The sequence below is a fragment of the Apteryx mantelli genome, chromosome 5 (assembly GCF_036417845.1).
Source record: "Apteryx mantelli isolate bAptMan1 chromosome 5, bAptMan1.hap1, whole genome shotgun sequence".
In the NCBI taxonomy this organism is placed as follows: Eukaryota; Metazoa; Chordata; class Aves; order Apterygiformes; family Apterygidae; genus Apteryx; species Apteryx mantelli.
In genome coordinates, this window is record NC_089982.1 from 78,257,717 (window position 1) to 78,311,739 (window position 54,023).

The 54,023-nt window shown below is 41.7% G+C and overlaps 2 protein-coding genes across 2 annotated transcripts; both read right to left on the reverse strand.

Moving 5' to 3' along the window:
- Positions 1-1,450: 1,450 nt before the first annotated feature.
- On the reverse strand, positions 1,451-12,829 carry NICOL1 (NELL2 interacting cell ontogeny regulator 1). Its single transcript, XM_013959934.2, has 3 exons — positions 12,679-12,829; positions 6,512-6,600; positions 1,451-2,678 (listed from the first exon to the last, which is right to left on the reverse strand). The coding sequence occupies exons 1-3, from the start codon at positions 12,809-12,811 to the stop codon at positions 2,613-2,615; spliced, it is 288 nt and encodes a 95-aa protein (XP_013815388.1). The 5' UTR covers positions 12,812-12,829; the 3' UTR covers positions 1,451-2,612.
- Positions 12,830-22,071: 9,242 nt separating this feature from the next.
- Positions 22,072-31,395, reverse strand: LOC106498696 (NELL2-interacting cell ontogeny regulator 1-like). The gene is made up of 4 exons (XM_013959958.1): positions 31,358-31,395; positions 29,036-29,180; positions 27,099-27,187; positions 22,072-22,379 (listed from the first exon to the last, which is right to left on the reverse strand). Exons 2-4 carry the CDS (start codon positions 29,157-29,159, stop codon positions 22,308-22,310), a joined length of 285 nt encoding a protein of 94 aa, XP_013815412.1. The 5' UTR covers positions 29,160-29,180; positions 31,358-31,395; the 3' UTR covers positions 22,072-22,307.
- Positions 31,396-54,023: the final 22,628 nt, after the last annotated feature.

The following is a 54,023-nucleotide window of genomic DNA, read 5'->3' on the forward strand; positions in this document are numbered from 1 at the left end:
CTAGAAACAATGAGCTGGTCTATCATGTTGCTTCTCTTTTACACAAACTGTAGGATTTTGCATGTATTGGGGGGTAGGGGGATGTGCACTTGAGGGCTGCATGAACACCCGCAGTAAATATTGGGTCCTGATGACGTACAAAGGGTTCTTCTAGAATTCTAGAAAGGACAAAGCAAATTTCCTACTGGAAATGCAGGTGTAAGGAAGCTTTTCCTTGCTGAGAGCCATGTGCCTTTCAAATAGCTTTGGCAGAGCATATGGTAATGAACTCCTCTGTGATATCTAGTACGTCTGCAAACAAAGTAATAATTTGGCAGTAGGTCACAGTTCCTAATGCCTGCCGTAGTGGGACAAAAAGGATGAGAGGAGGTTTGAAAACATATAAATCCATCATAAAGTCTCTAACCTTACACTGATATCATTGGGGTGGGAGGTTTCAGCTGATCATAGGTGGACCTCCACCTTGCCCTGGATTCCCTTTATGGTTCATGAAGAGAATTCAGCACTGCTGAAGTGCCAGTCATCTTACCGTAAAGAAACCAACTTAAAATAGGTCATGTGACTCAAAGCCCCCAAACATCTCTTTCTTTCCACTAGTGCTAGAAGGAGGCCAGGTCACCTTTAAGATCAAGATGTACACATTTGGTCAGCTGCACCCCTCTCTGAGGAAGCACGTAAACTCTAAGACAATATTGTCCTGTAAAGTTTGTTGAAAGAAATGTCAGACAGGGTGCCGCTCGGTCCTGTGCAGAAAGCCAAGACAACATGGATGCATCACTGAAATCCCAATTCTGTCCCCAGGCTTTTGTGTAATACACAGACCTGGCATTTGCATTCAGCTTGGGGCTGCACTTCACCCCTAATGAATAAAAAGCACTGCAAAATTAAGGTTCCTCCATGACTTAGCCATAAATTCTACTGCAGCCAAGTCATTCCAGTTTACTATTTTTTTTCCAAGGGTATTTTCTAGAGACACTTAACAGGCTGCCTTGTGACAGGGGCTCAGATGAGTCCAGCTCACCAACCATGAAATAGTTTACATGATGCCACCTCCGGCTTGTTGCTTTTGTAATCCCTCCTACTACACACACGGAAATATTGAATGATCCTGACACTGGACTGCAGCTCAAGGGACCAATAACCCCTAAAATAAGCTTAGCAATCTTCCTCTCATGGCAGTTTGCAAAGCCAAGTGATGCACATAAACGTATAATAAGGATGATGATAAAATAAATATTTCTAGCCTGTTTGTGTTTAAAAAGTTACTAATTACCCACATAACTTACTGAGCAGCCTGACAGTAAAATATCAGCCAGTTATGGGAAGATAAATAGACATATTAACAAAAGTGGATAAAAGAACTTTAAAAACCACTTTTGTTGGGTATGATATTTTAAGTCTATGAAAAATTTTTTATTGTCTACAAGAATTTTCCATCGAGGCCATTTTCTGCTCCTCTTCCCCTGCCCCTCCCCCCCTCCAGAAAAGGAAAAAGTAAAACAATGAGAAGGGATCCGCTGCTTTTTTCCCAGAGTAACAAGGCCAAATCCTGTCTACTGCTACACTGCCTGAATTGTTCTGTTCTCTCTTGTCTCCCACTGATTGCAGCAGGGATATTAACAGCATCAGCACTTTAACCCCCTGCTACGGAGTGAAATTCTTCCCCGTATAAAGTTCATGAAAAAGCTATGGACCATTTTGGTGGAACTTAAATGTTCCCAACAGACAGTTTGCAGGAGATTTCTGGGTTCACAGGCATTTTGTACGCTCTTTGCCAAAACTCTCTGTAGAGGCCAGTGAGAGTGGTTCAACCCAGTATGTGATTTGCTTAATGAAAGACACTTTTCCGGAAGATTTTGGCAGACACAACCAGTTCAATTGCCAGGCGGTATTCATGTGATTACAAATGTGACTGATCACATTAGGTATTTAATAAATCCCTCCAAAAAGATCACAGCTACTGTGTGGCTCTGAAGAAATTAATGCTGTGATGCAGATTACTGTGTTTGCTATGTACTGGACTATTGATACAATCTCTACAATTGTGGACAAATACCTTCCTCGAACTGCCTAGTAGTCAATGACAACTATTAATTTTATATAAAACCATGACTGCTTGTAACTAACTTTTCAGCTACGCATCATTGCAAAATAGCTTTCTTTTTATTTTAGGGCCACATTCTAACATTAAATATATCAAAGAATTATTTAAAAAATATCCTTAGATGTCTTCTCCCGGCTGGTATGAAATGATGAGACTCCACTGACTTTCACAGATCTATGGCGATTTATATGTGCTGAGGGCCTGGCCTGAGAATCTAAGGACAATATTTGGCTTGAAATATCAGAAAAGTGAGATGCTGTCCTTACATAAAACCCATGAGCGAGCCTTTGGCACTGTTTCTTCTTTTGACATTTCAGCAGATGCAATATCACATACAGTTATGATAAAACACATTAAAGCAAGAATGGTCTAACTGAGCTGTACCTGTTTGGATAAAAATTGTTTTCCTTGTGGTGTGGCACAACTTGCACTCTAGATCTTCCTGTAATTTATTGAACAGAACTTTAAAAATGAGTAAGTGTCCACTGGCCAAATCCCCATGCTCATTTCAGTGTATTGCAGGAAAGCAATCACAGAGGCCTCTCTTTTCTGCTCTCAGGAGGAGGGTTTCTGTCTGCAAAAAACATGAAATGAAAGAACTGAATATATCACTTTAAAAGAATATATAATTGATTAGGCCTAATGCCTCAGCACAGCTGTAGTCAAGGTGCTTTGCTGAGTGAAAAATCATAGTTATTAGTGCTGGTTTTCATCCAGAAAAAGTGACATAAAATAAGCATATTTAGAACTGGGATGCATGGAGAGTATTTTTGTAGTTTAAATGTTTTCATTTTCCTAGCTAACTTGTAGGGACTAGGCTTGCAAAATTATTAAAGTGTGCTTTATAAATGCTGAGCAAAATTCCACTTCCAGCTGCACTGCTTTTAATTCCTTCTAAATGATTGATGGCTTCCTGTTGGTGATGTCTTCAGTACTGTGTAATTTAATTGTACCAGATAGCGTGTGCTAAGGGGCCAGTTGTGCTCTCAGTTACACTACTGTTTCTCCAGAATAACTCTGAATTAAATCCAGCTGTCTTTCTAACCTTATTCTCTGAAACTCATAACCTCTCAGGGCAGATCTACACTTGAGTTTGTGGCTCCTATTTTAACCTGAGTTAATTTATTGACGGTTGCCTTATTGCCAACTCCATTTGGAGCCATGCCTCTGGAATCCCATCAACAGCTTGAAAACCTCTCTCTGTGCTCATCATTTAAAATTTCTGGGTCTTGGTTTTGGAGTCTTGGTAGAAAAGCATTTCCAAGCTTTTTTTCTCTGCATCCAGGAAAAATTAATTTCAGAACCTCAAAGATATTTAAGTATCATTTATTTCATTGTGGTTAAATATCCTAGATATTTTGTGGATCCTGGTCTCGCCTTTTGAGAAACAAAGGCTGAAATTCCCGTCATTTCAGGAGCTGAGTCTCTTGCAAGACTCCCAATCAAATTGTTAGTGCCAGCAACTCACATGAGCAAGTACAATTGTGACTAAAGAGAAACTTCTTCCTGAACATAATTTGAGATTTTCAACATGTGGTCTGTGGTCCCCAAAGTAATTTGTGGATTAACTTTGAAGAGTTTCTTAAGAAAAAAAAAAGTTAACAGGCTTAAATTTACCAGGAACGGGGTTCACATCTCCACTGGACAAAACATAAAATCTTGAAAACCGCTTGTTCACAATCAAAAATCTCTGTGAAACAAGAAGGTCTTTAGCCAGCTGGTGTTCCTTTGACATGATGCCTCCTGACAAATTAAAACCAGCAAGGGCTTGATTAACAAAGACACTCAGTTCCCATAGGAGTAGTTGGGCACTTCTATGCAGAGACCTGCTCCACCATGCTACAAAGTCCCTGCTGAGCTGTGTTTCCCTCCCTTCACAGCCCTTTATCCCTGTCAACCCAAACTTTTGACATCCACCTTTGCATTAAAGAGGACTTGTTCACTTTCCCTGTCTGCTTGCACTTATCAGCTTACTGCAATGGCATGTGTTATTAAACACTGCTCCTTGCTTGTACAATACAATCCTGGATGAGTGAATGCTCTCATTGTTGGGAGCCCAGTAGAGATCACAGAATCATCTTAACATCACACAGACTTATTGGATTTCATCGTAATGCCAACAAGCTGTCCCTGTTACCCCAAACCCTGCCTAGGAATCACTAATGACTTATGACTACAGGCAGGAAGAGCAGCTTTGGGAGCATTCAATTGTAATCTGAAAGACTGTGAAAGAGAAACCTCAATTACCAAAATTAATTGTGGGCCTCTTGGCATTGGCTTAGGAAGCCATGTCCTTCATGGGGTTTACCCTTGTAACAAGGACTTTCCATACTCAAGAGTTGCTGAATAAAGTTATTTGGGGGTAAAGCTTGAGAAGGCAAAGAGCTGGTCAGCATAAGCCAAGCACCAGCACTTGGGTAAGGATATGCAGGTGGTACCTTTCAGTGAATAGAAGGCCAGAATGTGCCACTTGTAGAGCCTTGGCCACTGCATTTCACATTAGTATCTCTGTATCATTCAATAATTTGTATTTAACTAAAGCATCTTCCTGAAAGGTCTCCAGTCTCAATCTAAAGACACGAAAAGATGGAGAGTAATCTACCTTTTTGTTACTAGTACTATTGAACACTCCTAGCTGTTGAATGGTGGGTGATGTTCCAGATAACAGGTTATGTTTGTTTTGGTGATGGACTGTTCCTGTACCACTTGTCCTGTTGTACTGAGAGCTGCCCTGAATCAGTGCCTTGACATCTCAGGCCTCTCCAGGTCTTTACAGAAACAGAGACTTATTCTGTGGCGTTCTGGAGCCAACTTCTTCCTCTACGCTCTGCCTTGCCTCTGATTGCTCAGACCATGGTACAGCACAGCATTGCTCTCTGATGGGTCCGCTACCCACTCCACCCTCCAGATAGAATACTCAACACAGATGTCTGAATATATCCACCAGTGGGTTTAAAGGAATCATGCTGCCTCTATTACACTCAGAAAATCTGCCCAGTGCAGCTTAGACAGAAGTTTGGTACCTCCTTTAACTTCCCATGTAAGAACCTGGTGATGTTAAGGGTACGAACACAGCTGTGACTGCATGTGGTCTTGCCATATCATGCATAGATACAAAACATTTCAGCTGAACTTAATCCAAACAGGTGAAACCCCACTTTGCACCAGAACAGCCCAGCACAGCTGCAGGGGGTGATTGTACAGCTGATGCCCCTCTATTCACAGTCTGCAACAATAGTTATTTAGCATTATGCTACTGCCTGCACAGAAAATTCTTTTGTAAAGGTAACCTATACAGCACTGAGAGTTCTGCCCTAATCAGTTTGCTATTGATAGCTCAAGAAAGCTGAAGTCACTCCAACTTTACTGTGTGGGGCCCTACATGATTGCCCAAGGTCACAAGAAACCAAAAGCAAAGAAACATAATCATCCTTCTGTATTATAGTTTGGGACACGTAATTGATTTACATCTCTTTGGTTGATTCTGCTGTGAATGACAATTTGAGCAGAGTGTGACTTCAAATGAGCAAGGGACCCTTCTCACCTACCAAGGAGATGGCACTAGCCAAAGGCACTGGGCAGTCACCTAAAGGAACTGGGAGATGTGGCTACAACTTCACTCAGCAAAAGCTGCTTCCCTGTCATGTTGCCAGCGTTTATGAAGCTGTTAGGGAAGGGGAAGTAGTACAAGGCGTACGTGGGGGGGGGCTTTATTAGACATAAGAGACCTGCTGCCCCTTGCATACTTCAGACAGCATGGGGACCACCTGTGCATTTTAGATGAGTAAGTCCTACCCCAGTCAGTATTTGTCTATATTTATGAACCCACATCTGCATGCATTACTAAAATCAGGGCATTTACCATACCCTGAGTTTTTGTTCTTTGGGACTTCTGTATCACAAGACAGGCATATGAATTTATAAAATGCCCTCTGTGCTGTGATAAGTACCTGAGCAAATTCGCTTCCTCCTTTTTCATGGAGAATATTGATACATAAGTGAGGAATATATGCACTTCCCTTTCCTCTCTGTCAGCCCTACTTGCCTTTTCTCCTGCTGTCCCATTCACCTTCTGCTCCTGTCCAGGGTGGTCACACCACAGCTCAGAAGCAATGTTTTGAGATAAAGAGTCAATCATCTTTCTTTTCTCCTTCATACATCTTCTTTTCTTCTCTATTTGATGCAGGAACTGTCTAGGTAATTCTTTGGCCTGTTATGCAAGAAGTCTGATTAGATGATCTTTAATGAACCTCTCCAGCCTGTGAAAAATAATCTGTACTTGGTACAATCCTATTTGCTGAAATGGAAGTGAGTCAGCAGAGATGTCATGTCTGCTGTACATAGACAAGGAGACCTGGCTACTGGGAGATAAAGGCTAAGTAAAAACATTTCTATAGAAACACGTACCCGTGTGTCTAGATTATACGCCGTCTTCTTTAAATCCTGCAACGCCCTCTGCATGAACTCAAATGCATGGCAGTCAACACAGGGACGACCTGGAAAAAGGGACAGTAAAAAGGCATCACTGTCACAGCTTTCAATCTTGAGCGTGGCAATACAAAGAGGAAATACTCAGAGATCTTGCACTGCTGAAAGAAAACCCATTCTACCAGGCACCCACACATGCATGTGTACAAAGTTAGGGCTGTCTGTGGACAAAGCCATATCTATCCCTGTGCAAGTGCTCACTTCATGTAGGAAGACAAGCAGAAGCGCATTAACATTTTGCTACGTGTGCTCTTCTGAACACAGGCCAGGCTTGATTCTGCCAGGTGCTGTGTGCCTTCAACCCCCAGCCTCTTGCCTTAAAATTAAAATCCTCAGCTCCTCATACATGAGTTAAATCTCAACCTATACTCTGAAAATAGCAGTTTGCAGTGGTTCAGAAATCAGAGAGGCAGATCTGTTTTTACAGGAGCCCTTACAGAACAGCTTGGCAAGGGACAGAGCCAGATCTGTATTTGCTTCCTTTCACCTGCTGCTGTATTTTCTCTCTGCCAGGAACGCAAAGCGTCCCACTGTCTCTGCAGCTGGTGCCGGCGTGTGTGCACAGAGGGGCAGGGCAGGGAAAAGGCAGAGAAGAGGAGGAGGAGGAAAGGACTTGACAACTAAAATGCCTCACTTCTATCTTTGGCCTGAGCATTCCTGCTCTGCCAAGATTCGCCCTGCACTGATCTCACTCCCTGTCGTTCAGTCACAGAGTTAATGAAGTGTGGGTTTTCAAGGGAAGAAATTGCAGATACTGGAGGAGATGCATGGGGAACGGAAGGAGAGAAAATGTTACACTGATCACAGAGCACCCCTGATGGGGGGGAAGTGCTAAAATCATTGTCATAACGCAGCCACTTGTGCTGCTCTGACAGAGCAAAGTGGGTGCAAAGCTGCTGCTCAGATAGCTAAGGAGCTCCCTGGTGCCAGAGGGCTCCTGGGCGGTGTTGCAGGACCCCATTCCTGGCTCCCTGCTGGGCGGCAGGCATTTCTGAGCTGGGCCTGATGGAAGGGAACAGCCAGCGTACTTCTGGCTCCATCACTCCCCAGCAGGCCTCTTCGGAGCTGTGACCTGTCCAGGAGGCATTTCTCCCTCACTCAGCCTCCTCCATCTCTCCTCCACACAGCTCACATCTCAGGCAGATTCAAAAGTCAAGCTAGGGATTTCATCCCAGGATGTGGGGAAATGCAAGGTCCCCACCTCCATAAGAACAGCAGCACTTGCTAAGAGCCTCTCTCCAGGCCTGAGATGAGTAGTGACAGGGTGGCTTTGAGCATGTTTTTAAAGACACTCAAAAAATACCATTTTCAGTATTTCAGTAGTCTAATTGTTTTCACTTCAGAGCATGGAATAGAGCCCTGAGAAAGAAACCTGCATCCTTGATGTGCTATCAGCAAATCTGTCATTCCCTTGGCACTGTGGCCTGCTCCCTCCTGCTGCCGTGGTCTTCTTGGAAAGCACCCTGCCCTGGCTCCACCTCAGGAAAGTGCCGCATACCCTGAAGTGCTTGTCACCAAAATGTTCTCAAAATCAGAACTTGTAGGAGAAAAACCCAACTAAAGGTCACAAATGAACGTCTCCCGCCCCGGCAATGTGGAGAAAGTGTCTTTGAGGAAAGCGATGAATTTCATAGTCAAACACTGAGTGCAACCCAGGAAGCCTTCCCAAGCTCTCACGAAGGCCATGGCTCTGCAGGAACATTCACTGGCATTTATGCTGGCCAAGCATGCCAATATGGACAGAAAGATACTAGTGGAATGGCACAACCATGCCAAGTGATTATTGCACTTCTGCTATCCCCGTGAAAGGAGCTGCTCAAACATCAGAGCAGCTTCTGCAGCAAAATGGTGGTGGCACTGAGGGTATCTGCCCATGCAGATCTGTGGGTTCTGGATCAGACCACACAACTTACATTAGCACAGAGCAACTTGAATGCAGTTCCCCAAATAAAATAGATTAGGCAAGAAGTAAGATTTCCCTACTCCCCAAAAAGTCTATAGCTACAGTCACATTAATTTACCCATTGCTTCCTGAATCCACATAAACTTTTGGCATCTACAACCTCCTGTGGCAATGAGTTCCACAGCTCAGCTATTCATTGTGCAAACAAAATACTGATTTTGTCTGCTCTGAATTTATCATCTTCTGGTTTCATTTGCTGCCTCCGCTTTTTGCACTGGAAGATACAGTTATTCTATATTCACTATTTTTGTTCCACTTATGACTTTGCTGATCTCTATCACTCCCTGCCCCAGGTGTCTATTTTCCAGAGTGAAGAGTATTAGGCCTGTCTAGCTCCCTTACTCATCCTCCCTTAATGCTCTCAGTACTTTCTGTAGGATGCTCCTGGACATTTCCCCAAAGTAACTATGTCTAAGGGTCTGGTTTCACAAAGGGGTTAAACAAATCTAAGTGTGTGTGGCTGTCGATAGGAGCAGTCCCACCCTCCCTTCTGCCCTTGGCTACGTGTTCCCACACCTTCCCTTGTTCACACTGTGGCTGACCATGCTGTTGCTTGGTCAGTTGATCACTGATTTTTTTTTTTTTTCCAGAGCAGCTCCCTGGACTGGCTGAATGTACAAGTCTTAGGGCCAGGACAAGAAATGGGGCAAGGACAGGAGGACAGGGTTTGGGGAGGGGAAGGGCACAGGCAGCATAAACGTACATCAGCTTACAGCAATCATGAAATCAAACCTAAAGTCACATCATAGCAAAGTACAGCAAAGTGCTATTAATTCCTTGCTGACAGCTGGGAACAGGCTATCATTCATAGGGAGACTTAACAGGTTTGTGGATTAACATAATGAGAATTATCAAGAGTCAGCTATAATTCTTTAAATGGATCCTGTCAGCATGAAGACTGTATGTGTCTGTTTGGGGAGAAGTGGGGGAGGAGAGCTTAAAATACACTTCTTGGCCACATTCTTCGTGAAGAACTGGAACTGTAAACACTGTGGAAGTCTAATTTACTTTCCCTCACATGCTCACTGCATTTATTCTTTGTATTTCATGCACCTTGGCTAATGAAACCAGACTGATCAGCTTCTGTTCTTCAAACTCCACATTTCAGCTTTTGCAGTGGGTTATTTGGGTTCTAAATGCAATGGGAGGTTGGAGAAATTACTTAATTTTTTTAGCAGATTGCACTGAACTTTAAAGAAAATCCTCTGCAAACATTTGTAACACCATTTTTTACTTGAACAGTCTTTTGCAAATGCAAAATGCTTGTGTATATAGTACAAGGACTTGATGAATCACTGCTAATTAGCGTTATTCATAATAGGCTAGGCATGGCTCTTTGATCTGCTTGTAAGCAAAGTGGAGAGTAGGAGATGGTACCCCAAGCCAGATACCACTGCCACCCCATGGGGCAGTATCTTTCTGTAACACAGAGAACCATGACTCCCTCACACCTCTCCACTGTGACTCCTGCATCTCCCACACTTGCACTTACCTTTCCTATAACCAGCAAGGACAAAACACCACAGAACTGAGCATACTGGGTCAGTAAATGCCTCTCTTCTCCCTTATCCTTAGCAAAACCAGAATTATTATGGTCAATGTACATGTCTCTCCTGCTAGAACCTGCACTACAGCCTCCCTTCTCTCCCTGGGTCATTTAGGATCATACAGACACCAGCTTACCTGGGCTGACAGTATGGACTTAAGCACCTGCAATATGGAAGGTGCACATATGTGTTGCTGTTGCACTTCCCCCCAAATGGGCCAGTACTATCAGCTCCTTGGTGAGAAATAGTCAGTGGAGCTGTCTTGTAGGACAAGATGTAAGAATGTCTATACTAGATCAAATTGAAGGTCTCTCTGGCCCACTGTCTTGCCTTCCACGAGCTACATACCTCATAGTAAATAACCTGTGCCCAGGAGCCTTCCCAGGCTTTCAGAAGAGCTGGCATGGAACAGTTCATCTCTGTGAGAATAAACTCTTGGCCTTCCAGATAGGCAAATGGCCTCCTGTCATGGGCAGAACTGTGCCAGGGACCATTCTAGCCATTTACAATCATGTTCCCATGCCAGGGAACAGCCCTGGGCACTGTGTACTTTCCTGGTATAGATATGACCTCCATTGCCCCCAACAGATGCCCACAAAAGTGCACAAGAACATGGCAAACATGTAGGGATGCATCCCTAGAAGACCCTCCCAGGCCTCAGCAATATGTGGCTTACAGAGTTCCCAAGCCAGAGGAGGTGCCTCTGTATCTAACAGCCCTTTCTGACACTTTTCTTTCTTGAATTTACCTAATCAGTTCTGTGATCCCATGTAAACTTTTAGCATCCACAGTGTCCTAGAAGCCCCACAAGTTAACTATCAGAAATAGTACTAATGGGCAGAGGAAAGCACTTGGAGTAGTTAGCAGCAAGGCAGCACTCTCAACAACCGGCTAATTAGGGGCATCCTGGGTTCCTTGTTGCCTTAAAACTCAGTCCCTGCAGCAGCACAAAACAATCATGATCAGCTGGGAGCCTTCCTCTTGGCCTGGTTTCAGACAGAAATAACTTTCTAGCATTCGTAGAAATGCTAGCAGGATAAAGCTTCCAGCCTCCATTATTCAGGACAGAGCAGCCCTTCTCCTCAAAAGCACTCAGACCTGCCATCAAATCCTCATTCTCACATGCAAGAGCAAGACAAACCAAGGAATCTTTCTCAAGGGTTCTTCAGGGGACTCAGTAACCTGGCCACGGGATATAAAAAAGATCAAATAACACCTTGAGACTGGGGTGAGAGTCTGTGGCCAAGATACTGTTCTACAGATAAAATAGGAGTTTCCACTACACAAGTGGAATGAGGAACCACTCTATACTTTTTCCCCCAAATGTTTATTTCATTGACCTACCTCTGCTAACAAAGACACACAAAGGGCACATACAATTTATTTCTCAATCACCATTTTCTCTTTGAGAAGACAAAATGGACTACTTGCCACAAAAATTATTCAAGTTAATTAATGCACACCTGTAAAACAGACACAGAACAGAGATGAGTGCGATACGAGAACTAGAATGGCACAGAACCCAAATTTAGCACTGTCCCAATAACAAAAAAAGAAGAGAATGGAAAAAGAAGCCAATTCAGAATTCAAGTCCTGTATAGGTAGCCATAGGCTTGTTTAAAAAATAGTAATACTATTCTGGAAGAATAATATGCAGTGACTAAATCAGACTTTGGATTAAGGATTTTGGTGGTCATGTAAAAAGACTGCTGTGATACAAAATAAGTATCACTAGTAACTAGAGGTTGGTTTGTATGCAGTTACCTTCCTTTTTTTTCTCTCCAGAGGCTATTTTACATTTCTAATGAGTGGATACTTCACTTGTCCTCATCAAAACACCCTGACAACATTGACTCCTTCTCCTAATATCTTTGTACTATTGCCTCATTTCAGAGCTAGAAAAGTTGAACTAGAGACTTGCTCAAAATCACAGAGGAAGTTAATACAGAGCTGTGATCTGAATTCAAGAACTCCCAGCTCCAAGGACTGTGCCCAACCCAATTTGTCATATTTTGTTATTTTGCTTTGCAGAGTAGCAGCATGATTTCAGAAATCTGTATATGGTTTACAGATACGCTGTTTGGGTCAATTTCCCCTGTGTCAATCCGTAGTAGTTACAAGAAAGTTGAACTTGACCTTTTGTTCCAACCAAATACCAAAATACACGAAATGCAATGCCCTAGCAGAAATAAACATGATTTTCCTTCTAACAATACCCAATTTAGCAAGGACTTTGTATGTATAGTGGCAAATCTGGAGACACAGCTCTCGAGAACCAGAACAAAAAGATCTACAACCAAAGAGTTTTCAAATAAGCTCAGATGAAAATTACAGTATGCTGTTATTATTTTTTCCTAAGTAACTACTAATTCTTTGCTTGCTTGCTGTTTCTATAAGTGCTGTTTTCATGTGGTTTGCTGACAGGTTACAAAGTCATCATTACACCCTTGCATTTGAGGCAATGCAGTATCACCCTGGAGCTTAAGATCTGTGTGGATGAGGTGGGTTAACTGAAGGAAAGAAAGCAAGACGCGGTGCAGTGGGAAGGAATGAGTGTAGCACGGCAGGATACATACTTTCTGCTGGAATGACACTCCCAGAGTCCTGGCTGGCCCCAGCAAGCCTCACGCTTAGTAGGCCAACCACCGAAATGAACGGGATCACCACACGCATCACGCTCCAGACAGACGGCAACGCCATTACTCTCATCAATAATTCAAGCTGTCTTCTCAGCCTGAAATGAGGAGAAATAGTGAAAATCTGCTGCTTGCTCCCAGCACACTCCGTTCCCCCAGGGAAGCAGACAAGACATGACAGGCACAGATCCACACGTACACACAAACCCACATGCACACATCATGGCGGCAGCATGCCATGAACTTGGAGATGCAATGCACCCCAAGGGCCAGTTTGCCAAGTACCTGATCTTTCTCTTCGCTTATGTGACAGACCCTTGGAAATAGCTGCAGCAAGCAGGCAAGACTCAACGCAGCCACACTGAGCATGCGTCCCCTCTTGCATCTCCCCCTTCCCTGATTAGGGTCATTGCCATGGAGATTCACTATAGCAACACTGAAAAATTGGAGCTGCCAAGTGGAGGAGAAGATTTAAAGGGACCGCAATGATGGTTGCTGCTTTACTCATGCATTGCCTCTGCTCCCAGAAGGCCACTTCCTCTCCTTGGTGAACACTGGTTGCTGCAATCCGAATAAGAGGGTCTTAGGAAATGTTTGCATTTGTTTCTTTTATTCCCCAAAGGACTGTGCTGAAATATGCAGCGCCCATCCTTTGCTTTAGCTGTAATTTACTTAAAGTGAAATTCTGTTCCAGGAGGTTTCAAATGAAATGAAAACTCAGAAGTTTGCTTGGAAGAAAAAAGACCTGCCACTGACCTCTTGCTCTCTGTGTCGAACCCCATTAAAGGCTTAGTGCAACTCTGAAAATAATGTATCCTTGTGGAAAACAGCAACGCACAGGAGCCAGTTGGGAATATAAGTCCTGCACAGCATCATGCTAGGTAGTCATGATAACAGCCCAGTCAAAACTGATGCACTGCAAAATTGTTGGGTCAAGGATTATTCAGTATTTCAGTAGTCACCTGGATAATGAATAAGCAGAGGGGTCATTTACAGTGGTTGTAATGCCAGCCTGGGAGGTTATAAGCAATGCTGGGGGAGGAGACTAGAATTCTAAATCATACAGACAAGTTGAAAAAAAGGTCTAAAAACAGAATAAAATCTGATAAAGGGGAGAACAAGGTGCTACACTTCCTCAGGAATAATCAACGGTACATATACAGAATGGGGAACAGCAGCTTACGTGGCACTTCTGTAAAGGAGCTAGAGAATCACAAGCTGAAATAAGTCTACAATATTGTGTGGTTGCCAAAAAAGGCAATTATACTGGGATGTACAAAAAGGAGTGCAAGAGCTTAGACTCTAGTCAGCACAAGGTCTTACCTGCAGTACTGCATCTAGTTTTGGTCACTGCGGTACAAGAATGCTATGAAGAACTAAGAGAGACCCCAACAACAGCAGAAATGATCAGAGGTTTAGAAATCATGCTCTCCAAAAACAGTTGAAAGAACTGAAGTTATATAATGTAAAGAAGAGAAGGGGACATGAATTTTTTTCAAAGACATAAAAGGCTGTTGCATAGAAACTATCGTTACGTGCATCTCTGATGAATCAGACAAGAAGTAACAGGTTAAATTGCATCAAGAAAGAACCACCAAAGCCCCTGGAAAACTTCCATTTCTCCTTTCTCAGTTACCAGGGCAAAGGCAACTTCTTCTGATCTAAACAAGTAAGATGGCTGGAGAGCATTCCCATTTTGGAATGGGTCACTGATAAAGGAATTCAGAGACTTCTGGCCAAAGGGCAGCTACCAGGCCCACAGCTTTGTAATCCTCATTTAAATAACTACTTTACAGTCTTGTAGATGAGTTGAGAGGTGACAGGCTGCTGCACTATAGACATTTTAGCACATAAAGAGAAGAAACTGCATTGGGTTTTTTTCTGACAGTCTTCTCAGGCCCTGAGCAAGACTGAAAATCCAACTACTCTATAGTTATTTTGTTCTTCATGCCATGAGATAATGATTCACTGTTGTTTGATGGCTCAGTATCTTCTTTAAACAGTAAGGTAGAGGTTTGGTGATGGAAAAAAATCTCCCTCATGAAATGACAAATTTGCTGTTGGCAGCATTGTTTGACAAGTTCTCCATCTTAGAGCTTCCTGGAAAACCCTTCAAGAATCCAACCACAAGCTGAACCCTGGTCAGCCAATGAAGGTTCAATACACTGCAGCTGTCCCAATGAGGTCCATGCAAGAAAGGCATGTGGCTCAAAACAGGGAGCATGATAGAAACTCAACACCGAGATCCCCTTTAGTGCAGGAACTATTCAACTCCAAGAGGCCTCTTACACCATAGTGTAGGATGTGGGAAAGGATCCAGGCTAAAAATCTTTCACAGTTTACCAAAAATCAACAACTGAAGCCAAGTGTAACAGGCATCTTTAAACCCTTCCTAAAGGCTAGAATGCTTTCTGATATATAGGAAAGGCTGTTGTCAGGCTATTGTGAAATGAAGGTCAGTTGTAGGCTTTCCTGGTTTGTATTTAAGGATTGCATTGCCCTGCAGCAAAACTAGCAACTGAGCACTGTGCCGGCTGTGGGGTAAATTACACCATAGGCAAGGGCTTTGTGTAGTTTGTATACATACAGCCTCAATGCCATGGACAGTAAAGCTGAACTATTTGCCCTGCCTATTTGCCCTACTACTACCAGTCTTGTCGCTGTCGAGGAAGATATAAGCAAGTAATTTCTCCTTGCTTGAGAGTTGTAGTACATTTAATTTTTCTCAGGTATCTATTATTTTTTTAGGAGCTGGGGGTTTTGGCACATTATTCTGTGGCTGCCAAAACCAGAGCAACAGAAGGTGCAGGCAGTTCTCCTCTGAACAGCCTGTATGTGCATACTGAAAGGGGAGGGGGGGGAGATCTCATGGTGTTTAAGAAAAGCTATTGACTTCTAGGACATGGTTCAACCCTCCATGGTTAAAACTCTCCATTTTACATTGTATATAAACCAAACCATACTTTGAATGTGCAATATACCAGCTGTTGAATGCATTTAAACATTGTTCAGTTCCCCCTTCAATGCAAGACTGAACTGTGCATTAGTTATATTCAGTGCTGTTGGCTGAAACCAGACACTTTTCACAGTCTGGATGCTTTTTTACAGTGTAGACCTAGTTGAGGAAGAATGCAAGAGCTGCTCAGGCAAGAAACCATGTGTATCAAATTTACTGCATGGGTGATTTGAATGGCTGCTCTTTGACTGGGGAAGAGAAATAACCAATGATACCCAGAGGTTTGAAAGTCCACTCAAAGCCTTGACTATACACATTCACAAGTGCTTGTAACTTCGATTTTGGTCCCAAAGTTTGTGTCTCTCCCTAGCCCTCTATATTGAACTGAAGAGTTTCAGAGTGAAACAGTTACTTAGGCCTTTCTCAGTCGGTCATAATTTTATGTTGTGGTTGATAGGTGAATTGATATAACCTTATTAAACCTGATATCACTGGGAACTTAAAAGTCAGTCTGGATTTATGCAAAGGAATATGCCAAGTTTCACCATGCACTGTGCAGAAGCCACAAAAAATGACAAATTTTGTTGGTATTGTTTGCTTAAATGACTGTTGGTTTGCTTAAAAGTTAGCCCAGATTTGAAATAAAAATGCACTTTACATTAGCAAATCTTTCCATCAATTTGGACTAGACACAATTCTGTTATACAGACAAACTCCTACACTTCCTGCTCATTTCTTAGAACAGCTCCCTAGATAAATAACCTTATGTACATCAAATTGGCATGCATTAAAAATTCCTTGCACTTCAAGCTAAATAAAAGCTGTGTTTTGCCTCTACTTTCTAGCTAACAATCAACACAAGACCCAAATTCCTGTAATGCAACAATTCACACTTAACAGTGCAAAAAATCTGTTGTATTTTCACCACCCCAATTATGTGATTCCTTCATTTCTGTCAGTGATACCTAATGGTTTTTGCATAGCCAAATGTTCTATGGAGTTTAGGAATAAAATACAAGATTAAGTGTAAAAATAAAGTTCTAATCTCAAAGAGCTAAATGAAAATAGCATCAATGCTTAAAAAAGTCTAACAATTATATGTAGCTCATATGTTTGCCAGAGCACAAACATTAATTATAAAGTGCAGCTATTAATGAGCACACTCAGAGCATTCAGATCCCCCCACTCAAAACCAAGAATTTCAGTACTGACCTCCCTTGGAACCTTGTCCTACATACCCTATGGAATGGTCTAACTTGCATAACCAGTCAGCAGTCTTTCCACTTGATTTGAACTCTCAAAGAAGAGTGAAGCTATATAAAGTATAATGAGAGGGTTTTCAGTGCTGTTTCATTTTCAGACTCTATTGACAAACAGAACTTAAATGATCGGGAAAGTGCAGGATCACATACTTTGATTTAAACAGCAAAAGGCGCTCAAGGCTAATGAAGACAAACTGATATGCTATGTAGGTTTTCAGCAAGTACATGGTTCAGAGCAGAAATCAAACAATGACAAAAATCTGATCCTGGAAACTACAGGATCAACTTTTGGGAAACACACCTTGGTATGGGCTATCTCAAAAGTATCCAGAGAGATCCCATTTGTCATATCTATCACAGACCCAGCCTCACAGTGAAGACTAATGTAAATATAAAATTATTATTGTCAAACTCTTCCTCCTGTAGGTCTGCAGCCTTGACTACCAGGAAAGACAAGCAAAGGCAGATCAACATAAGAAATAGAACATATGCAGATAACAGAATATATGCAGATTTTTTTTTCTTTTCTCATGGCCTCCACACCTGGAACTCTTTTTCTCATGTTTTAAACTACTTTTTAAAATTCAAGCACTAAGAGGCCACAAAAATACTGTTTCTGCCATTCCCCATCTCTACGAAGCTCAAGGCAGAAAAGCAAGCTGGAATAAGAAGGTTAAGGAATATCTCCATGGAGATCAAACTGAAAACCTGGATCCATTTTGTATCCGTCTGTTATATAAAAACAAATATTATATTTGAAACTAGAGCAACAGGCAAGTATATTTTACATTGATTTTTATTTAATAAGTTCACAACAGCTGAAGGTGTGATGGCCAACTTCCAGTGCTATTAACATGACAAGATTTTTGCCCCAAACAGCTTTCAGTGCAGTCACAAAGCAAGAGACCACTACAAAATGCAGTATAGGGAATAAAACAGGACAAGGTGTACGGAAGGAAGGCCACATGCATATTCTGATGGCCCTGTTAAATACAACAGTTTGAATTTAGCAGGGACCTTTGGGTATTGAGAAAAAAAATGCACTTCTTGTAGGAGGCACAGTTAAGGATGACTGGAAGAGAAAGTCAGCCTGTTTGTACAAACCCTTTCTAGCCCTTGCACTTCCTCTTTTCATGTTAAAAATATGCCAGGCTTGCAGAGGGCAGAGAAAATACTGTGTGTGAAGATGAGGAGCGACAAGAGGCAAAACAGTGCCAGGAGCTTCAAAGACATAAGAACATACAGTTTTCCCAGCTCAGTACCACGAGCACAACAACATACAATCGTCCTCTGACTTTTTTGACATGCACAAGTGTGCTACTAAGGAGTGCACTGCTGTAAGATTTCATTATGGCACAGGAGCGATGATCAGCACATCCAATGGTCAGCGCAGCCAGGCAGCCAGGGCAGCGGCTTGACCAAAAGCCAAGGCAGAAGCAGAAGCAAGGAGTGAAAGCTTAGGCACAGTAGTCTTCTTCCTCCGGACAGGACTGATTTTGTACACTACATAGGAGACCCAAATTTCTGAGTAATTGCATAGCTCCTTCTTGGGCACAGTGAAGCTTACTGGCAGTAGGCATGTGAAGGGGTTCGCTGTCCCATTTCTTTCCCTTCATAAAGGAGTGCTTTCTCCTGCCTGTGGAGCGGTCTCTGCACTGGGCCACAGAAGCAGGCCCCCTGGCCTGCCATCAGGCAATGGGGATACCCAGAATTCAGAGGCTTTGTAAAGGTGTTTGCTTCTAAGGGATTAGGAGTGGCTTTCTGAAGCACAGGAAAAGGCTTGCTTTATAAATCTGGGAAGAGCCTGATTTCTACACATAAGAACAACTGTACCAGATCACACCAAAGGTCCTTCAAAGGCCAGCGTCTTGTCCTTGGCGGTGACTAATAGGAAAGGTCTAGGGAGAAGTATAAAACCAGGGCAGCTACAATCTTCCTACATTATTAGCCTGCAGTAACTTGTGTTTCAGGGACCTCCTGAAACAAAGCCGATGTTTTTATACTTAACAGTTTGAAATAGATTTTTCAGGCATGAGTCTGAACAGCTGGCTTTTAACCCCATGTAAATTTTTAGCACCAGCAACATCCTGCAATGAGGAGGTTCAGAGTTTGAACACGCAGTAGGTGAAGAGTCTCATCATCCTATTTGCTCTAAACTTGCCTCCAGCTGATACACACCAGTTCTTGTTTGGGAGAGGACAGCAAACAATCATTCTGTGGTCACTCATGGTTTTATAAACTTCCATCATCTCCTTGTTCAGTCACCTCTTTTTCAGACTGAAGACTCTCAGTCTGTTCTTTGCACATTACTTTGGATTATCCTAGTTGCTTTTGTCTGCAGTTTGTCTAGTTCTACCATAGTCTTTTCCTCTATAAAAATGGTGTAGACTCTTGTCACTATGTCACACTAAACCTGAGCATACAATCTTCAAAAGTTTCTCTTCATTTGCCCAGAACAGATATTCTGGTTGCTGATCTACAATTCCCACACCTCCCAGCAATCCATTTTTAGAATTTATGCCATATTAGCCATCTTCCACTCTCCTGCTGTTATGGTGGTTTTAAACAAGAGGTGACAGTGAGCAGTCATTCAACTAAAGAAAAACAGGTAAGGTGGACTCTAAAGGAGCATAAAGCAAGTCCTAGTGGAAATTCCTGGTTCTGATGGATCTTCTGCAGGCAGGAAGGAATCTCTAATTTTTTAGATGCTGAACAAGAGAATGAGAGAAGCTATTCCCCTTTCCCCATTTACTCCCCTCCTTGATCTCCTTGCTGCTTTCTCTTGGGCTGTTAGCTATGTCCTGTGTCTCACTAACCCAGTTCTGGCAGTGAGAATCAGAAGGTAGGGTGTGTAGCAAAATGACTGAAGGAAAACATTTCCACACTGTCAGATTTTCTTTTGTTCAAGCAGATGTCTGTGCAGACACCAAGAAAAAAATTCATCAAAACCTACAGGTGTTTCCAGTTGTGCCAGAACATCTTATTATTCAGCCGCTGGCAAAAGCAGCAGTTGACCATGGCTGGGTTCCTGTCCACACCCATAACAAGCTGGTGAGTCTTCAGCAACCTGACGGACAGTTCACTGATGAACTCAGCTTTGTGAGCAGAGCTTTCACCGCCTGCACTCTTCTGGGACACCTTCCACATTCTGCAGTGGGAACCTTGACTTCTCAAGTAAAAAAAGTCCCCACACAAGGTCACTGGGCAGGAACTGAGACAATAGTGTTGCTCGGCACCCTGTTCACTCACTCCACTGTTAAGCGGGAGGGCCACACACTGATCCTGCAGTACAACTGCTGACCTGAGCAGTATCAGCCCCACCATCCAGGCTTGCAGTGACCACACACAGAGTCATCAGGATTGGGGGGGGGGGGGCAGGGGTTTACCAAGAAATCCCTGAGTCTGGAAAGAAGGCAGTGCCAGACTGGAAGGGGGAATGGAAGTTGCAGTGGAAAGAACAGCCAAGCTAGAACAAGAAGGGAAAACCCAACTGCAGCAATAGTCAAGAAGCTCTGAGAAGCCATTCCGCTACAACCAGGATTGGGCTGAAGCCATCCAAAGGAGGCCTTGCTCCAAGAAGTCTATGAAACCCCCGTGGGTGTGATGAAGGGCTGCTCTCCCACTGGGAGTGGAGCTGCAGCTGGGGCTTGCAGTTACTCTTGTTTTGCCCAGCAGTCAGATATGAGTGGTGCCAATGCTCCTGTGGGGTATGAAAGGGCTTAGTGAAAAATACACACAGCACAGGTGCTCCAGGAGGGGATTAAAAAGAAAACAAAAACCCAACAGAATTCCTTCCTCTCCCATCCACAGTGAACTTCTGTGCTGGCTTACTGTCCTGATCCCATCCAGAAGGTCATGCTGGACTTTTCAGTGTGCAGAAATTGGGTTTCCGAACCCACTTTAACTGTGGACAGATGTTCATTTTGCAAACCACTCAGGCAGCCTGTTGTGTTCCCCTACTCTGCCAATTGTTTGTTACCACACCTACAGTTGCACTGCCAGAGCAGTTTCTGTGACTCCTCTCTAATTCTCTTCCAGCAAAGTCCTGCCATTTTAGTTAGGAAGGTGAGGCTGCAGATGGGCACCTTCTCCCAAATTCAGCTGAAGAGGTTTTGACCTTCAGATGTCCAGCTCCCTTCCACTCCCCATGCCAGTTAGCTAGCACGATGTAGCCCCACTGTTGGAGTGGTTTGAGAAGGCTCTAAATCACATCAGACAAACTCGAGAGCATCTACTCAAACTGTTCAACCTCATTCAGACTTGTAGGTGGGCACAGTATCTTAGAACAAAATGATAGTGTTGAGGAAAAAATCAGCTCAGCTTTCAGATGCGCAACTCTTTCTTCATGCCTGAAACAAAAGAGCTGCTTCCAGAGGCAATTACAAGGAGAGATTCAAAAGTTCACAGTTTAGTACTTACAGTATCACGGAATGAACAAAATATGACTGACCTAACCACTGTGTTTCACCTGAAGTAAAGTAAAGAACACTCACATAAAGAAACTCCTTGGCAATACAGGGAGTTCGTAACCTTCTGCATTGTGGTCCTGAGCAGCTGCTGGTGGTAACATCTTGGTACAGCTGGACCTGGCAAGGCTGACTAATCATGGTCTTATTCTCCTTTTTCTATTTTTCTATTCAACCCATTTAACCTGCTAAGGTAGAGCTATTTATAGATATGATGGTTTTAAAGTGGACTGTCCAGGAGGAGGAGAGAAAGAAATGCAAGGTTTTAATTAAAAGAATGATACTCTTACCCAGGATACCAGAAGACTCCACACTAGGATATAGGCCATTTTGGTCCAAGCACAGTACACGTACCTCCTCATGACACACACCTCATTACAGCTGACAGAACTGCAACATGTCTGAATGTGGTCGCAGTGCACATAACAAGCAAAAAGGACTTCCATCATCTTTAACAAAGAGGCAAAACCAACAGAAACCACAAGTCCCTTTCTCAGTATAATTGGGTAAGTTGCCACAGAGATACGCTGACATTAGAGACAAAAATCAGCTACAAGAGTCTCTAGAACACTGCTGGCCATATTTATCCTGTGGGTTACACTTGGCCAACTCTGATTTAAAAATCAAAGCAAGTAGATTTTTCCCCCCATCTAATACCAAGTAACAGATTTACTGAACTGAGCCTTTACTGGCAACCCAGTGGATGTGAAGAGAGGACTATTTAAAAAAAAACAGAACAAACAAACACATAAGACACAACCTCCCAATTTCCTCAGTACATTGGGGCATACATGCTTGCAAGGTGAACTCCATAAAGCTGTATTTTATACAGCTGCTTTTTAAAAATCGCTGAACAGCTGACACTCCTTGGCTGGCCTCCAGGATTCAGTTTAGCAGATTTGCAGTTACACAGTCACACAGATTTCTTTTTTCCACCTGAAGAAGCAGTGTTTCTGTCTATAAGAGGGGGGAACAAAAGCAACATCAAAACACAAGTGTCAGTGCTATAAAACTAAATAGCTCCTAAACAAAAGCTTGTTTTACTTTTGTTGTAAGATTTGGGATTGGTTCCACAAGGTGAGGCTTGAGGTAACAATCAGACTTACTGCTTACTGTGCTGTGCAGTAATTTAGCTTCTACCTGATTAACTGACATACCAATATGGCAATACTTCCTGTGACACTGAGAAATTCAGTCTAGTATACATTCGTGTTTTTCACAGCAGTATATTCACTGTGTGTCTGCGTGTTGTCTTTTTTTGTTTGAAGTTACCTGTCTTTCTTACAATCTTACTTTAATTGCTCAAGCTGCCTCATGAGAGAGGCTTTAAAAAAAAAACATTCAAAAATTTAAAAGAATTAACAGTATTACAGGCTGAATTAACTGTTGGAAGTTATACAGAGGAAGTAAGGCATAAATTACCTGGCTTTTAACTTCTGCTTAACCACTGTTATTATTAATACACTGTTAGTGTCTAAAGTAGACAGTAGGTGCTGACCTGGCATATAACAATCACGGTTTAAACCTGTGATGGAATTTCTGGCTTCGTTACGGAAAGGGATACCAAACCCATGAGAGCAGAGGTCCCAGGTCCCCCAGTTGAATTGCTGTTCATCAACAGCAGGAACTCATTGCCCTCCCCATGGGGCTTCTTGGAGCAACCAGGGTGGATCAGGAACTTTCCAGAGCTGGACCTATGGGTATGATCAGAAAGGCCTGCATCTTCTCAGCCTACATATGGCTAAAAAGGAGGGAAGGAAAAGCAGCGCTGCGTAATGGAAATACAGCAATCCTTCCTCTCTAGCACACACAGACCGCTTCTCCTGGCTGTTTGGAGCACTTGTGGCTTCTGTAGATGCATGGTGGAGCACAAAGCTGCCTGGCACCAACATCAGCTCTTCATCTATTACACACAGTCATTTCAGTTTGTCTATCCTGAGTGAAGCTGTATCTGGGAATCAGTTGGACCCAAGACATGAATTCATCCTTATTGTTATGTAACACACTAGCTGTGGGAAATCTACTCACCAAATTAATTTCCACTGGTGTAACATGGAATAATGCCCTTTTTTTACACAAAAAAGAGCATTATTAACACTGCCAACTCAAAATGTCAGTGAAATGCATCCTTAATCTGCCCGTCTTGTGGTTGTCATATGAAATGGGATAACCATGTGATTCAAGACTGTGTTCTAAAAGCTATGTTATCCATTGACACACATCAGCTAAAGGCACCTGGGAACAGAGCTAGGCTAAAGCATCCTGCTTACCATTTTCTTAGTACAGGAAGAACTATTGGTTAGGTGTTTTTCCAGCTGATACATTACTAGACAGAGCCATGTGGCACTACATTAAATCAGGCATCACTTTTGATCATTTCAGCTACCCTACAAGACTGGAAAGATTTGATCAGACTTTGCTAATCATCTAGAAGACACTCAGTCACCACCTTCTAACTATCACCTTGACACCATTCACAATGGTTTGAATAAGGGAGGCCGACAGTGCGCCAACAGCTCTGAGCTAAGCCTCAAGGCTGCCTACCATCATATATATCTTTAATAATATTTCCAAGCCTTTATTTTTACTTTCATGGGCACATCCGACTTAATGTGTTTTGAACATTCCAAATAAGCAGTGACAGTTTAGAAAGGAATAAAGAACAAAATGAATGGCACTAAATGGCTTTACTGACTGTTCTGTGAGCATGATCACAGAGTCATTTGCACAGAGATTTGTTATTATCCCCCAGTGGATCTAAACAGACTAAAAAAACACCTCAGGGCAGGGGCCAGATTCTTCTTGTGCACAAAAGTTTGTAATCTCCAGCTAAAAGTGCAGTTCTTGAGCTCTTTAAAGTTGTAATGCAACGTCCACTGGGTAACTCTGAAAAATGGGCTGGAATTTTGAAAATAAGTGTCCCTCATGCTAACATATAGCGAGCTATGTAGCCCATGGACTGGATTTGTTTTACAGAATTTAGTTTATGGCCTGCTCCCTGCTGGCCTTTGTCTTTAGCAGCCTTTAGATGCAGTAGGAAGCAGGCCGTAGGCTCGATGAATGGGTCTGACGGTAGCAGCTCCCTCCCTGCAGCACAAGGGCTTCTCCTCCAGTTCATGATCAGGGCTGCGCCTGCTAAAGTACACCTACTGCGCTTTGGTTAGGTGAGGGAGGAACACGGGTGCCCCCAGAAAAGGTTGCCCAGAGCTGGCTACTGCTGCTACAACAGTTAATCCAGCCTGCAGCCCCCTCCGAAGGGCCAGCAGGAGCAAAAGGGCAGAAGCAGTGTGCAAAGGGGGCAAGCAGACCTGGTATCTGCACAGGTAGTAAGCAGCCTCTCAGAGGTGGGCTGTGACCGCTCTCTTACCGCATGACTAAAATGCAGCCAGCCTGACAAGCAGTAAGTGATCACCACATCAGTGGGCGTTACAAGCATGTCTAGTCTTGCAAAAGGAAGAGGACACAGCTTATGGCCCATAAAAGGTTATGTAACCTATGCTAGAGTCAGTTTGCTTTTCCAGACACCAAGCAGATCAACACAGGGCCAAATTCACTGTGAAAACTCTGAGTTCATGTAGTAAAAGTATACGGTCTCCCCGGTGCAGAACTGGAGGGTTAGATTTCCAGAAAGAATTAAATGGGAATTTCCTCTCTAAGCTTTTGGGAATCCCTCCCACTCCAACACAGTTAAGAGCTGCTTAGTCATCCTTTAAAAATCCTGCCTGCAAACAAAAGAGGGTTTTTCAAGGATATAAGTGTCTCCAGTGGGAATATTAACAAAAGGCATTGTATGTTTGGGGACAGAAACATTTGCCCCACTAAGCAGCAAACCAGTCTAAAAAAGTCAAATGTAAAATATATATGTGGCCAAAAGTAATTGTCTTAAAACTCCCAGTTTGCATCAAATTGGACCACAGCTAAATAATAAAACTAAGAATTGAAACACTGTAGAAGGCAGTTCCATGAGCCAAGCAGTCTTCAACTTTTAAATACTTCTATGACTTTTGAAGATGCAGACAGAATTCCTAGCTTAACAACTGGAATAGGCCTGTCCTAGTCCAGAGGCACTGAAGGATCTCAATATGGATTCAATTATTTAAATTTTAAAGTAATCAAAAAGTGATAGGTTTGTTTTTGCAAGAATGTATTATGGAGCCACATTTTCAGGCTTGCTGTCAAATTTACAGCTGCAAAACTCAGTTCTAGGACATTCTTCTTAACTGAATGTTTTTCTTATCCTTTTTCTTTCTTTCTATTTATTTATTTTTTTTATATATTTTAAAAATAATAATCTTCAAATACAGTTGCCATCTTTAGGGCTCAGCAATTCAGTCCTCATTGCTACCTTTCTGCTTTGGATATCTGTATTTTACAAAGCTTCACTCTTGGTTTGCAAGCTATAAGTGTCATAAAAGTCATTGCCACAACCAGACAACCTGAGATTTTAGTAGTTGAGACATTTTTAAGCAAGATTTAGAAATTCTAGCAGAAAGTTCAAAAGTCTGTAATAGAAGGAAAAAGTGTTCTAGAACCATTTTTCAGCAGTCTTAACATCTTGTTTTGTCTGTATACCATACTCAGCAGATGTATCCATTAGCCAGATTTTTTCCTAAAGGAGCCCAGAAATTGACCTGCATTTATTGAACAGATTTTGTTTAACTATAAATCTGTTACATACCAGTTTGGTATGGCTGGATTTTTTTTTTTTTTTTTTGGTAATAACCCACAATTCAAGGCATCTTCATTCCTACAGCTGCATTTTCATTTAAGTATCATGTACCCTGCTCAGAGTTACCTCAAACCATTCTTCAGAAATGCCAGTTTGCCAGCTTTGAACTGTGAACAGTCTTGACCATACATTAGAATAGCAAAAAATTTTGAGTGCCTTCTGTTGAAAAATCTGTGCAAGAGTGTAGATATAGCACCTGAGCTAAAGGGTATGTGGGAGGGAGGGGAAAAGCCACCCTCTTGAGACACCACGATCTCACAGCAGCTGGGATACAGCTAGTCACAGATTGCAGGTTGCAGTAGCAAGCGGCAGATTCAACTTCCCTCAAAGAAGGAACATAGCAACTTGGCAAATTCTGCACACTGACTGCAAGCCAACCAAGTTTCTTTCTCCATGCTGTTCTACTTTGTGGTACTTTCATCACTATGGAATCAGAGCAATGCAAAGAACATCTGCGAGATGATGCTTCCTCCCTTAGCCTCTCCACTGGGGTAGAAGCATGTGCAGGGGAGTATTCTATTTTAGTATGTTTTTTGTTTGAACTGCCTCTGTTCTTACGGACAGTTAATATAAATGATGTTCTGAACTTTGTTCGCTCTAACATAAAAAGAAAAGTGTGCACTCAACATTTGGAATGAGAGTGGTAGGGCTAATGGTAGTCCTTAGATAACATACTCTGACTTGGGCAAGGGAAGGGTAGAGGGCTGAAGATTGTCAGTTCACTCTTTCCTAAGCTTCCTAGTGTCCCTGATAAGCCAAGTCAGAAGAATTCCAAATATTATTGCCTTGAGTGGTGAAATGAGGTTACCCAACATCACCTTTGAAGATAGGACAGTACAGTAAATTGACAGCATCTTGTGCAAAATCCATCCAGCTTATCTGCTTCTATCATCTACAGCATTTTCTTCCATATTAAAAAAATAAATAAAAGTCAAATGTTTCCTTACCCGTGTGTCTAGATTATATGCTGTCTTCTTTAAATCCTGCAGAGCCCTCTGCATGAACTCGAACGCATGGCAGTCAACACAGGGACGGCCTAGGAGAATGTTTAGCAGAGAATTATGAATAAACAGCATGAAGTATGAAGGAGAAGGAATGAACATGGATTTTGAGCATGATGAAGAGCTACAGACAAGAGTGCAGAGTGAGTACTGATGGATCTACTCCTGAGCAATTCAGGTTTTTAAAACTAGTCCATCAAGATGGTCCACCTAGTGTCTCAATGACAAAAGAAATGCTTCAAGAAATTTGCATTAAAAATTTCATTTTCCCTTCCCCTTTTCTTTCTTCTTTATTGCTGTTTCTCTCATCCTTTTATATCTTTTCCTCCCTCCTCCTTTCCACTATCTCTCTTCTCTGTCACAGTTCATAGAAGTATGGAAACGCTAAACCCATAACATGAGTCTTCCATTTTGCTCCACAGCCCTGAGCACATGTTCAACCTAATTTCCAGAAATGGTCTCTGAAACCACAGATCTGTTCCCAGAAAAGTCTTGTCTCCTAATCTCACAAACTTGAGCTCTAAATAGAAAGCTAATGGAATGCAATTGAGATCATTATCAAAAGACAGATCACTTGGGCTGCAGCTTTGAATTTGATTCAGCTTTGTCCAAAGCCAGTGAAGCAAACAGCAGATAAACACAATGCCCTGTCATTACTGGGTATTGCTGATAAGCAAAGCTGCTGCATTCTGGACTAATTGCAGTGTTTAAGACTGTATTCTCATATCTAGATAATCCAGACTGAAGGTCACAAGGCTTGCTTTGCCTTGATCATCATGTAACAAGAAGCTATTCTATAACAAATAGCGGTAGAGAGACAGAACAAATATAGACATGATAAAAAGCCTTAGAATCATCAGGCTCTACATATGCTCTTATTTGCTTTTTAATGCCTGTGCCTCTCTGGCAGCTTCCTAGCAAATATTGTGCAAGTTAGGAATTCTGAGTGTAGGGCTTGTTTGCTCTTTGAAGCCTGGTAAGGAAGAAAGGATAAAACCCAGAGGGATGTCTGAAAATCCTGTGGTGCTTGTCAGTCTATTTTACAAACACTTGATATTTGACTGATTACTATATGCTTCTGATAAGCTGAAGCACATGCCTCCAGCTCACGATCTGTGTGCAGACAGCAATCCTGCCTACTGGAGAAAAGGAGTCTGCCAAATTCTTTAGCTAGCTAGGAAAAAAAAAAGAGGCAAAAAATAAACACTGAGCAGCATAAAAGACCTCCTCTCCCATTGTTGTAGCACCACCCAACCCTAGTGTTATGATATATACACCAGGCAATAGGAGAGGATAGCACTTTGCAGATCAACAGCTTGATGCAAGGACCTGTCATTATGTTATGATGTAAATTAAACACAATACAGACCAGTGAAGGACTATTAGGTGGTTGAAGGCAGCAAGGCTGAGAGTTGACAAGGTGTGCTTTCCTGGCATCTTCACTGAGTTATTTTTTAATAAAAATTACTGAATTTAATATGGTAGACAGCACCAAGAATGAAAGATGTAATGAAAGGTCAATGTCAGTTGAAAAAAAGCAAGTCTCAAGAACGTCTCTGAAAAGCAAGCAGGCAAGCAGGGTGATTTGTGGCATAGCAAGAATGAACATAATGAAAGGGATGGACAAAAGAAAAGGTGCACAACAGCAGCAGATTTCAGGTGCAAGCAGGACAGAAACAAGCATGAGACCATGGGAGGAGAGTGGAAAGCCTTGGATGCATGAGGAAAACACCATCGGTGTACTGTCAAGTTGCAGTTTTAAAACAAGAGCAAGAAGTTTCCAGAATAGACTGAATTATTTGGACAAGTTTCAATGATTTGGAGTCCTGCAACATTAAAACTACAGTACAAGCTGTATGAAAGAACTATATGGTGGCACACACTTTCAGCTGGTATGGCTGTTCCTGCTTCTTGATCAGCTCTAGCAGGCTCCGTGAGGAGCAGTGCAACCAGAAAAATTAAAGGAACTGTAAGGACAACTCTTCTCAGGAGGCAGGGTGCCAGCATCTTGGGAACGGGTGCTTCTCCCTTTATCAAGAGACACAAACAAGTCACTGAGAAAGAATACAGATACAAAAGTTTTGTTACAAAGAACTTAATGTTTGTGACAGTTAAAGCATTGACAGTTCTTCTTCAAAAGAAAAAAATCAGCACAACTATAACATGGACAGAAGTTCTCTGTACTTTGCCAGCAGTGCACATAAAACCTGACCTGGAGAGAATGACCCTAGAAATGAAGGGGAAGATCAGCTGCCTACCAGTTTTGGGGTTCATTTGCTGTGATTGCAAGCCAGGATGCCAGCAACTGTGACCCCAATCTGTAATTCTAATCTTTATCTTACTACACAACCCCAGACCAGCACATGAATCTGGAAAGCTGGTTCACTGTTAGACCTGGAGATCAAACCTGTAGGGGCTACAGAGCTCTGCTATCTGGCTGAAACAGCCCTGAACCTAGAAATGAGGTTTTCACCCACTGGCTCTCTTTATTGATGTACCATCTTTTCACGAACATAACTAAAGCTAATTCTTGTCATTAATTACTACATTGATCATAAAAACTTACTCCTTTATGAAAGCAGCTGAAGGAAAAGACTTTTGTTAAACCTCCACAAATTCACAGGCAGAATTTCTATTGGCAACTAAATAAAAACTCTTTGACTCTCTGTTTCCCTTCCTGCTCTGTCTTCAGACAAAGATCTGAAGCCATCCATTTGTTCCTGAACCTCACAGCCAGGCCATGCCATGCCCTGACGATAGGTATAGTCTGGTCCAGTTACACCTCCCCTTCACACAGAGGTGAAGTTTTTGAGAAGTACATGTTTCAAAATGACGTATTTTCTTGATTCAACACGTAAACTGTTCAGATCAAGAAGAAAGGGGAAACTGGGACTGGTGCAAGCTGCAACTGTCTATTACAGGTATCAATCACAATCCTTAAGAATCCTGGCAAACTGACAGGGTGGTCCTTAGTTCAGGCAAGTTTAGCTTCCCTTCCTGTACGTTCAAAGGGAGGAAACAGAAAGGATAAAATAAGGTTAAGTTGTTGTAACAAAAAGACAAAATCCACAAGAAGACTCTCTTTAGCTAAGCCCAGGAAAGCAGGACAACAGGCATCTCTCCCTGATGTTTAAGACAGTTCATACTGAGCAAAAGATGTTGCATAAGAATATTGATTCAGTGTGCTGAATGTAGGAGTGCAGCATTCCCCCAAACAACCTGTATTTCACATTTGGAAGGGCAATGGAGGGAGGCAGGAAGGCAGAGGTTTTCCCCATATCTGGCCACAAAAGCAGAACAGGTCCGTTGTTCAACATGCGCAAAGCCACTGTTTCAGACACAGCTAATCTGCAGTTGCAAATTCTGTACGAACACTTGCTGCACGTGCAAACCAGCAATTCACCCAGGGAAGGAATAGCATTACACATGTTCCCTTCCTGTGCACCTCTACCTAAATGTAAGAGCAGGGGAGGGTTCACAGGCAAGAGACACATGCATGTGTACAGTCACAAACATATTTGGGCCCACATCAGATAACAGATCTGGTAATGTAATTCCTATAATCCCAGAACTGAGTTCTTTACCCTTCCCGATATTTAGAAGTGATGTGATCTGATGTAATCCTTTTCTTATTTCTACAATCATTAAAATAAAGTGAAGTGATCAAAAAATAACAAGTGGCTTGTTTTTTCTGTTTTAATTAACGGTGATCTGCAATCAAAGCAAGTGCAATCAGAGACAACAGGCTTTGCAGTGGGATGCAGCAGAGTTTTCATGTAACAGTAAATTAAGATAATACAAGCCTCCTTCTAAAGTACCTAACGCTGAAGCCTTCGTGGTCAGTAGGAGTGGAGGTTATTCCCACAGTTGACTCAGTGCTACAGAGATTCAGTAAAACAACACAGATATGTTGTTAAAGTTTTTTTAGGGCACCTTACACATCATTTACCCCAGCCTCAGCTCAGCTTCAGATGTGAGTCCTGCTGCAAAATAATTGCTCTCCGAGTGCAGAAGTCACCTCAGACCACATCTAACTACTGCCTCTTAGTTATTCTGTGAGAATTATCTGTCTGCATGGAATAATCATGACAGGCTTCAATGCTGGTCCCTGTCTGCAGTGCAACTGGGAACAGCGACAGATCTGTGCATGGACTTCTGTGAAAGAGAAAAGTCACCCCCTCCAACAAAGGAAAAAATATCAGTACCTGATCTCTCTCTCGTCTTTGTGATGATCTCTTTGAAATGGCCGCTGCCAACTGCTAACAGAACAAGTGCAGCATTTCTGAGCATGTGCACTGTCTCTTTTTAACCTTCTCTGAAAGGGGTTATTACTATGGGGAGATTTCTGCCATGGCAACAATGCAGAGCACTGCAGCACACAGCTAGGATTTAAAGAGGAACAGGCTGTGTCTCCCAGGTCTGAGGAAAGATGTTTCTGCTGTGACATGTGACTTCCAGCAGTGACTTACCTGCTCCAGGTAAGGTTTGGCTTGAATGCTCAGTTAAAGCCAGGCCATTTGATTCATCTTTCCTGAAGTCCACTGAATGGTTTTCCCCAGGTCTGCTCAGGGATGTGGTGCTTGAATCAAGCAACTTTCTTCCTACTGCCTGAAAATAGCCATGACAAATTGCAGCCGCTTTATGGGACACCAGGGAAAGCTATGGGATTGCACCCAGGAACTGCAGGCCGCATCCCAGCTGAGACTTTGGTGAAGGCCAGGAATTTCTCAGCCCACGGTCTGCCATTTGAATGGCTCTGAATTAAAGTGGTTGTAAACCACTCATGCTTGCTTTCCTGGACACTTCTTCAGAGCTGTGATCCCAGTCACAAGGCTGTCAGAAGGCAGGAGCAGCAGCAAGACTGCAGGCACTTAAAGCCTGAGAAGGAACTTGAGTCTGAGTTCAGAGTAAACTTCACCCTCCTTTTCCAGCCTGCACCTCTTTTCCCCTTTTAATAGTCCACGAGCTATATTCCATAACAATACGCTGCTGGCATTTGTACCGAATGCAATACAATGATGTAGCATAGGTGATAAAGTGCCCTTGTCAAAGCAAGACTAAGCCCAAGGGTCTCATCTCCCCTCCCAAATACATTTCCTATCACAAATTAGACACTACCAGTTCTTGTTCAAAAGTGAAGGGGTATAGCTGAGGGCAGGCGCAGAATTAAGAAGAACTTCAGAGAACTTTAAAGGGAACTGTTCTCTCTGTTTGCTTTTAGACAGTTCAATAGGGACTGAACCTTAAATGCTTTCAGGGTGAAAGTTAGGGGCACTCAGCGTCCAGGAAGGTCAGGAATGCAATCCTTTTTTTTCATAAGCAGAAACGCCTACTCAGAGTTATGACTAAATTGCTGCCTAACATTTTTCATTTCAAGATGCTCTAAATGCTGTCTGTCCTTTATAGGGGAATGTCTTGCTCTCATCAGTTCAACTTTTCAAGATGCTAAAATTTCAGTTTGTTCTGTGTAAGTTTTGCTTTCTGACAGTGCTGCAAACCCTGTGTATTCTGAAATTCATGTAAAGTTACAGCATCCATAAGCATCGTCAAGAAAGGATTAATTACAGTACTGCCACTCATATACATCACAAATAGAGAAATAAAGGGAAAATATTTTTTAGAGACTGTTCTTTTGGGCAAAAAAAAAAGATATAACATTGTTCTTGCAGAGAGAAAAAATATAGGATTTGGTCTGATTAAGTATCTGCCTATATACAAATTACAAATGCGAAGCTTTATTCATGGTCATTCTCAGCCATCTAATCTCAAATATTGGCCTCTCTTCTTGATAAATAACATATATATGCACATAATCATTTACATATATATAATATATGCCTTTTCTTAACTTGTGTTTTTGACCCTTCCCAGTAAATCTTACCCTGTTCTCCCAAGTCCTGTCCTTTCTCTATCACAATAGTAACACCAAGCAGCCAGCCCCTGGTAGTCTGGGTGTTATCTCCAATTCATTCTTCTAGACCCAAGCAATGGGCTTCTGACTTCTCCTTAATTAAGATTTTTAAAATCCAGTGACTGTCTGCCATTCTCAGCCACCAAAGTCTTTGCTCTAAACATCTCATACCAGCTACTGTGACCTCCTTTGTTTGGTCTTGACCTAAATCTACTTTCCCTGTGGTCACTAGGACTAACCTTTTTGGTGCTTTAACCACATTTCTTCTTTACTCATCTCTCCCCATTCTGTACCATGTTGAGCTCCAGCTTTTCTCTTCATTAAGCCTAATATTTCCTCAGATGAAAAACATCAGTTCACCAAAGTGGAAACTTTTCACAGAGAAGGAAGAGCCCTCACTTTTAGGATAGTTTTACTTGAAAAATGTATTGAAGTTTTCAATTGGCTGAAAAAATTCATTTTGACATTTTCAATTTGACAGTTTCTGGCTTTCTGCTTCAAAGATATTTCCTTTTTAAACCTAAGCTAATTAGAGTAAAAATAAACTTAATGCTCAATTAATGAAATATTTGTGACCAGGAACAGCTCTTATCTTGGGGATACTGGGGTCCACCCTCACCAGAACTTTACAATCCCTGATAAAATCTTTCCGAGTCGTATTTCCCTCTTGCACAAAGCCTGCATAGTGCAAATGTTAGCCCTAAGCCCAGCACCAGGACACCCCAGAACTGGAAGTACACACCAGGAGAGGGAGCACGCAGCACCTGCACAGCAGCCTTCAGTGGGGATTTCACTGGCTGTCCCCAAAGCTGCAGTGATAGCCTTGTGCCGACTCAGGATTAGCATGAAAGGTGACGTGTGGGAGAAAGTTAGAAGGTCCTGACTCCCCAGCTGCCCTGTGGGATCATTCACGAGGTGATCAGTGAGACTATACTGTGTACCTCCTTTTTAAGATGAAGTTGAACAAAATGGCTTTTCTTTGTGATCCCCAACAGCTAAAAAGCATCAAAGCACTGTTGCAGAGATTTCAATTTTTCATCTTGATTTGGCAGCACATGTTTTGATATTGTAAATATTTCTGTGGAATGGGGAGAAAAGAAGCTCAAGCCTTTATCTCTAAGCCCCTTCACTCTTTCATCTTTCCTTGCCTCTTAAATCTAATACTCTGTCACAGCAGAGAACTTTCTTCCCTCACTAAAGATAACAGATTCTGTCACTTCTCCTGCAGACACTTTTATGCTTTCTCACATCCTGCCCTCTAAATCACGGTAAAAATCTCTCCACAAAGGTACCATCTTGTCTTCCATCAAATCTCCTTTTAAGCTTTACCTCTGCCACGATTCCTACAAAGTGCTGCTGTCTGGCAGTGCCTGGGGAGAAAGCTGGCCGGGACTGCTGATGCTATGCAAATGTGCTCGTTATACCAATATCTCACCGCCTCACACCTCTCGCTGAGTTCCCCCCTTGTCATCTTGTCACAATCCCAGGCTGCGAACACTCGAGGGCAGGGGCTGTGTTTTCACTTGTTGGCGCAGCACCTCAAGGCCTGGGGTGTTGATTGAGACCTTCAGGCAGGCATGATGAATAATAATGTCAAACTACCTACCGCTGATTGCATTGTCCCATACGCTGATATCTGAGCTATTCATAGAGCAAACCTCTTGCTCTTTTCCTTCCAATTTAAGGCTCTTGGAAAGTGTCAGAGTGACCAGATTAAGAAATGAAGCCTTTTGTTCCCTGAACAGTTCTCGCATATCTGGGTAAGCAGCTAAACAAACGAAATTGTCCCTTCTTCCATTTTCCCCATTAGTAATTTTAGGAATGATTTTCTTGTCAGTAACACAGGGACTCCGGTTCCTGCAGTCCCCTCTCAGTCAGAGTATGGCCAACAACTGAAATCATTCTAGGCCCAAAAAGTCTTGAGTTTCAATGCAACACTAAGACTGGGCTGGTGTCCAATGCTGACTTTTCCACATAGCTCTCAGGGAAACCTGCACTGTCAGAAGTACTTACTGTTCTTCAGATGAGACATTAAACTGAGGTCAAATCTTTCAGCTTCCCTCTGGGAGCTGAGAGGCATTAAAAAATCCCATGGCAGTTTTCAGGAAGGGTTAGCATTAGCTGTGCTATCCTTGGACTGCACTGTCCCTATCTGCTCTCCTCCACACACACCTTTGGGGAAAGAAGTTCTCATGTTCCAGGGTGTAGTTGAGCTATTTCTAGGTAAATAATAGTGTTAACTTTTTTTTTGCAACAGTATGCTAAGTCTACAGAGATGTCTTGAGTATTTTGCAGCAGCTATACAAATACGCATACATATAAATGGGCTGTGCTTTGAACTGGAGAGGACTGAACTACTGTTTTTCCAGGTTTCCCATTCTAGAACTGGACTTCACAGTGCAGAGGCCTCTGCTAACATGGGTGGCATAGAAAGGTAAAGAGAAGATATCTCAGCTGAGAAGCAGCACAGTATTAGCCAGTTTCCTTGCAAAGGCTGCCTTGAAAAATGAGAACTGAGGAAATCAAAGGAAGAAGATTGCTAAAATGCAAAGCTTATAAATGACCCTTTTCCCTAAAAGATGTTTATTACCCAAAGTCCACACAAGGACACTTCAGAATCCAGAAAAAACATGATCGGGGGCCCCAAATACATTCCTTGCTCTAGGAGACAACTCCTTTGTAGCTAGCCACCCAAGACTGATCCAGGATTACTTGGTGACAGCAATCCCTGTATCTTATTGATAATCAGCAATTTTGACAATAAAATCTCTATGATTTAGTGGCTTAAAGATGGATGTACCTTTATACATTAAGCTTGAAAACAGCATCTTTAACCTGAGTTCATGTAAACAAGGTATTTGCAAGCTGACACATATGACTTCTCCTTTTAATAGTTTTTTTCTCCTTTCTACAATTACAGTGCTACAAATTGCAAGCTGGTTAGTGCAGAAAATCTTCGGAAACTGAAAAGCCAGGAAAAGGCATGTTTTTCTTCCTGTGGAAAAAAAATAATAAGCTGCCCATCCATAGGAAGAAAACTGTCCTTGTGTTCCCATTCTTTTCCATGGAAGGGCAGAGATCCATCTATAACTTGGTCACAGATATGTGAAGGAGATGATGATGAACTGAATCTTGCTGAGGAGTTTGAAGGACATGTAGGGAGCCACCACAGAGGTCATATTGAAGAGAAATTTCTGTTTGCAGAGAAAAGAGTAAGCATGGTCATGCAAGATGCAGGCAAACATGGGAGCTGAAGTTAACATAGCAGCAATGCAAAAAGGAGGCTGGGTAGCGAGAAAAAAAGAAAGGCTAGTTTAGCTGGAGATGTGGAGGAAAGACTCATTTTGTTAAACCTTCCTCCAGGTTCTCAGATGAAATTGGTGTAATAATCATGAGGAACAAGATACCCTCATACAATTTCATTGTAAAAGGTGCTGTCTAGACATGTCCCATTACTGTGACTTTTGTGCATTACTGTTTTCAGAAGCCTGACCTTCAGTGAATCAAGAAAAATAGGACTTTCACTGTTACTGGAACCCAGAACTGTCAAAAAGCCTTAAATATGTCCATTTGATAGATGAATCTGCCTGCCAAAACAGCTGAACAGTTCTTCCAAAACTCAACACTGCCTGAGTGAAAGTTGGACAGATGCTTATACAAGTTTAATAGCTTATGTTTATGTTTAAAAGTAGGAGCAGGTTATTTACAGTGCAGCCAAATTTTCAAGGTGAAGGAGAAGAGAAATCATAGAAGATATTCTACTGGGCACTCAGAAAGGGACTACAGAGACAGTATGGGCAGCTGAGAGAAAACAAAAGAGGTATTTGTCAACCAAGCTCTTCCCTCATTTACTTTGCCTCTGCTCCTTTCATTTTTTCCTCGTCTCTTATACAACTTCTGCTATAATTATTCGTTCCCTCTGCCTTTCTCTCTTAGTTCTTCGCCCCCATCTGACACCCTTTGTTCTCTCAGCCCTTGATAATTTTCCTGTGATCTGAAGCTCAGCTGCAGTGAGTGAATGCTGACCCTTGGTTTGGGTCCTCAGCTGTCTGAGTGCAGTTTGGAGGACCTCCAAAGAAGCAGTAGTTGTTTGTGCCCCTCTCAACCACCTTATCCCTCTGCCAAAATATTATTGTTCCCTGGAAGGATGACTGAGGCAGACATATCGGCTTCTTATCCCCTTGTAGTTGACAGTCAATGGCATGCTATGCCAGAATGGATCATACAGTGCTTTGTAAAGGGCAACATGGAGTGTCACTGAATGACTACATGCTTGTCCAGTCTGCCAGAATTAGCATCAGCTCAGCTGGCTGGCTGCTCCTAACATGGCTAGCTCCAAACAGTGGAGACTATAAACAAAGATGTAAATCAGTGTAAAAGAGAGAGATACTCTTGGTTTTAGAAGTCATGTTATCACCTTGAGAACATCAAACATGCATAGAAGTCACTCAGCTATTACAGAGAGAGTCAAGTGGCATAGGTCCCCAAGATCAGTCAATCAATCAATACAGGCATTGGGATTGTGCTGAATTCAGTGCATACTAGCTATCTGGGGACAGTAAGAAAACATACACTTTTTAAAAAAGAAAGTTACAGGCAGGGGAGGTCTGGGAGAAAAAAAAGAGACAAAACCTGCCCAACCCACCTCCCACAGGGTGACACTTGGCTCAGAGCTAAACCTTCAGTCTTTAGCAGGAAGCCCTGAGAATGATGCAAAGGCCCTAAAGAGAGGTTCTTCACCTTTTCCACACTGAGGCCAATCTTTTCTTTTCCAAGACTTTCTCCCTATTTTTAGGGATATGGGAAAGACACAGTAGTAACCACCTGGTTATTCTTGTTCATTGCTTCTGGAGGAGGCATCTGCAACAGGGAGGAGCTCCCTGTGATCAGGGATGTGGGCATCCCATGGTACCATCTTGTATTATGTTAAGTGCTACGCTTGAATCTGTGATCATGCACAAACTACTTCTCATCTCCTCATCCCACAGAAGGAAAGAAAAGAAAAAGATAGAGCTCTCAGTTGCATAAATACTTTTCTCTTGCCAAGGAATCTTCTCTGGGCAGGCATCCTGCATTTTTAGCCTCAAAGAGCAGCATCCTTTCCTCAGAAAGCAGGTATCTTTAACTAGTTTTCCCACTATCTTCTGGAAATTGCATCGGGGGGGGGGGAAGAGATTATGTGAGGGTTAAAAGTTCTAGTTTTTCAAAGCACAGATTCCTGCAGTGTCTATGGTAATGGTGCACTTGTGCCATGCTAATTTTGCAAACACAGGCAGCCACCTTTGAAGAGATACAGTATAATCTAATATGACCCAGAGTAACTATGGGGTAATGGATTCACATATACAGCATGTAGTTGTCATACAAGGAGATTTTGCAAAAGGCAAAATTGAAATTTAAGCAAATATTTTTCATGATTAAAAAAAAAAACTAGTGGATTTATGTCAACTTTACAATATAACTGAGGCAAAGAAAGGTTTTCAAGTTACATTCAGATGAGAATCCTTTTAAAAGAGAGGTACCAGGGCTCTGTACAGTGTTTGAAAAAGTATGCACTACACATGGCATATAAACATGGCTACAGTGTATTTGGTTTTTAAAGCTGAATTCCAACTTTTATTGTGACCCCCACTTAACCTCTTCACTTGCTCATAACTTTTGCAAAAGGATGTCTTTGGAACTGTAGTTTTTCATGCACTGTCTCAGCACAGAAGCGAATTTAGGGAAAGCACTTTAAACAGAATTGATGCACTGGTGTGAGAACAAAACAAGCTTACCATTCCTCATTAGTTCCAATGTTTTTTGAGCCTAAAGCACTCACACTTGGCTCAGCTCTTTTTATATTTAAACTTGAATGGTTTTGAGTCAAAAACAAAGAACATCTGTTCTGCAATTTTAAAGCTATAAGTATTTAACATTTTTTCCTTGATGTGCATGATTAGATTCACTGCCCTGTTGTACTGATGTTACTGGAGGGGCTTTACACACGATTTAGAAGACAGATCAGCAATGCAGGACACCCAAGACGGCAAGTGGACAGACGGGAACAGCATGCTGTTGGGCTGGTGCAGGGCCAGGAGCTGGGAGCCACAGCATCTTGAGAGAAGTATTTGTGAGAGGAAGCAGCTGTCAGCTCCTGGTTCAAATTGAGTTCTGAGCTCAGCAAGGGCCACTGCCTTCCAGAGAAGCAAGGTACCTCCCATCAGCTGACCAGCTGCAGGATCTTACTTTCTTGAGAAGCAGATCTCCTGGTTTCAGCCAGGTTACTACAGGAATACATACCTTCTTCTGGAGGACAGAAACGTGAAGTGCCTCCAGATTAGCAGTGTAGCCCTCTTTATCCTGGACTGCAGGACTGCCTCTCCTCATTATTATCACTTAGACCTACAGAGCTGCTTTTCTGTTTCAGACTTGCTGAACAAAGAAAAGTATATGCATATTCTGAAATTTAAAAACTCTTAAAGAAAGGAAAATATTTGCTATTTTACCATCACATATTTTAGTTAGACTATTTTACTTAGTCAACTATTTTATTTATTGGAGAAACTGTCAAATGTATTTTTTTTCAAAAAGGCTGTAATTATGCACAGTCAGGAGTCATTAGCTTATCCAAAAATCTGCTGCTTTCCCTTAACTAAAAGCAACTATGAAAACAAGGCTTTTATTTACAGACGACAGCTAGATCTAAGTAAAAGTATCTTTGAGGGCACAAGGCACACACTATACTTAAGAGATCTCATCTTCATGCTGTAGGATTCTGTATTGACACTTAGTTCATTCCAAGTTGGAGGCAGTTGAAAATTGCCTTTTTCCAAACACCTAGTTAGGAGGATTACATTGCCTTTTGCATAAAATGGTCTTTGAAGATTGATTTTGCTATGAGTCACCTTTTACCTTGAGATCACTCATTTATACCTCATGCAGGCTGCACTTTTTTGCTAGCACTTTTTATCCTAGTGGAGAGGCGACTGGATATTGTGGTGTGGGAAATTTCTGAATCAATGAATTCTGGCTTTTCTATCTAACCAGGAAAGAGAGTATTACATTGCAAATATCATCAGAGAAGAGGAAAGTATAAAGGTATCAGAAATGGCAACTTCCCAGAATATAGAAAATATAGTCTTAAGACCCCATCTTCATCTGAGGCAGACAAATGCTGAAAAATACCTTTGTTGCACCAGCAAGAAATGTCACAAGAAAATGTTTGGATGCTGTTCATGTCACACCATATTATGTTGGCATTTCCATTTGACACGCAGACTTGTCAGTTTTGAGCGTAGCTGTGAACTACAGATGCTTTTAAAATAAGGGATAGAGGAAAATAGATTCCCATTCAAAACAGAGCCTGTGCTGAATGTCTGTCCCAGATCTAAAATGGTGTGAGATTTACTGGTCATAAAGACAATTTTCTGGCTGCACTAACACTGGGGGAGGGAAAGAACATATTGAGGTGTCCTCTGTCCCTGATCTTTCAAGCAGGCTTTGAAATCTCCAAACAGAAGTATTTCCTCTGTTTTAGAGACCAGCTGTTCAACAAGAGGTGGGAAACAGAGGAAGCAACAGGCAAGCAGCTTTGAAATCTGCTCATATTGGCATAGCAGAATTGTATTAACTCATCTCTTGGATGACAGCATGTAAAAGACAAGACAATTCTCAGAGGATTTTCCCACCTGTGCATTTGTAAGTACACAGAAGATAATAAGTTATAGTCTCTTCTCCCTGTCTCTCCAATGCTAGACATTAAATAAGGTGTGACTGGCGAGGGACATGCTTCATTCTGAGTAACAGACTTGCAGTGCCTGGGGCTCACTATGTGTGCCACCTTCTGTTGTCATCATTTACTTCAGAAGCCAATGCTGACATTGTGTAAAGGTGACTGAACTGAGCACAGATTAAAAATGAAGGTAAATTGCAAGGACTGACAGACCAGGAGCATCCGATCTTGTAATAGACAGCAACAGAAGTACAGCAAACCACCCAGTGCTGTGCTCCAGAGGAGCATTTTGATTCAATAACCATGTCAAAAAGCTCCAGCCTCCCCAAAGACACCTCTGCTTACAACAGATTTAGCCTAAAGCCTGGGAATCCTCCTCCATATGTGCCTTTACATGGCCTCATCGTCATGTAAAGGCACATATAGAGGGAAGAATAATAATTTGAGATGATCCTTAATATCTGGAAGAATTGTGTCTTCAGTCAGAAAAATGCATCTACAGTGACACTTATGATAGAGCCAAAGGATAACACACTCCCAGCTATCTGAGCGACCTTCCCCACATCTGTATCTTGTCAGCACCAGCTTCCACATCATTCTTCTTAATTCTCCAGCCAACCGTGTCTATGAATCAACTTTCTTTCTCCCTTCAATCTTGTCCCTAGTTATGGACAACAAAGATAGGAGGTATAGTGCCATGTGGAACTGTGGGATTGCTGCTCACAACTACCCATACTTGCAGGCTGCAGCAGCCAGATAAACTAAATATATCATATGCAACTTCAGAAAAGCTTCTGGACTCAGACTGGATGGCTGCTGGGGCATATACTTAGCAGGTTTCTGTATAGGCATCTGGTGAGTTGGAGCTTGAAGGTGACCCTGAAGTCAACCATAATTATCAGACATATTCTTATCCTTACTGTGCATCTAATCTCCCACTGGAAAGTGGGGATAACTGAAGTCCTTGACTGCCTCCAGCACACACAAGCTTTATTTATCCTTGTGGTAAGAAGCTTCATAGTGTCTAGGGAACAGTACTATCAACTCTGGCCAACATCCCAGAGCTTTGTCATTTAGAATCCCCAGTCCAGGCCTTAGAGCAGCTGAGAAATGATAACTGAGACTCTGAGTTTGACTGGTTACTCTATGGAAAACCAGTGTAGAGAGTAAGAATCAGTTTGATATAATTCTGGGTGTCTTGAGTTGTTAAGGACACACACTGCGGTGTTCTGTAGCATTGTGTTTCCTGGGGACTTGTGGCATCATGCCAAGCATGGAGTATCCCTGCAGATCTAAGAGCAGGTGATGTTTTAGAATACTTTCCTCCTCCCCCAAATCTCTTTACCAGGCAAACTGGCAAATGGGCGTCTCTGCGCATCTTTCCAGAAGTCTCTAAACTGATGCAGTCATGCAGCAAAACTCAATTGGCACATTCATATCATTTTCACCTTGGTATTCTCTCTGCATAAAGTATTTCTCCTCCCTTTTCTACCCCTTTGGAAGCCTACCAGCACTTTGCCTAGTGACCAGAAGTAGTAAGTAGGAACAAAATTTAGTGCAAGTCTGACAGATCAATAGTATTTGCCAGATACTATGGGCACAGGCTTCTTAACCAACATTATTAATAATAGTGTTAGACTCTAGGTAGACATTCCTCCTGAAGTTACACCATGCTGAGCTGAAATTTAACCCTTCACACATTCAAAAGTCAATCAAGCTGTCATTGAAACAACTGAATAAAATCACCAGTCCTTGATCTAGTTCCATGTTTCTATTTAAAAGTAATATACAGTTGAATCCACATTAGATCTCATCAATGTTCCTTAGTCAGCATGATTGTTCTGGATTTCCTGGCATCCCTACAAACTGAGCAAGTAAGGTTATTTAGGGGCTTAGAGCTAGGATGGATGAAAAGGGAAAGTAGACAATATGCTGCCACCTTTTGGTTACAGAAATGAGAACAGGTATTATCTGGAAAGATCTAGCTAATGGAAATTAAAAGAAGTCAGTGCCCTTTTTCTGTAATGAAACAAGCTGAAAGTCCGTACAGTAGAAGAAGCATTCCTTTATGTTCTAAACTGGTGCTATAAACTTTGCACATATATTTCAGGTTTGTTCAGTCTTGTTGGGGATAATTAATAATCATTAATAAATCATCAATAATTTATCTAATTTAAAACATGTAATGTTGAATTTGGTCACCTAAAACTAAAACTCTGATTCACTGAACTGATTGGAGGAACAAAGCTGGAGAAATTGAAGAATCTAAGATCTCAGGAATCAACAGCTTGTAAAAGTAAGTTACTGCATGTTATAATTCCTGTTTGGCTATTTATATGGACACACATAATTAAGGTAGTCTGACACTTTCATTACTAGGTCTGTTATCAGTAGCTTATAACTTTTAATCTTAACTGTTTGGTCAAGATTGTCTATGCTGGCTGATTGCCAAGGACATGAAGGATATTTTCTTTGCTTGTTTCTTAAAATTCTTGGCTTAGCTGTCTAAGAGAATAAGATAGAAGAATGCCCATCTTAATAAAAGAAATGCAAGATTGTTCTGTTAAGAAGTTTGTGCATCCTCTACTTCGAAGCAGAACCTTGAAGTTTAACAGGGGAATTGTCTGCATTGGGGATGTGCTTCTTACTGCTCCTATGACTCATTGCACAAATTTGGCCCAAGTGATAAGTCTCAGTTCAAATATGTTCTGTAAAGACTTATGGGAGCTTGTGAGCTCAAGACAAGAATATTCTGTTACTCACAACTTCTATTTGCCAAAGACTCTTTACATTTAGTGTTCATACATATTCACTGAATACGCCTCATCTTGGGGCACAAAAATCTGCCGAACACTTGATTCTCTTCTGTTTCTCAGTGCTGGTCCTAAATTCTCATCCTTTTCTGCTGGATGTGGACAATGAAAAGAGAGATCCTGTCTGCCTGCATGGCAGAAGGGACATGAATTCTCCAAGCACCATTGAAGCAGTGCTGCTGGTAGGTCTGTACTGCCCTATAATACTGACACATTGGTCCCTGAGCCCTGGAGCCGCTGATAGTTTGCAAGATTGAGCTCTGGGATTACTTGGCAGGGTGCTCAGAGAGTCCCACAAGTGGAACGCCAGGACAATATGCTCTCAGGGTATCTGGCTGTGAGATCACCTTGCAGGATACTGCTCATGCAACCCAAACAGACTGCACTTTTTGGCGTATCCCCCACCTGGAGTAACCCCAGTCATTCAACCAGATGCAAAGTAGTGCAGCGGACCTGAACCAGGTCCATATGCCACAGTGTGCTGTCACTACACTTCACACATGGGTGCTTATGCAAAACATCCCTATCTCAGGAAGACCTGAAGATCTCTAATATGCTAATGGTGCCACCATACACTGAGTCTGCTGCACCATGCTCCAAAAGTGGGGCATCTGAGAGCACCCTAATCCCTGGAGGGGGTCTGTGCTTTCTCTTACCATTTGGAGGAGTACCCAGAGGGCCACAGATATAAGACCACTACTAGGAACTATCTTGCTTATGATTGATCACTCACTAGCAGTCGCAGCAGGGGCACTCACAGCCTCACAATCACTGTCATATAAAGATCAAGAAGCTGAAGGAGACCTACAAAAAGGCTATTGATAGGAATTCTGGGTTTGGGGCAAAACATCCTCCAGGTGTGCATGACCACTTCTTCAGGAGGGTTAGCTCCATTACCCATTAGGAACAGAAAGAGAAGAACTTTCTTAATCTTGCTCCTTTAAGAAAGGGAGATGGTGCATTGGTTTATGGTGCAGTGGCTGGTCTCTTAGGGTTGAGGGCATTCTGTTATCTTAAACTTTCACTAGCCAGGACCACACCTTTAGCCATCTGGGTCAGCCCTGGGAAACAGCAAGACACACCCTCCCAGAGGTAAATACGAGGCCTCCTTTTCCTACCAATAAATCCCGCTGGGCCTCTTGGCATCCAGAATTCTTTCTCCCTATCTCAGCATTCATCTTCCAGGCACTTCAAAAAGTGTTTTTTTGACTTTCGTCCAGGAATAGTTTTTTTACCCACCTTCCAGCCTTGTGCCATGTTGTCTCCCAAAAGTTACGGCAGGGCCGTTCCTACTGGCCTAGGTGGCCACCCCATCTTTCTAGTGAAAAGCAGAGAGTATTTCATGTCTAAAGTGATTATGATCTGCTTATTGCTGCTGAAGACTTCCAGCTGCCTTGGGACATATCTTTGAAGGAAATATAGCAGGTGAAATACTACGCCACAGATCAATGCTGTCTCTACAGGGCCTTGCTGTGGCAGCTCTGCAGTCTGTACGAGGAGATGGCAGACTGGCAATAGGCAAGCAAGGGCGCTAGTGGTAGAGGACACAAATGTATCCTTGACTGGCAGGTAAAAATGGAGACCTATGACTTCTGTTTACATTTACCTCTGTTTACCTTGCCACAGCTGACATACTTCTCTCACTGTTCAAAGCCATCCAAGAATGGGCCGTCCAAAACAATATGCTATTCTGCTTCTTGGCTCTTGTGCACCTAGGGCTGGATGATCTAGGAGGGGAATGGAGGCCCTCTGGGAATGTAGGGCATACACCCTCAACATCAGTACAAACATGGTAGCCTAAAGCAGTCACTGAAGCCACATCAGGTTAGAGAGGCAAGGAAATAGGTGGGCCACCAATATGCTCAGGAATGGGCCTTTTTTTCTTTTCTTTCTCTGTGTACTGTTTCTATCACTTGCACAGCTGCATATCTGGCCTGTCATTTGTTACAGAGCTGTATATAGCTACAGAGTGTGATAACACAGCGTACAGAATGGACTGTGGTATGGGGATGAGTCAGGATTGTGTAATGAATCAGATGTTGTCCAGAGGATCCTGGCTCCTTTGCAGCAGAAAGTGAACAACACAGTTACTGCAGGAAGAAAAAGGGTGGTTGATGTCTATGGCATTTGTATGCTGCTCAGTAGGACTGGATTCTATTTTTGTCTTTAACACAGACTGCTAACTTAGTCACTTAAAAACAAATTTTTTATGGGTGGCCATGAATTGGATGGTGGGTTTTGCTGAAAGCCTAAATTCAAACCTTGCACTTTTATGGGTAAAAATGCTGAGCACAACCATCATTGGAATCAATGTGAGATGTGCTTTCAATATATGGAGTGATATATAATACAGGCTACTCCAGAAAACCAAGTACTAAACATCTCATGCTGGGCATCCAAAGATTAGTGTATATATTTTGACTGCTTTATGCCTTAAAACCTTAGCTGTAGTGCTATCTTCTCCTTAGTTAATGTTATCAAACTACACTGCATTCTGATTGCGAAGCTCTCAGCTCCTACAATGATGCATACCACTGAAAAGTCTATAAAAGATTAGTAACTGTCTTCAGAGCAAGCTTTGAACAGTAAGTAGTAAAGCATGGAGTTCCATATTAAGCAACAAAGAACAAAATACTGAATAGCTGCTCTTAAGTCACTACCATCCTTTCTGTGCACCGAATGGGCTCATCCCATTAATGACTACTTTACAATTAAACAGAAGAGGACGCAAATTAAAGTTCTGCAAACAACATGAATTCTGGCATTTTCTAACTTCAGAATGCTTGACTTTGCAGACTTAAAAGCTTTAATATGATTTTTGTGTGGAATTTAAAGACACATTATGTAAAACAAATCGGTACGAACCATAAAAGAATCTCTGTAGATTAAAACTGTATTAAGACTCACATTTCTCAGATTACCAGCATCATCTACACACACACAGATTGTAATGGAGCAATAATTTAATCTGTAAATCTCTCTGTTAGCACACATATTGGTTTAACCTCAATTATTGTGGATTAGCTTATACCTATAAATTTATTACTGCAAGCTTTACCATAATGTTATAATTGTAAAACAGTCCAAAGCGTTTTGGACTAGTTTATCTAAGCTACTGCCAAATATTAATGAACTACTGCAACTCTGTGTATAGACACACTTACGAAAACAATATATTTGTGGCACAGACATTGAAATAGATAGGGAAAGTGTAAATGAATATAAAGCACTTTGCTATTTTAGCTAATCGTTCCCTTTGCAGCACTATGCTGATGTAATCATGCCTGTAGCTAACATATTTGAGTATCTGTGTCCCATCCTCCAGTGCATACAGTTGACACAGTCCACCCTGGGTCTGTGGCACCGCAGTGGGTTGGTCTTACAGCTCTTTCTCTGTATTGATCCACAGGGGATATTGGATGTTTGAGCTGCCAGCAACAGATCCTGAATCTTTAGTTCAAGCTGTAGAAAGTCAAACGCAACCCCAGTGCATCAGCCAAGAGGATGGGATCATACTTGTAAACCAGCTATTAGAATGCTAAGGTTTTTCATATTTATAGTTTTACACAGAGGATCTTCTCCTTCTGTGTCCACCTTCATCTGTCCTCATACCTCACAAAGCTGCCAAAAATACTTTTTCCGAAGTGCTTTAACTGAATTTACTCAAAGATCCAATCAGTCCTGTCAACTGTACCTGCAACTGAATTGCCTCCCTCTAGGCTTCCTCCCTGGAGTCTTGCAAGCTCTTCTGAAAAGTCGGTTCTGGACCCAATTTTGTAAAGCTTTGAATGCAAATCATCAGGAACTTTAGCATTTCATCTGTGAGCATTTTAACAGTGAAGAAGCAAATAGTGAATGACAGTAAAACAAACAAAAAAACCCTAAATCCACCATTGTTTTCATGTTCATCATCACCCCCTGGTTGGCTGGGATCAGCTTTTCCTTTGCTTGCTCATTCCCTGTTCTGCATTTTCCTGCCATGTTGTCAAACATGCAAAGAACTGGTTTATCCCTGCCCCTACAGCATCAGCATTTTACCACATAATTCCCCCAATTACTGTGTTCTTTAGCAATTAAAATAAGAGAGTGGAGAGGGAAGTTCTGTGTAGCCTACAGGTTAGGACTGTGTTATTTCCATTTCAGTGTCAAGGCTTGCATTTTAAGTGTGAGGATTAAATAGATACCTTTACAAGGTGTCTGGCAGTTTTGTGTTCGGCAGTTTGCAAAGAAGCTGGTACCTAGTTTCATGGTGGAGTCATTTTCCTTGTTCTATATCACTTGATATATAATTAAGACACAATTCCACAACTGGGCTTTCCTTATGTCAGTGTACGAACAATCTGTTCCATCTGGACACAGTAAATTACACACTAATAGTTATCCTATAAAACACCAGTACCCACAAGTCAGTTATATCTGGTGGCCACATTCCTCTGTCTTTGGCGTCTTCCTATTATGCCTGATCTTCTTGCCATCAAACTCAGTGATGGTCTTCCACTGATTTCAAAAGAAGAAAGATTTGAAGTGATTTTAAGGAATATGTGAAATTGCTATCATTAACATTTTCCAAAACATTTACTGAAAACCAAGTATTTTTATAATTATTCTTTTTCCCTTTCCTCATTTTTTTTCTTCCCTCTTTTGCTTTTCTCACTCCGTTCCTCCATCAGTTTGAAAATCTAAGTGCTTAGTATCTCCTTTGAAAAGGGCTTTAAGGTCTGTAGATCAAAAAGTCTTCTATGTAAGTATTAATAGGATCCATTTCAAAACATCTTCCTTCAAGCTAATTCATATCACTGACCAGTAAAAGAGGGATTAAAAGATTAAACTGGATTTAAACATTCTCCTCATTAATATAATTTAAAATTGGGATGAGTGCAACATTATTTTTAACTCTAGCATTTTCCTCTTTGGTTTAGCCTGGTTGAAATTCAGAAGAGGAAAAAGATAGGGTAACGAAGTTGCCAGAGAACAGAGATAAAGACCTGCCTCTCCTAGTCATCTTTCATCTATCCTGCTCTTTAGCTCCCTCTTTGTAAAACAGGCTAACACTTACTAGTATGAATCTCAGAAGATTCTGTGAGAATACACTCTTCCAGGGGTTGACAGTCAGTGAAATACAATGGCAATTAGAACCATACCTACAGAAACAAATAGCACACACAAATCAAATCTATGCCTTCTGAAGCTCCAAGTACGTGAGTCCATAAGGACATCACTTATTAAAATAACAATAAAAGTCTTGCTAAAATGATAACAAAAACAGTAATAACAACAGTAAGAAAATTTGCAACACATCAGAGTGAAACAAATAATACTAATCCAAAACACGCAGAAAAGTACAACCATTTAAAAAGTTAATTTACTGGGTTTGTAATGCACATGCAATATCAGTTTGTACTGAGAATAGCAATGTCTGAATAATTCATAAACAATCACATACTAAATACTGTAAGCTTGCCTGCAAAAACTACAATTTTCTAAGTTATTACTCTTCTGGAGTAAATCTAGCCGTGCTGACAAAATCTGTGCTGAAAAATAAAGTTTGTAAGGAAATGTAATATCTTTTAATAGATGAAATCAGACCAAATGTAAGGACTTTGAGCTTGAAAGCTTGTTTATTTTTTCCCATTATATGTGATAAAAGATATTACCTCTTCCTACAAACCTGACCTTTCTTGTAGACTACAACAGTATTACTTCAAAAGTAAAAGCTTTTACAAGAAACACTTTACTATAGCTGATGCAAATAAAAAAATGGTTATATGAAATGACATAATAAAACATGTCCATTTGGACTCTGGAAAACCAAGTTGGAACCCTTCCTTCACAAATAAAACCTAAGATAACTTATACTGAAATGGATTAGAGGATTTATAATCATTTTCATTGTTCTCTGTATACTGCTTAAACTATTTAAAGCTAGTAATTTCCCCCTGTTTATTTGGCTTTTTCTCAGAGCAATGAAAAGGACAAAATAAAAAACTAGAAAAAGTGATAATAAAAACATAAAAGTGGGTGGAGAAAATTCACCAGCATGAAAAAGAACTTGAAAAGCTTTTAGTCCATTTTCTCTGCAAGTGAGTATAGTTGAAGTTCACAGTATCCCTTAAATTATGAGATATGTTTTGATTTCAGTCAGACTCCTAGGTTATGCCTATCTTGTTGTGCTCTTTGGAGATCTCTGTCCTTTTTTTTCCACTATAATCTGTATTTTCAAAAAAGATTCCAGTACTCAAAGCAGTATCTGAACTAATGCTAGAGATCTCCATTGCCAGTTGCTAATGACATTAATGACAATTACTATCCGCTTATTCTGTAAAGCTGAAAAGCTTGTCTGCATTTGAAATTTACTGTGGGTGAATTTGTATAATTTCATGATAAAATGATTTGCATCCCTAAATGAAACTTTTTTTTCTAGTGAAACCTCTGGCTTTATATTAGAACTTCTTTGGAAAAAGAATCACTCAAACAGTGACCATCAGCCCAAGCATGTCTTACTGAATTGCCCCCCTGAAGCTGCTAAGTGCTTCCACTGGGGAAAAAAAAAAAAACAAGTTTGCTGGCTACCGGGACCCTCCTCTCTATCACTCTGACCAGCTGCTTATACAGCCTGATTTATTGGTGTTCCGGCTTCTGACGCATTCCCATACCAGCAGACCTGTGTCTGCATAGCCAAGCTTTAAGCTTCAGTGTGGACCGGTACTCAGGTCCTGATTTCATTGTCCTGGGAAAAGGAGAACATGCCTTCCCACTGGAATTCTGCCCAACATACTGCAGAAATATGTAAGCAGGTATTGAAAAATGAAGGAAAAGGAAATGATTAGAACATAAGCAAATACTGCAATAAGTGATCTCTATTTTAATATGTGTAAGAAATATATCAGCAGGAACTCTGGAAAGTTCACAGCATCTGCAGCTACCATTAAAAGCAGGAAACTCTGTCTGTGAGAGCTATGAACTTGCAAATTCATCTACCTGTGTTATGCATCTCTCCCAGTGTTGATGTTGACTGGGATCCAGGGCAAGCAGAGATAGACTGTGAAATCCAGATTCTCCACTGACGCATAAGTCTGGAAAGAGTTTCAGCCCTGGATACCTAAATCTCCTAAATCACACCCAGAAGATCCAGCTGTATCATACATGGACTCTCAAACAGTGCAATAAGGTATGTATGATACAATACAACTTTACGGTAAGACTTAAATAGCATAATTCTTGTCAGGATATGTTAGTGTGTCCCTTCTCTGCCTCCTAGGCTTTTGAACCTTTTTCCTACTGCTCAATATGGGATCAATGCCAAAGCATTTACAAGTTTTCAGTTCTCTTTTACTTTAATCTATACAGTCACACAAAATGACCTTTTTTGAGGAAGTACAGCCTGGACCCTCAGTCTGTTAGATGGACCAAAAATTGGCTGGACCACAAGGCTCAACTGGTAGAGACCAATGGTCAACATTCAGTTGGTAAAGAGCACAGTATCCCAGTGCTGATACTATGGCCCATATGGTTCAACACCTTGATCAGAGGCCTGGGCGATGACACAGAATGCATCCTTAGCAAGTTTATGGACACCAAATTAGGGAGAGTGGCTGACATGATGAATGTCAAAACTTTATCCAGAGAGACCTCAATAAATTTGAGGATTAGGCCAACAGAAACCTCACAAAGTTCGATAGGGCAGGATAACCTTAGGTATCAGGACAGGCTGGGAATGGACTGGCTGAGCATCAGCCTACTGAAAAGGACCAGGGGATCACAATGAATCTCAGGCTGAGTGTAAACCAATTTAAGCCAACAGTGTGCTCGCATTGCAAATAAGGCAAACCGCATACTGGGCTACAGCAAAAGGAGCATGGCACGCTCACTGAGGGAAGTTATTTCCCCAGTCATTACAACAGAGAACTTCGGAGTAAAAATTTGCACAGTAGCTGACAAATTCTATTTTAACTAAATGACTTATCCAGTATGCACAGAAAGAAAAAGAGCACTTTCTCAAAGAAATGGGCATAATTTAGTCTGGCATTTAGAAGGCAGAAACCTTCAGCAGAGCAGTGAGATTCTGGAACAGCTTCCAGACTTCAGTAACAAGGAAAAACAAACTAGTTATAAGATGGAGTTTAACAGTTTATAAAAAGACTGATATAATAATGTTGCTCATGACAGTAAATGGTGATGTAGGAGGTCTCTTCCAGTCCTACATTCCTAAATTTTGCATGCATAAAAAGGGTGATTAAAAATGAAGGAAGAGAAAAAATAGTTTCTCAAACATAATGAGAGAAAAGCGTAGAGAAATGGATGAGTCTTGGCAAACAAAGCCCCTGGGGGTAATGGAGAGGCAAACAGTCTTCCCTGAAAACTTTGTCAGAGATCACACCATTGTTTCAATGTGTCCTGATGCTGCCTGCCTTTAATACCTCATTTTAATGCCTCATTTTGGAGCACAACTTCATTATAACAGCTGCTAGAAGCATTACTGCTTCTAGCAAAACTGCCATACTATTTTTTATACAGCATATATCATGAGATGTCAAGTAACAGATGACCCAGAATGATCCTGTTGAATCCCTTATCTACAAAGCAAGGCCTTTCTCCCACTTGGTCATCTCATCATAAGCAGAGAACATTTCAGGCACCCTGCACACACAAATATATGATTTTTAAAGAACAATTTCATTTACATGCAGCACTTTTTAGGTCCTCAAATGGTTTTTAATTTTACACATTATGTGTGATTAATAACATTTGTACTGCTCACAATAATTATATTCATGTATATTAAAAATTGAGAATGTTTCTGCATTCACAGTTTTACGTCTTAAATAATTGTTTTAAAACCTCCTTTTGTTGCAGTAACACATTAAACAACTTATTCAAATCAAGAGTGAAAGACAAGCAGCATAAGAGGTAGCAAAGGCAGGTGAACAGCCTTGTTATGCTGATGGAAGCAGCAGCAATGGCTGTAGGCAGAGATGTCTACAAAAAGCTAAAGGGATGCCACTCAGCCAGGCCCACCAGCCACAAGAACACCCTTTTGATGAACTCTGAGGTCAAATGTGGGAAGCAAATAACAGACTCTAGTGAAATTTGGAAGTCCCCTTAATCATCCCCTATGCCTTCCTAGCCAGGAGGGCCACACCTTCTTCGAAGCGGTCCATATGTACAAAGTCATGGCAACTCTAAGGACTGACACACTAACTCCACACTGCTCAGCTACTGCTAGTGACAGCTGGGGATGAGGGAAAAGGAGTTTTCCAAACAGAGAAGGCTGTGTTTCCTCAAGGATGGGAACTGCACATAGGTATGCCACTGTTGCAGCTCTGCAGAGACTTTAAGGAAGTTATTTTATCACTGCTGATAATCTTCAACTATCAGGCCCTATTAGCCACTTAGACGTCAGAGCCTACGAGTGGTAGTGTATCAAGTGAAACTACAGGCATACCTCATTTTATTGCGCTTTGCAGATGTTGCATTTTTTTACAAATTGAAGGTTTGTGGCAACCCTGCATTGAGCAAGTCTATCAACACCATTTTTCCAACAGCATGTGCTCACTTCATGTCTCTGTGTCACATTTTGGTAATTCTTGCAATATTTCGAGCTTTTTCATTATTATTATATCTGTTATGGTGAACTGTGATCAGTGATCTTTGATGTTACTATTGTAATTGTTTTGCAGCTCCACGAACCACACCCATGTAAGACGGCTAACTTAATCGGTATATGTTGTGTGTGTTCTGACTGCTCCAATGACTGGCTGTTCTCCCGTCTCTCTCCCTCTCCTTGGGCCTCCCTATTCCCTGAGACACAACAATATTGAAATTAGGCCAATTAATAACCCTACAATGGCCTCTAAGTGTTCGAGTGAAAGGAAGAGTCACACGTCTCTCACTTTAAATCAAAAGCTAGTGAGGAAGGCATGTCAAAAGCTGAGATAGGCTGAAAGCTTGGCCTCTTGTGCCAAACAGGTAGCCAAGTTGTGACTGCAAGGGAAAAGGTCTTGAAGGAAATTCAAAGTGCTGCTCCAGTGAACACACGAACGATAAGAAAGCGAAACAGCCTTATTGCTGATATGGAGAAAGTTTTAGTGGTCTGGATAGAAGATCAAACCAGCCACACCGTTCCCTTAAGCCAAAGCCTCATCCAGAGCAAGGCCCTAATGCTCTTCAATTCTGTGAAGGCTGAGAGAGGTGAAGAAGCTGCAGAAGAAAAGTTTGAAGCTAGCAGAGCTCGGTTCATGAGGTTTAAGGAGAGAAGCCGTCTGCATAACATAAAAGTGCAAGGTGAAGCAGCAAGTGCTGATGTAGAAGCTGCAGCAAGTTATCCAGAAGATCTAGCTAAGAGAATTGATGGAGGTGGCTACACTAAACAACAGATTTTTCAATGTAGACAAAACAGCCTTATATTGGAAGAAGATGCCATCTAGGATTTTCAT

What these genes read in the sequence shown, in the direction of transcription:
- NICOL1 (XM_013959934.2), bottom strand. Translation starts at nt 12,811, where the DNA reads ATGAGAGTAATGGCGTTGCCGTCTGTCTGGAGCGTGATGCGTGTGGTG. An exon ending in GAGTGTCATTCCAGCAGAAA is followed by an intron (nt 6,601 to 12,678) that starts GTATGTATCCTG and finishes CCCTTTTTCCAG; the next exon opens with GTCGTCCCTGTGTTGACTGC. An exon ending in CGTATAATCTAGACACACGG is followed by an intron (nt 2,679 to 6,511) that starts GTACGTGTTTCT and finishes TGTTTTTTGCAG; the next exon opens with ACAGAAACCCTCCTCCTGAG.
- LOC106498696 (XM_013959958.1), bottom strand. Translation starts at nt 29,159, where the DNA reads ATGCTGGCACCCTGCCTCCTGAGAAGAGTTGTCCTTACAGTTCCTTTA. An exon ending in AACAGCCATACCAGCTGAAA is followed by an intron (nt 27,188 to 29,035) that starts GTGTGTGCCACC and finishes ACATTCTCCTAG; the next exon opens with GCCGTCCCTGTGTTGACTGC. An exon ending in CATATAATCTAGACACACGG is followed by an intron (nt 22,380 to 27,098) that starts GTAAGGAAACAT and finishes CCCCTCTTATAG; the next exon opens with ACAGAAACACTGCTTCTTCA.